Source organism: Piliocolobus tephrosceles, chromosome 2 (assembly GCF_002776525.5).
Source record: "Piliocolobus tephrosceles isolate RC106 chromosome 2, ASM277652v3, whole genome shotgun sequence".
In the NCBI taxonomy this organism is placed as follows: domain Eukaryota; kingdom Metazoa; phylum Chordata; class Mammalia; order Primates; family Cercopithecidae; genus Piliocolobus; species Piliocolobus tephrosceles.
In genome coordinates this window covers 163347766-163419854 of record NC_045435.1, presented here as the reverse complement: position 1 = coordinate 163419854, position 72089 = coordinate 163347766, and the positions used below count along the sequence as shown (strand labels likewise).

General features: G+C 37.4%; 1 protein-coding gene across 1 annotated transcript; it reads right to left on the bottom strand.

Annotated features, from left to right (window-relative positions):
- Positions 1 to 31643: 31643 nt before the first annotated feature.
- Positions 31644 to 67010, bottom strand: SLC25A36 (solute carrier family 25 member 36). Its single transcript, XM_023192104.2, has 7 exons — positions 66728 to 67010; positions 51678 to 51842; positions 48824 to 48901; positions 45212 to 45312; positions 37156 to 37222; positions 34262 to 34551; positions 31644 to 32020 (listed from the first exon to the last, which is right to left on the bottom strand). The coding sequence occupies exons 1-7, from the start codon at positions 66766 to 66768 to the stop codon at positions 31827 to 31829; spliced, it is 936 nt and encodes a 311-aa protein (XP_023047872.1). The 5' UTR covers positions 66769 to 67010; the 3' UTR covers positions 31644 to 31826.
- Positions 67011 to 72089: the final 5079 nt, after the last annotated feature.

The following is a 72089-nucleotide window of genomic DNA, read 5'->3' as shown; positions in this document are numbered from 1 at the left end:
GTTTTCCTGCAGACCTGCTTTCTCTGCTCATCCAGCTGATATCTGCAACAAAGTGTGCTGGGCTTCTTCACAGAGCACTGGACAGTGCTATTGTGAAGTGTGTAATGAAAGGGGGAGTGAGGTGGGAGAAGTGGAGGGGGAGGAGAGGCGAATGGTTACTAAGGGCTTTTAAAATTTCTTATTTAAACCTCACAATGACCCTAGAAGGTAGGTACTACTTGTATCTCCATTGTACAGCTAAGGAAAATAGGCTCAAACAGACTCAGTCACTTGGCTAAGGTCACCAAATATTAATAATAGGTAAATGGAAGGGTTATAACGTGACCCAGGTCTCTTGGACTTCATAGCCTTTGTTCTTTTCATGACAATGGGCTCCCTAAACCTGGGGAGGGAGTTACTTGAATATCAACAACACTAGCAGCAGCCCCAGCTGAAACTGGTAAATGCCACCCTAACATCCTTTCTCCCTTTCTTTCTTGTTATAGAATTCTGATTTTATAATGGAGAACAATGTGCTTAGCTTGAAAACTACATTTCCTGGGTTATCTTGCAGTTAGGGGTGGCAAATGTGACGTAAGTAGAAGTTGTGGCATGGGACTTCTGAGTAAGCTCCTTACAAGGAGACAGATAGCGGTGGGGCACACTCTTGCCTTCCTCCCATTCCTAGCTTCCTGCTTTAACTGTGGCCATGATGACGGGAGCTCCAGTATCATCTTGGATCATGCAACAGCCTTGAAAATGGAAGCCTGGCATTAAGGATAAGGGTCTAGGAACAGAGAAGGAGGCTGGGTCCCTGATGGATGACCATTAGAATTGACATGCTGGCCCCAACTGCCTATCTTTGTACTTCATTTCTGGGAAAGAGAAACACTTCTGTCATGTTTAAGCTACTTAACTTGGGTATTTTGTTCCAGGCAGATGAGCCTAATTTAAATTGATATAAACCACAGCATCCAAATCAGACATGACACAGAATGCTGGAACTTCAGTGATCTCCTAGTTCAGAAGGCTTCAGGCTTCCTGATCAAACTTCCCTTTGTATAACATAAATATTTTGCAAGGCCTCCTTTATCATCTTGAAAAAAATTTACATGTAATATATCCCAGTCAATATAATGTCCTAATTCTAATACAAAGGAGAAACAAGAGGAAAGTAATTTGTAATAATATGTAGTTTAATTTATAGGTGCTCAGGCACAATTTCAGCAGCAGATACGATGAAGCAGTCAGATGCCAATACTTACAGGTAAACTCACTGTGAGCAAGACAGCTTCAAATGCAAGCAGATAACCGAGGGGGTTATTTGTGACTCAGATACAGCAGTGGTAGTGTCATTGGTGGTGTGATTCTCTGAAATGGCAAACAACTCTGGGTAAAGTTTCAGTCAAACGAATTTGGCCTTGATTTACACAGTAGATGTATTTCTAGAAAACACTGTATATTGAAACCACCCAAAAATACTTCTGTTTATTTATAAAACAGAGTTCAAGGATCAGTTAGTTATGAACAGGTGGTTCACCTACGTCAATTTCCGGTAGAATACTAAGAATTCATGTGAGGTGCATGACGGCTGTGTTGTATGGGACTGTCCCATACTTTGCAGGGCTGCCAGCAACACCCACCCACACCTGCCAAGCGTCCTCCTCTTCTATCAGCCTGAAGGCGAAAAGCACCCCTCAAGCCTCCCGAGCGCCCCCTCGTGCACGGTCCTGTTCTTGCTGAGAATCTCTGGCACAGCACATCTCTGTGAAACGCAGACGTCTCCTCTGCAGCTTCCAATATGAGAGCAAACTCATCACAACGAGAGTGCCTTCTCTTTCATGCTCCTTCTGGATCTCAGGGGCAACTCTAGGGAGTGAGTTTTATTGTCCCCATTTGCCAGATGAAGAAGCAGAAGACACCGGAAATTACTGATGCTGAAACTGTTGTACCCTGAGCACCTCAACAATTGAATTCTCAATCTCCAAGAGAAGTAACAAAGAATAAGGACATCTAACCATCTACACAACTGTTTCTGTTTTATATAGAAACACTTAGCTAACGCTGCAGATTTTTCTCATAAGACACTTGCCATGCCAATTAACTTGGGCTGGGGTAACGAATCCCTGGATAATATGAAATTATAATCTAACGATGCTTTGCTAGTATCATAAGAGTAAAGATGAAATGCCTCTGTGTCACTCTTCTGCTAACAACCACTCAGCCCGAAATGCAAGCTGGATAAGCAAGGACTCCCTTTGGCTGATACTCAGCTGCAAGAAGGAATTTATTATGGGAGTTCTTAAGAGCAACGTCATGAGAGGAACAATATGAAAAATCCATATTTCTTCTACCAAAAATTGACCAATTTATTCTTACCTTCCAAATTATGGTTTGACTTTGGCTTTGCAGAACTTGAGCAAGGTGAATTTACGCTGTGATTTCTTTCCTTCATACAGATGAACACTTAACTTACTGACGAAGTTTTTCTCATATATATATATATACACACACACAAACACATATATAAAGAATATATATATTTCTCTCATATATATAAAAAATAAAGAAAAATGTTTTCTTCACCCAATTTATCTCCTTTCAATGCTCATTTTTTTTTTTTCTTGGAAGAGGAAAAGACTGAGGCTGGCAAAATTTTCTCTAAGCATACGTCAGGCAGCTAAAGGGTTTAAATGAAAGTGCAATTGATTGCTTTCCTCCAGCTGGGGAGGGGGTTGGGGTGAGGTGGCATAAAAGACCCTGTACTTACCAGCCTCCTACTGTGTACCAAACCTTCTCACAGGTGCTCATCAAGTTTAATGGCAAGCAAGCGTGTTGGTCATTACAATTGTCATCTTATAGATGGGGAAAATAAGAGAAGTTGACTTGCTCAAGTTCGCAAGCAGGTGCTAGACTCAGGATTTGAACCTAGGTCTGTCTGAACTAGGAAACCGTAGTGATTTTATGATACTCTTTGGTAACCACTTGTTTGTATAACCTTGCCTTCCTCCACTGTCTCACACAGGGCCTAGTGTTCACTGCCCCATTGGGCATTTTTTTTTTTGAGACAGGGTCTCACTCTGTCCCTCAGGCTGGAGTGCAGGAGTGTGATCATAGCTCACTATAGTCTCAAACTCCTGAGCTCAAGGATTCTTCCCATCTCAGCCTCCTGAGTAGGTGGGACTACAGACACACACCACCATGCCCAACTAATTTTTAAAATTTTTTGTAGAGACAAGGTCTCACTATGTTGTCCAGGCTGGTCTGGAACTCCTGGAGTCAAGGGACCCTCCCGCCTCACCCTCCCAAAGTATTGAGACTATAGGCATAAGCCGCCACACCCAGCCTTAGCATAAATCTTTGCGTGGCACAAAGAGCTGAACTTGTTGCCCTTAGAATTTGTCTCAGTTCTGAAATCTGAAACCCCAGGGGCGCAATTGTAAATGGAAACTCTACTTGCAGGGGCCTTTAGAGAGGAGTTCTTTCTCCTCTCAGCTCTGTCTCTCCCACAGATATAACTGTGAGCACAATTTCAATGGTCTTTCACTGTACACAGTGAAGAACTGTTGAAGGAAGTTCTAAATTCCATCAAGCTCTGCCATGATTTCACTATAATTCAGTAACATATGCTGAATGTGAATAAACGAATACACAAGAAAACTGATGACTGTATTCTGTGCTTCCGCAGCCTGAGAATATTTTCTCAATGAGTGAGGACTAAGGGAAGTGCTGGAACAGGCCTACTGCAGGTCTGGGCTCTTCCCCTCTTCCCACCTGCTTTAAAGTAAAGCCCTGCAGGAACAGAGAGGAAATTGCACCAATAAACACAATATTACTTTAAATCCTTGATTTCCTGCATGACATAGCAAAGCATTTGCTCTCATGCCCACTCAAGTCAGCATGAAATCCCATCCCAAAAAAGTGGAGAGGGGCTAGAGGGAGATTAAAAAGAGAGCATTTATCACAACTGCAGTTAGAATCAGAATCAAATTGTTTTAAAGAAACAATGTCAACATTTTACAGACTATTCTTCTATGAGGTAGGGAGCCTGGGAGCACCCAGCTGCTGCTTTCAACGTCGTAATCTCATTCTAGCTAAATTATACCATTCAATCACAAAGGTATTAATATGCAGCACAAACTTGGAGATATACAACAGTACTAAATAATATGTTAAAGGACAAGTTCCTAATGGCAAATGAGTTTATTCAAACCATATTTAATTTGCCCTTTATCACCACAGAAGACTATGAAACCGTTCTTTGTTTCTCTCTGTGTTTTAATGGTTGTCATCGATCAGGCTCTTGGGCATCTTGTGCATTTTGATAAAATGTTAATCTAACAGATGTTCAGGGGCACTCCTCTGTGGGTGGATGCTGTCTCCAGGTTCTGAAGGTCCTCAGTGCCTGCTCCTCAGCTCAGAGGGGAAGAACCACTGTGGGCATCCAGACAGTGGCTCCAAGCCCCACAGCAGCCGCTGGACACCCCCTAGGCTTCTAAAGGGGCACAACACCTTCATTCTGTTTAAGTCTCAAGCCAACTCTGTTTCTAAAACCTTTTCAACTAGAACTAGGTTTCGATTGGGAAAAATGTCAGGGTGGAATATTTTCTAAATTGTTTCTCACCTAAGTTGAAAATTGGGTTGCATTTGTAATTATTTTCTAATTGTTTCAGGAATAGAATTAACCTTGCAGTCACACAATATCCTTTCTGTGGTATTCCTTCCCAAAGGTGCATAACCTCAATCTCATCATAAAGATAAAATAAGACAGACCCAAATTACAGGTCATTCTACAAAATAATTGATCTGTGCTTTCAAAAGGATTAGTGTCTTCAAAGTGAAACTGAGAACAGCTCTGGACTGAAGGAGACTAAAGAGACATAATAACTAAATGCAGCCTGTGATTCTGAACTGAATCTTTTTGGGACAATCGCTTGAATATGCATTGTACATTAGACAGTAGCATTGCATAAATGTTAATTTCCCCAGATTTGGTCATTGGACTGTAGTTATATAAGAGAATGTTCTTAATCTCTGCAATTTACTTTTAACTGAAAAAAGAAACTAAAACAAAAAATCGAATGAGGATATGTAAATCATATACACACTGTATTAGCTTCCGTTTGTCGCTTTAACAAGTTACCAGAAACTTAGGGCTTTAAGTAGTACAAATTTATTATTTAACAGTTACGGAAGTCAGAAATCCGAAATGGGTCTTAATGGGCTAAAATCAAGGTTTCAGCAGGGCTGCATTGCTTTCCAGAGGCTCTAGGAGATAATCTGTTTTCTTGCCATTTCCAGCTTCTAGAAGTTGCCTGCATTCCCTGGCTCTTGGCCCCTTTTCATCCTTAAAGCAAGTAATGACTGGTTGAGTCTTTCTCACGAAGCTATCTCCCTGGTTCTAACTCTCCTGCCTCCCTTTTCTTTGTTTATAAGGCAGTTGTGATTGCATTGGGTCGACCTGAATAATCCAGTATAATGTCACTATCTTAAAGTCAGCTAATTAGAAGCCTTAATTTCATCTGTAATCTTAATTCTTTCTTGCCATGTAACAAAATATACTCATAGGCTCCAGAGATAAAGATGTAGACATCTTTGGGGAGTCATTAGTCTGTATCACACACACACACACACACACACACACACACACACACACACACACGAGAAAGCAAATATTCCAAGATGTTAACAAGTTAACAATAAATGAAGGGTATATGCACCATGAATATTCTCGTCCAAGTGGGATTTATCCCAGGGATGCAAGAATGGTTTAACACACACAAATCACTAAATGTGATACATCACATTAACAGAATGAAGGACAAAAACCACATAATCATCTCAATAGGCACGGAAAAAGCATTTAATGAAACCCAACATCCCTTTATGGTAAAAACTTTCAACAAATTAGGTATAGAAGGAACATGCCTCAACAGAAGAAAGGCCAGGTGTGACAAATGCACAGCTAACATCTTACTAAATACAGAAAATTTGAAAGCTTTTTTTTGATAACTGGTACAGGATAAGAATGCCTACTTATTATTCTTATTCAACATAGTATTGAAAGTCCTAGTCAGAGCAACTTAGGTAAGAGAAAGAAATAAAGAGCAACCGAATTGGAAAAGAGGAAGTCGAATTATTTTTGTGTGCAGACAACATGATCTTATATACAGAAAAACCTAAAGACACCACTAAGAAACTCTTGGAACTGATAAACAAATACAGTAAAGTTGTGGATACAAATCAGCATACAAAAATCAGTAGCATTTCTACACACCAATAATGAATTAGTTGAGGAGAAAATCAAGAAAGCAATCTCATTTGTAATAGCCACAAAAATAAAATACATAGGAATAAATTTTACCAAGGAGGTGAAAGAACACTACCATAAAAACTATAAAACACTGATAAAAAATTGAAGAAGTCACACAAAAAATAAACTATATCCCGTATTCATGAATCGGAAGAATTGATAATGTTAAAAAGACTGTGCTACCCAAAGCATTCTAGAGGTTCAATGTAATCCCTATCAAAACACCAATGGCATTTGTCAAAGAAATAGAAAAAAATAATTCTAAAATTTGTATGGAACCACAAAAGACCTTGAATGGTCAAAGAAATCCTGAGCAAAAAGAACAAAGCTGGAGACCCACACTACCTGACATCAAAAAAATACTATAAAACTATAGTAACCAAAACAGGATGGTACTAGAAATAAAACCAGACACACAGAACGATGAAACAGAATAGACAACCCAGAAATATATTCATGTATTTACAGCCAACTGCTTTTCAACAAAGGAATTGAGAAAATACAGTGGGAAAATGACATACTCTTCAATGAATGGTGCTGGACTGGATACCCACATGCAGAAGAATGAAACTGGACTCTTATCTCTAACTATATACACACATCCACTCATTAGGATTGAAGACAAATGTAAGACCTGAAGCTATAAATCTACTAGAAGCAAACATAGGGGAAATGCTTCAGGATTTTATGATCTAAGGATTTTATGGATAACACTTCAGAAGCACAGGCAACAAAAACAAACACAGACAAATGAGATTATGGTAAATTTTATTAAAGTTTCTGACTGGGCACAGTGACTCAAGCTTGCAATCCCAGCACTTTGGGAGGCTGAGGCAGGTGGATCACCTGAGGTCAGGAGTTCAAGACAAGCCTGGTAAACATGGTGAAACCTCATCTCTATTAAAAAAAAAAAAAAAAAAAAAGCCTCTGTGCCTGTAATTCCAGCTACTCGGGAGGCTGAGGCAGGAGAATTGCTTGAACCTGGGAGGTGGAGGTTGCAGTGAGCCGAGATCATGGCAATGCACTCCAGCCTGGGTGACAGAGCAAGACTCCATCTCAAAAAAAAAACAAAAAAAAAAAAAAAAAAAAAAAAGTTTCTGCGCTGCAAAGGAAACAATCAACAGTGTAAAGAGACAATCCCAGAATGAGAGAAAGTATTTACAAACTATTCATTGAACAAAGGATTGATATTCAGGATATACAGAGAACTCAACTCAATAGCAAAAAACAAATAATATCATTTAAAAATGGCAAATGATCTGAATAGACATCAGATTATTTCTCAAAAGAAGACATACAAATGGCCAAAATGTATATGAAAAAATGGTCGACATCACTAATCATCAGGGAAATACACATAAAACCCACAATGAGATATCATCTTATGCCTGTTAGAATGGCTATTATCAAAAAGACAAAAAATAACACATGCTGGTGAGGGTGTGGAGAAAAGGGAACTATCCACTACAGGTTGAAATATAAATTATTACAGCCATTGTGAAAAACAGTATGGAGGTTCCTCACAAAACTGAAAACAGAGCTACTATATGATCCCACAATCCCACTACTGGGTATTTAACCAAAGGAAAGGAAATCGGCATATCAAAGAGATATCTGTAACCCCATGGTTATTGCAGCACTATTCACAATAGCTACAATATGGAATCAACCTAGGTGTCCGGTAACAAATGAACAGAAAAAGAAAACGTGGTGTATATATACAGTGGAATACTATTCATCCATAAAAAAGAATGAAATCCTGTAATTCATGGCAAACATGGATGAGCCTGGAAGACATGTTAAGTGAAATAAGTCAGGCACAGAAAGGCAGAGATCTCATGTTCTCACTCATATGTGCGAACTAAAACAGTTGTACTCATAGAAGTAGAGTGTAGAATACTGGTTAGTAGAGGCTGGGAAGGGTAGCAGGGTGGGTGGATAGGAAGAGGTTGCCTAACGGATCAAAAGTACAGCTAGATAGGAGGAATACGTTATAGTGTTCTACAGTGCTGTAGGGGGATTACAGTGAACAATAATTAATTGCATATTTTCGAACAGCTTGAAGAGAGGATTTTTAGTGTTCCTAACACAATGATAAGTGCTTGAGGTGCTGGATATGCTAATTACCCTGAATCGATCATTACATATTGCATACATGTACCAAAATATTACTCTGTACTCCATAAACATGTACAATTATTATATGTCAAATAATAAATAAAAATGGAAGAAATAAAGGATGTATGGAAATTAAGTGCAATACACTAGAAGCTTTTTGTGGGTTTGAATGTTTTTCACAAAATAAAAAGTCTAACTTAAAAAAACCTTACAATAATGCTGGATATTTCAAGCAACCACAATCCCTTATCTAAAATTCTGAAGGTCAAAAGCTCTGAAAACTGAGTTTTTAAAATAACTTATTTGGCAACAAAGCCCCACCTGAACTGCCATAAGGCTGTTTATGGCCTCAATTTACCCCCTTGCTATGACTACGCATTGCTGCAGAAGTATCAATATCCCATCATTCATTTGGCGCAGTTTCACTGACAGTGGTTCATGTGTCTGGTTCTGGGCCTGGTACCAGGGAGGCAAATCAGGGAGGCAGGGCCCTACTCTTCAAGAGCCCAGAGTGGAAGGGAGCGAATGCCCAAGCTACCATGAGATCAGCAGAACCCAGCACAGGCCTGAGGGTGGGGGAAGATGAGGAACAGGGGCAGAGAAGGCTTTCTGGGAGATGGGATGCTTGTTCATCAGATGAATGGAGAAGGTAAGTGAGGACACTTTAGGTGGAGTGTAGCATGGGAAAATGCTTGGAGGCTTAACAGCCTTGCCTATTTGGGAAACTTAAGTCAATTGTCTGATGGGAGAGACAGGGGAGGAAGGAAGAGAAAACAGGGCCAAGTCACGAAACTGAGTCTCTTAGCATGGGGTTACCTGCTTTTTTGATCCTGAAGTTCCTGGAGAGCTACTGGGGAGATTTTGTTATTACAAAATATTTAATACAGAACACACACAAGAACACACACACACACACACACACACACACACACGAGGTAAGCAGCTTCTAAAAGGTCTCTCAGTAATTTCTGCCTCCTGGAATACACTTGGGTAATTCCGCCCCCTTGAGTGTGGGCTGGACCTAGTAACTTGCTTGTAATGAATAGAATACAGCAAAAGCAATAGGTTTTCATCCTGAGATGAGGTTATAAAAGACTCTGGCTTCTTTCTGGTCTGCCTTTTTCTCCATCGCTCACCCACTCTAATAAAGCCAGTGCCATGGCACGAAACTGAGGGTGGGCTTTGGCCAAAAGCTATCAAGGATCTGAGACCCTCAGTCCAACAGCTCATGAGGAACAATCACGTGAGTGAGCCTGGAAGTGGGTTCTTTCCAGTAGAGTCTTGAGTTGCCTGCAGCCCCAGGTGACACCTTGCAACCTATGAGAGTCCCTTTCGGAGGTGGAAAACCCAGATTCGTGATCCATAGAAACTATGAGATGATAAATACCTGTTGCTTTAAGTTATTGAGTATCAGGGTAATTTGTTATGCAGTGATAGATAAGAAAAATATTTTCTTCTGACAAAGGTAACCATCATCTAGAATTTTGTGTTTATCATTCCCTTGGTTTTATCATGTTGACATGGATGTATGTTTGCCTAAACAAATTTTGTTGAGTTTTGCCAGATTTTGTACTTTACATCAACAGAATCATGTCATTGGTATGCTTCTGTGACTTGTTTTTCTTATTCAAAATTAAGTTCCTGAGATTGAGCCACATTGATGATGTAGTTCATTTTCACTTATGTGATGTATTTCCTCATACTCCTGTGCATGGACTCTCAGAATGCTTTCAGAGTTTTGCTGTTTCAGCCAGGCTGCTATGAACATGCTCTGTGACTTCTAGAACACGGGAGTCAGGATTTATCTGGGGAATTATAGGCCTAGGGGTGAAAGTGCCAGTTTATACCTTATAAGTATTTTCAACTTTATAATATAGTGAAGATTTTTTCCCAAAATGCTGATACCACTTAACATTCCCAACTGGAGTACATAAACATTTCTTTGTTCCATATCCATTTGATATTGTCTGAATTATTACCTTTTGCCTTTTTAATAGTTGCAACATGACATCTCATTATGATTTTAATTTGCAATTTCCTAATTATCATACTATTAACATGACAATTTTTTAACATGTTTATTGCATATCAGGTTTTATTCTCCTGTGAAATACTTATGACTTTTGGCCATGTTTTTACTGGATTGTCTTTAACTTATTGATTCATAGATATTCTTTATATATTCTATTTCTATCTCTCATCAGTCATATGTGTGGAAAATATATTTTTCCGGTTTTTGAATTATATTTTCATTCTTTTTGGAGTACTATGAGAAAAAAAAGTTTTGAAGTTTAACGTAGGCTCATTTATCAATATTTTTAAAGCACTTTTAATATTTTGCTTAAGAAAGCCCTTTCTCTCACTCGTTTATAGACTTTCTCCTATATTTTCTTCTTACAGTTGTAAAAGTTTAGCCTCTCACGTTTAAGGCTAATCCATCTGAAATGGCTTCTTTTAGTATAGTATGAGGTATCCATCAATTGGATATGAATATTTAATTATATATTTTTTCATATGGATAACTTTGAAACAGCACTATTTTGTTGGATGGTCGAGCCATCTCTCACTGATTTGCAATGTTGTCTCTGACGCAGTCACGTTTCTTCATAGGTGTGTCTCTGTTTCTGGACTCTGTCTTCTGTTTCATTATTCTAGTTGTATATCCCTGTACCAAAACCATACTAACATTATAATAATAATGTTACTATATCTTATTCTTCTTCTTTGGAAGCATCTAGGCTATGCTAGTCCTTTGTTCTACCATGTACATTTTGGAATTATTTTAACAAATTCTAAGAAAAAGTTATTGAGCTTCAATTTTGTAGAACTAATAGGTCTATTAGACACAATTGGCATCATTCTAATACCAAGTTTTTCTAACCACAACAATTCCTATCCAATTATTTGGGACTTCTTCAAAAGTTTTCCAAAAGAGTTATTTTTTTTCACATTTTCTTCCTATATTTTCTGAGCTTTATGTTCAGCTATATGATTTTTCGTGGTTGCATAAAAAAGGCATTATTTAAAATTTGTATTTTGTTTCTTGCCTACTATAAAATACAGTGTTTTCTATATATCCAGGAACATTGTTAAACATACATTAATTCTAATAATTTATCTATGGATTCTTTTCTGTTTTCCATACAGATGATCATAATAGCTTCATTTCTTCCTTTTTAATTGTTTCTGGCTAGGACCCTAATTATGATATTGAATAAAAGTGATAAAAGCAGACATTCTTGATTTGTTCTTGATTTTGAAGAAACTACTGTAACACATCACTTTAAGTATGATGTTTACTATAGGTTTATTGAAGATATTTTCTATCAGGTTAAATAATTCTCCTTCTATTTCTAGTTTGCAAAGAGTTTTATCTCAAATGAATATAACATTTCACTAAATGCTTTTTCCACACCTGTGAGGATCATGTGGTTTTTTCTTCACTAATCCGCTGATGTGAAAAATTTACACTGATAATTTTTTAAATGTTAACTAACCTTGTATTGCTGGGATTAACCCAATTTAATTACAAATTTATTATATTTTTAAAAAGGCCATCAATAAATTCCATTTGTTTTGAGCCTATCAAGTTCATGAATGAGATTGGTCTGTAATTTTTCATACTGCCCTCTCGTTGCCTGCTTTTGCAATCAAGATATAATAATCAAAAAAATGAATTAGAGGGTGTACTATTATTTTCTGTTTTCTGGAAAAGTATATGTACATTTGCAATGATCTTTTCCATAAGTGGTTGATGAGACTTGATGATTAAACTCTAGGATTTCTGGGTGTGCTATGAGAAAATTTTAAACCACAGATTAAATTTCTCTTCACAAGACAGTGTTAATTAATTTGGTAATTAACAAGTTCTCATGAACTTGTTAATTTCATCTAAATTTAAAAAATGCTTAGTATAATGTTTTGATAATCAACACAGTTAAGATGAGTTACATATTTTTGAAACAGAAATAAAAATTCTAGTGGCTTCAGCTGGTTTCGTTTTTGTTGTATAATGGTAAGATCAAAGGTTGGTTGCCTAGAGTGGTACTGTTGCTTCACGTTTCTATCTGGGATGATTTCTTTGTCTTGCTGCTTAGTCACATCCTGTATGCTTGTGACTACCTTGTCACAAGTTGCTTGGCCTCAAGCATGATGACAGCATTCCAGGCAAGAGGGAGTAAAAAGGTAAAGGGAGTGAGATATGGTCCAAGTAGAGATAGACAACTGGTGCAAGGTTTCTATTCCATAGCTGAAACTGCAAAGGCAAATGCACTAAGTGGTAAAACATATCAAGCATTTGAAAAAACAGGGAAAACTAGTATCTAGAGGTATTGGCATTGGGTGGCTATTGTTAAGCTCTATCACAGCTCTAGAAAGAATTAACAAATGGCTGAGTGATTAGCAGGTCATTGAAAGCCGAGTGTGAAAGCCAGGGGGGCTTCCTTAGCAGCACACAAAGAAGGGCTCATCTCCGCAGTAGGAGGGCAAGGAGACTAAGGACCAGGCCTAGGATCTAATCATCAGAGCAGTCCAGCTCCAAAGATTGAATTCCCAACCAACGTAGGTCTGCTATGCCCAGGACAGAGCTGTGATTGGGAAATAATGAGGCACATGTGACAGAGTCATCTGGGTTGATGCTTCTGAAAATCTTAAATGCCTACTCTAGTGCTGGCAAGTGGCACAATAACAAAGTCACAACAGTGGCAGAGATGAAGGCCCTGCCTGGGCCCAGCAGAAAGAGATGAAGGCTCTGCCTGGGCCCAGCAGAATGGGCTTCCACCCGTAGAGGCTGATCAAGCTATTGCTGCCACCAAGTGGCCAGCCTTCCAGCAACAGAGACCAGTGCTAAGCCCCAGACATGACACCATTCCTTGAGGGGACCCGGCAGCTAGGAAGTGGGAAGTTGACTCTATCTGGCCTTTTGCATTAGGGAAGGGCCAGATATTTGTCTGGACAGAACTGGACATATATTTTACATATGGGTTTGCCTTTCCTGACAGCACCTCCATCTGAGAACTTACAGAAAATATGACCCATTGGCACATAACATCAGACCAGGGGGCCCACTTTCCAGAGAAAGTGGTGTAGGAGCAGGCCTGTGATCACAGGACCTACTGGTTATATCACACTTACCACCCAAAAGCTTCGGACCTCATAACCTTGCAATGGCCTGCTGAAGGCACAGCTGAAGTTCCAGTTCACAGATGACACTGAATAAAAAAGATGGGACACTATCCTCCAGGATGTTGTATACAAACCAAAAACTATTAGGTGGATCTGCATCCCCAAAAGGAGGAATGCATGGGTCTAAAGAGGTGATTCCACTTATCACCTCTAGCTGGTGAATTTCATCTTCTTGCCACTCTGGACTCTGCAAACTTAGAGGTCTGGGTCCCCAAAGAGAGGAACACTTATGCCAAGAGCCCACTTGAATCATAAGCTGCATCTGCCACCTAGGCGTGTCAAGCTCTTCATGGCCAGCAGGCAAGAATAGGGGTCTTCATTTTATCAAAAAGAATTGACGCACATCATTAGGAGAAACGTAGGGTTTTCTGCTGCACAATGAGGGCAGGGAGGAATAAAGGGGAACGAGAAGATCCACTTGGATCCTTCCTGGTATTCACTTTCCCAATTTTGATGGTAGCTAGGCAAGTGCAGCAGACTTGCCCTGAGAAGGGTATGGTGACCAGACATTGAGACACTGCAGAGATAAGCATCTGCATCACGTCATCATATGAACCACTAAGACCAGCATAAGCACGACCTGAGAGTGGGGGATATCTAAAATAACCTGGGAAAGAGGGAAGCAATGAGTATAGTTGTAGCTTCAAGATGAGCTGCAGTTTTCCTCTGAAGTTTACTTCAGGAAGAGCTTTCCACTGGAATACCAGTTGATAGTGTTGTTCAGATCTTCCAAAATACACTGGAGAGGTGCATCTGGACTACAGTGAACAGGGAAAGGCATCATATAGATCACTGTTTCAAGAAATCCCTTCTTTTCCTCTAGGTTGTTGCATGTATTGGCATAAAGATGGCATAATGTTTGCTTATTATCTTATTATTTCAGTATTTGTAGCATTGGTAGTATTTGTCTCTGTTTTATTTGTGATATTGCTAACTTGTGTCTTAGTCTTTTTTTTTTTAGACAGGGTCTCACTCTGTCTGGAATGCAGTGGTGCAATGTCAGCTCACTGCAGCCTCAACTTTCTTGGACTCAAGTGATCCCTCTACCTCAGCTTCCCAAGTAGCTGGGACTACAGGCACATGCCACCATGCCCAGCTAGCTTTTAAATTTGTAGAAATGAGGTTTCACTATATGCTTAGAATGGTCTCAAACTCCTGGACTCAAGTGATCCTCCCACCTTGGCCCCCAAAGTGTTGGCATTACAGTTGTGAGCCGCCATGCCCAGCCTGTCTTATTCTTTTTATCAGTCTAGTTAGGGTTGTATCAACTTTATTAATCTTTCAAAAAATCAGCTTTTAGTGTCATGAATGTTTTATACTTTTTATTTTATTGATTTCTTTATTATTACCTTTATTATTTCCTTTTATATACTTAGGGATAAACTAGCTCTTCTTTTTCCAGTGTTTTAAGGTGGGAGCTTAGATCTTTGATTTTATACTTTTCTATTTTAACCATTAAAGCCATTTATTTCCCTTTAAAGCACAACTTTAAATGCGTCCCACAAATTTTGATATGGTGTTTTCGTGATCATTCAGTTCAAAGTATTTTCTAAATAATCTTGTGATTTCTTTTTTGACCCATGGATTATTTAGAAGTATGCTGTTTAACTTCAGAATATTAGGAAGGATATTTCAGGTATTTTTCTGCTATTAATTTCTGATTTAATTCTACTTTAAATAATAGTCTGTATTATTTAAATCCCTTTACATTTATTGAGACTTCTTTTAAGACCCAGTATATAGTCTATGTTGGTGAACGTACCATATGCATTGAAAAGAAAGCTTTTTGCTTTATTAGATGGAGTATTCTATAAATGCCAATTAGATCAAGTTGGTTGATACTATTGTTCAAATCTTCTATATCTTTACTGACTTTTTGTCTATTTGTTCTACCACTTGTTAAGACAGGAGTGTTGATATTTCCAACAATAGTTACAGATTTGTCTATTTTTACTTTCAGATGTAAGCTTTTGCTTAGGAGTATGTCTGCTTTATGTGATGTTAATATAGCCACTTAGCTTCTTATGCTTAGTGTTTGCATGGTATATCTCTTTTCATCCTTTTATTTAATTCTAATCTCTCTGTGTATCTGTATTTAAAATGGGTGCTTCTGCATGTTCTCATTTATAAGTGGGAGCTGAATGATGAGAACACATGGACACATGGTGGGGAACAACACACACTGGGGCGGGTCGGGGGCGGGCAGGGAGACAGAGCATCAGGAAGAACAGCTAATGAATGCTGGACTTAATAGCTTAATACTTAGGGGATGGGTTGATCTGTGCAGCAAACCACCATGGCACATGTTTACCTATGTAACAAACCTGCATACCCTGCTCATGTATCCCTGAACTTAAAATAAAAGCCAGGCTGGGCGCCATGGCCCATGCCTGTAATCCCAGCACTTTGGGAGGCTGAGGAGGGCAGATCACAAGGTCAGGAGATCGAGACCATCACAGCTCACACAGTGAAACCTGTCTCTACTAAAATTACAAAAAATTAGCCAGGTGTGGTGGCGGGCGCCTGTAGTCCCAGCTACTCAGAAGGCTGAGGCAGGAGAATGGTATGAACCCGGGAGGCAGAGCTTGCAGTGAGCGGAGTTGTGCCACTGCACTCCAACCTGGGTGACAGAGTGAGATTCTGTCTCAATAAATAAATAAATAAATAAATAAATAAATAAATGTTGAAGAAAATAAATAAATAAAATGGGTGTTCAATGTGACCAAACTGAAGAGGGCAGAGAAGAAAGAACAATTCTAAGTAACTTTGGAAAACAGTGTTTTGACTATAAAGTGTACAATATTGTACTCTACTTTGTAAATTTGTTTTTCAGAGTGAAATTTACAATTTTTAAATGGCTTTCTGTGTATTCTAGGACTCACCATGAACAATGAGAACCAGGTTTCTCACTGTCAGAGAAAGAAGTTACAAATAAAGGAAAGGAGACTGTTAGAGTGAACACTGTGGTGCTGGTTTAGAATAGAATGTATTAGTATGAACTCATGGTACTAGATATACAGTTACATACATATAGATATATGGCTATAGATATAGATATATACATGTATGTGTATATATTGGTTCTGTTGCTGAGATGGCCTAGAAGCCATGATACCCCATGAACAATGATTACACCTGGTGCTTAGATATTGCTTCTAAACAGCATCCTCCAGTGAAAGCAACTAGTGATGCTTGGAGAAATGTCTGATTCCATGGCTGGAATAGGCAAGTACAAGATGAATGTGAAACATCTTGCAGTGCCAGAAAGAAAGAAAACGCACAAAAATAGTGAAGGTATGTTAAAACGAGACAGAAGAAAACGAAGTAGATCGCAGTGGCTAACTCTGGAACAATTTGAACAAAAGAACAAGTAATAATCAGTAGATTAGGCTGGGCGCAGTGGCTCTTGCCTATAATCCTAGCACTTTGGGAGGCCGAGGTGGGAGGATCACGAGGTCAGGAGATCAAGACCATCCTGGCTAACATGGCAAAACCCTGTCTCTACTAAAAAAAAATTACAAAAAATTAGCTGGGTGTGGTGGTGGGCGCCTGTAGTCCCAGCTACTCGGGAGGCTGAGGCAGGACTCTGGATCACGTGAGCCTAGGGGATCCAGGCTGCAGTGAGCCATGATTGTGCCCCTGCTCTCCAGCCTGGGTGACAGAAATGAGACCCTGTCTCTAAATAAATAAATAATAATATAAATATTAAAAATATCAGTAGATTATTACACATAGAATAAATCGAATAACCAGCATAGTGGTATAAATAAATAATTGGGCTGGGTGTGGTGGTTCACGTCTGTAATCCCAGCACTTTGGGAGCCTGAGGTGAGATGGGCTCAAGGGTCACTTGAGGCCAAGACCAACCTGGGCAATATAGTGAGACCACATCTCTATAAAGAAAGTAATAAATAATTGCATAAATAAATAAATTGGGTGAAGACACTATTCTTCCTTATAATAGAATTCCAATGAATAAATATAGAAGGAATGTGGAAATAGAAAGTCACCATTTGGAAGACACAGCAGTAATAATTGTTTCCTTTTCTTCATGAATCAACAGCTACTGGGTATTTGCCAGCCTCCCTTGCCAGTAGGTGTGGCCATCTGACTGGTTTCTAGCTGGTAAAATGTGAGCAGAAGTTATATGCTCCCCTATGATCATTCTCTTTTCAGCTGACTTAGAGACAGATAATCTAAAGTGTGGTCCTTGAACCAGTAGCAGTAGCAGCACCCATGAACCTATTAGAAATGCAAATTCATGGGCCATACCCTTGGACCTCCTAAATCAAACTCCGGGGGTAACACTCAGCAATCAGTGTTTAAACGTCCCTCCAGGTGTTTTGGATACATGCTAAAGTTTGAGACACACAGCCCCAGTGCAACCTTAGAAGGCACATGTGGAGAATAGCAGAGCCTCAGGCAGCCGATTCCCTGAAAGGCTGCTGGAGAAGAACACTTGTTCCTCTGTCCAAGACTACTAAATGAGGAAGAAATAAATGTCTACCATGTTGAACCACTATGCATTTATGTCTCTAAACTACTGTGCTCTAACTAGCCCTAGCTAAATAATACTCATCTCATTAATTTTCAGCCTTTTTCCTTTTCTAATATGCAGGCTTAAATTTTGAATTGTTTTTCTGAAGACACTTAAGCTGCCTCATGGTTAACCTTGACTGGGCCACAGGGTGTGCCCAGATATTTGGCCAAAAATTATTCTGGGTGTGTTTGTGAGGGTGTTTTGGATGAGATTCACATTTATTTATTTTTCATATGGAGTCTCACTTTGTCACCCAGGCTGGAGTGCAGTGGTACAGTATCGGCTCACTGCAACCTCCACCTTCTGGGTTCAAGCGATTCTCCAGCCTCAGCCTCCTGAGTAGTGAGACTACAGGTGTGCACCACCACGTCCAGCTAACTTTTTTATATTTTTAGTAGAGATGGGGTTTCACTGTGTTGGCCAGGCTGGTCTCAAACTCCTCCTCAAGTGATCTCTGCCCACCTTGGCCTCCCAAAGCGCTGGGATTACAGACATAAGCCACCACACTTGGCTGAGATTAACATTTAGATCAGTAGACTGAGTAAAGCAAACCGGCCTTCCTAATGTGGGTGGGCCTCATCCAATCAGTTGAAGGCCTGAATAAAAGGCAAGGTAAGAACACTCCACCTGCCTGACTGCCATCAAATTGGAACGTTAGTTTTTCCCTGCCTTCAGACTCAGGCAGAAACATGAGCTCTTGCTGGGCCTCATGCATGCCAGCCTTTGAACTGAAACTCCAGCACTGCCTCTCCTGGGTCTCCATAATCATGTGAATCAGTCAGTCTCCATAATCATGTGAACCACTTTCCTAATATATACCATTGGTCCTGTTTCTCTGGAGAACCCTAATACAAGCTGCATCTCACCAGTTTTGACATTTAGAATTTTTACTATCATTCAGTTCAAAGTATTTGTTTCACTTGAGTTATCTGACCTATGGGTCATCTAGAAGAATGTCTTAATTTCTAAACATATATGGTTCTTCAATTTCCAAACATATGTGGTTCTTCAATTTCAAAACATATGTGGTTCTTCAATTATCTCCTTGTTGATTTCCAGCTTAGTTGTATTGTGGTCAGAGAACAAACCTCTGTATGATTATAATACTTTGGAATTTGTTGAGGTTCTTTCAATTCTTGTGGTTGAGGTTCTTCTTGTGGTTCTTTCAATTCTTATGGTTCTTTTCTATCTCACTTTTGACTCTATACACTGTGGACATTTTTTAAATACATGAAAATTTTTAATAATTATATCTTTAGTGAAATAAATCTTTTATGTATCATGAGGTAACCTTCTTGAATTTTAGTAATGCTTTCTTTCCTTAAAGTGAGTTTTATTTGAGAGTAATATGACTGTTTTCCTTTGGGTAATGTTTTCACAGCTTATCCTCTTCATTCCTTTATTTTCAACTTTAGCATACCTTTAGGTTTTAGCCATGTCTCTTACAAATAGTTTGTTGGTTGTTGTAGTTTCAAAATCCTGTCTGATAATCTTTAAATCAGAACATTTGGTCCATTCCCACTTAATGTAACTATAGTTTGGCCCTTGAACAATGTTGAGGTTAGGGGCACTGACCCCCCACACAGTTAAACATCCACGTGTAACTTTTGACTCCCCCAAACTAAAGTACTTATAATCTATTGTCGACTAGAAGACTTACCAATAACATAAACAGTTGATTAACACACATTTCATATGTTAAATATTATATACTATATTTTAAAAATAAAGTAAGAGAAAAGAAAATCATAAGGAAGAGAAAATAAATTTACAATTAAGTGAAAGCGGATCACCATAAAGGTCTTTATCCTTGTCATTTTGATGTTGAGTATGAGGAGGAGGAGAAAGAAGAGGGGCTGGTCTTGCCCCTCTTGTCTCAGGTGTCAGAGGCACAAGAGGGGGAATAAAAGGGGAAGCAGGAGAGACTGGCACACTCAGTATAAACTCTATAGAAGTACATCATAATTTCTGTCTGGCATTTTTGCTTTTTCATTTCTCTAAAAATGCTTCTGTATGACACTTAGTCCGTTTTGCGTTCCTGTAAAGGAATACCTGAGCTGTGTAATCTATAAAGAAAACAAGGTTTATATGTTTATGGTCCTGCAGACTGTACAGGAAGCGTGGAACCAGCATCTGCTTCTGGTGAGGGCCTCAGGAAACTTCCAATTATGGTCGAAGGGGAAGCGGGGCCAGTGTGTCACATAGTGAGAGCGAGAGAGGGAGAGAGCGAGAGAGCGAGTGCGCAAGAGAAAGTAAGGTGAGGGATGTCACACTCTTTTATTTTTTATTTATTTATTTATTTATTTATTTATTTATTTATTTATTTTTGAGACAGAGTCTCGCTCTGTCGCCCAGGCTGGAGTGCAGTGGCCGGATCTCAGCTCACTGCAAGCTCCGCCTCCCGGGTTCCCGCCATTCTCCTGCCTCAGGCTCCCGAATAGCTGGGACTACAGACGCCAGCCACCTCGCCCGGCAAGTTTTTGTATTTTTTAGTAGAGACAGGGTTTCACCGTGTTAGCCAGGATGGTCTCGATCTCCTGACCTCGTGATCCGCCCGTCTCGGCCTCCCAAAGTGCTGGGATTACAGGCTTGAGCCACCGCGCCCGGCCTCACACTCTTTTAAACAACAAGCTCTCATGACATAATGAAATGAGAACTCAGTCGTTGCTGCGGGGAGGGCACCAAGTCATTCATGAGGGAAGGGCCCCTATTTCCCAAACACCTCTCATTAGGCCTCACTTTCAACACTAGCGATTGAATTGTGATTTGGAGGACACAAATATCCTAACTATATCAGGTACAAATTCTCCTTTCACCTTTTGCTTTGGCTTCATTGCTGATATCATAGAATGTTCCATGTTGTAAAAGAAGTCAAAAGTAGTCTTGAATAATCAGAATCCTTCTGCCAGATTGCTTAATGTCAAGTTGTTTTCTGTCACTGCCTCCTCTACATCTTCATCCTTATCATCTGGCACTGGTTTGGAAGCACTTATCTCTGTCAAGTCACCTTCTCTTAATTCGTCTGGCATGGTGTCTATTCGCTCTTGAATTTCTCCAAGATCTGTATCTTAAAACTCTTCAGCCCCTATCTGTTTTGCCCACAGCCACAGTATATTTCATGATATCTATGATTGGCTCTGTCATGAATCCTCCGAATTCATGCACAAGATCTGGACACAGTTTTCTCCAGCAGGAATTTCCTGTTTCAAGTAATAAGACAATCTAAATGGATTGTCTTAATTAGATTGTCTTGGAAACTTGATGTCTATAAAAAATATGTCATAGGGCCCAAATACCTGAAACAATCTAAGAATACGGCAAAAGCAATGGCATTTTCAATAGTGTAATCCTTCCAGACTTTCATGATGTTCTCTCTCTCAGGGTTCTCTTTCACAGCATTGACAATCCCTTCCACAGAATACTGTGTTTAACCTCAAACCTTATGACCCCGAGATCTCTGATGATCTGGTGGTCAGTGGCTGATTTAGAGACATCGTGTTTGGGGCAAGTAGACCACTTTGATACCCTTGGTATTGAATTCATGGGGTTGAACTCGTGGTGCCCAGAGGCATTATCCAATATCATAAGAGCTTTAAAAGGCAGTCCCTGGGGAGAGGGGGGCAAGGGGAGGGAGAACATTAGGACAAATACCTAATGCATGTGGAGCTTAAAACCTAGATGATGGGTTGACAGGTGCAGCAAACCACCATGGCACATGTATACCTATGCAACAAACCTGCACGTTCTGCACATGTATCCCAGAACTTTTTTTTTTTGAGACGGAGTCTTGCTCTGTCGCCCGGGCTGGAGTGCAGTGACCGGATCTCAGCTCACTGCAAGCTCTGCCTCGCGGGTTTACACCATTCTCCTGCCTCAGCCTCCCGAATAGCTGGGACTACAGGCGCCAGCCACCTCGCCCGGCTAGCTTTTTTTGTATTTTTTTAGTAGAGACGGGGTTTCACTGTGTTAGCCAGGATGGTCTCGAACTCCTGACCTCGTGATCCGCCCGTCTCGGCCTCCCAAAGTGCTGGGATTACAGGCTTGAGCCACCACGCCCGGCCTATCCCAGAATTTGGAAAAAAAAAAAAAAAAAAAAAAAAAAAGATAAAAGAAAAAAAGACAGTCACTTATTGACAAGGTACTTCCTGAATTCAGGGACAGAGCACTGATGGAACCAATTCAGAAAAAGGGTTCTTCTTGTCCGAGCCTTCTTCTTGTACAGCCAAAAGACTGGCAGCTGATTTTTAACTTTTCCCTTTAAGGCTTGGGAGTTAGCAGCTTTTATAGGTAAGGACAGTCCTGATCATAAACCTGACTACATTTGTACACATCAGTAGAGTTAGCCTACCCCTTCCAGCCTTAAATTCTGGTGCTCACTTCCCTTCCTTACTAATTAATGTCTTTTGTGGAATATCCTTCCCCCTCTCCCCCCCGCCCAGAATAGGGCACTTTGGTCTGCATTAAAAACCTGTTCAAAGCCTGGGTTACATAGCAAGACCCTGTCTCTACAAAAAAACAAAAGAAGAAAAATTAGCCAGGCCTGGTCATGTGTGCCTATGGTCCTAATATTTGAAAGGCTGAGGTGATAGAATTGCTTGAGCCCAGAAGTTTAAGGTTACAGTGAGCCATGATTGCACCATCGCACTCCAGCCTAAGCGACAAAGCAAGATCCACTCTCTAAAAAACAAAAATGAAAACAACACGAAACAAAAACCTGTGTAGGCAGCTATCCTTTCTCCTCAATGATTTTCCTAACGGTTTCTGGGAATGTGTGTACTGTCTCTCGGTTGGCAGAAGCTGCTTCTTCTGTGATCTTGACAATTTTAAAGCCAAATATCTTCCAAAATTATCAAACCATCCTTTGCTGGCATTACATTCTCCAGCTTTAGACCCCACTCTTTTCTTTTAAGTTGCCATATAATGACTTCACCTTTTCTCAGATCATATTAGTCTATAGCCTTTTTAATAGCCATCCTGCCTCACATAAAAGCTGCATTTGCAATGAGACAAAAAAGTATTTCAGAAAAAAGTGCCAGGTTTTCACACCTGCTGGTGTAGCCACAGCCATGGCTTCACAAATTTTTCTTTTTGTATAATGGTCCTTAGCTAGATTAATTTATCTTGAATGGCAGGCCAATGCAGCTGCGGACCTCAATCTATAGCACACATCAAGCAATTAAACTTTTTCTTGTAATGTCATGCGTTTCTCTGCTTCTTGGGAGCACTTCCAACACTTATAGTTGTATTTTACATGAGTCTAATGGTGTTACTCAAGGTTTATGGTATTGCACTAAACACTACAAAAAATACCTGAGAAGCAAGAGACACCACTTTTTACTGCAATGAACAATTTACTAGAGACAGGAACTGCTCATCTGAGATGATTAGCATCATGTCACATGGCATTTTAAATGGATACTTGGAATATTTGGGCTTACCACAATAGCAACAAGAGGTGGCTATAAAATTATTACAGTTGTAAAGTATGTACTAGTTAATTTTGTATGGTTATAATACTGCCTGTTTACATTTGCTTACATTGCTCTGGACTGCGAATGGCACCATGTATGGTTTGTTTGTGAGCATAAATTTTGATACATTTTGACTTTTTAAAATAGATTTGTATACATTCCATGATAGTAAATGATAAAGTAGTATCTACAGTTATTTTATGCATTCATCACATACTGTGGAGACAAAAGTGACGCTATCTTGGATGCTAATCCATCTTGTTGACTTATGATTGACCCATCTCATGAATCCCTCCTGATTTCTACTTTACTATCCTTAATGTAAGAGCATGTACTCACTAAATCTTGCCTTTAGATCAAAGCAACCTTAATGTTATTGCACAAATTATAGGCTATGATGCACACAGGATTCTTGCCTCTTCTGGAGGGTGGCCTCTAACTGTTTTGCACAGAGCATGTACTGCCTTTTTCGATGGTATAAAGCCCTGGGGCCGAGGGTAACAGCAAAGGTCTACCTGTCTTGCAACAGCCCAAGACCATGCTTCTGTTGGTAAGTTCTCTAAACCAATTGCCCTATACTGACAAACTGGATTTGTTTGCCTCATTCTTTGATTTCTAGGCTCTTTCTGTGTCTGCATATATGGCTCTGTCATGGAACACACATGAAACTTTTTCTTAATTTTTTTGTTACCTCTAGCCTACATAGTTTGTAAGGTTTTTTTCCCCCAGATTGTTACAAATCTCCAAAGATGTTTCAATATATTTATTGAAAACAATCTGTGTATTAGCAAACCCTTGCAGTTCAAACCTGTGTTGTTCAAGAGTCAATGGTACTGATAGATTTGGGTTTAAAACTGTGTAATTTCATGGTTTCTCCTTTCTGGCCTTCCTTTGAACTGATTTTTAAAAAAGAATTCTTCCATGTTTTCTCCTTCTACAAGTATACTAGTTACACTATTTATGTTCTTTTATGGTTACCCTACTTATTACAATATGTATACTTAACAAAAATTAAAATTAGTCTTCATCTTCTTCCTGGATAACACAATGCTTTGTAGAACACTTTAATTCCATTTCTCTCCCTCCTTACTTTCATAAAATTGTCATACACTGTATTGTGTACATATATGTGTATGTGTATATATATGTGTGTGTGTGTGTATATATACATGTATCTTTTTCTTCCCCCCCGAGACAGAGTCTTGCTCTGTGGTCCAGGCTGGAGTGCAGTGGTGCGATCTTGGCTCAATGCAACCTCCATCTCCTGGGTTCAAGCAATTCTCCTGCCTCAGCCTCCTGAGTAGCTGGGATTACAGGCATGTGCCACCATGCCCGGCTAATTTTTGTATTTTTAGTAGAGACAGCATTTCACCACGTTGGCCAGGCTGGTCTCGAACTCCTGACCTCAGGTGATCCTCTCGCCTCAGCCTCCCAAAGTGCTGGGATTACAGGCGTCAGCCACCGGACTCAGCCTATTGTGTATATTTTACTTACTACTTTGTATATGGTAAATCACCTTTTGCACTTGCCCACTTGTTTTGTTTGCCATTTTTCTTCCATCTTAGTTCTTCTGATATCACATTCCTTCTGCCTAAAGTACATCGTTTCTGGTTTTTCTGACATCTTTAAAAATTTAATTTTAAAAAATATTCAAGGGCTACATAGTGATGTTTTGTTACATGCAATGTATAGTAATCAGATGAGGGTAATTAGCATATCCATAATCTCAGACATTTATCATTTGCTTTGGAAACATTTAATATTCCTCCTTCCAGCTATTTGAAACTATCTATTATTGCTAACCATAGTCATCCTACAGTGGTATAGAACAGGATTTCCTTTGGTGAGCTTTGAGCTGCTGCTAGTGGCAAACTGCTTTAATTTTTCTGAAATTTATTTCACTGTCATTCCTAACCCATCATCCAGGTGGCAGAAATCAGTATCTTCACTTTGTTTTCATATTCTTCCATTTCACTACAATGTTTATAGGCATGTTTTAATCTTATTTAGAATGCATTGTGATTCATGGAGCTATGGATTCATGTTTATCATCAATGCTAAAGTTTTCCAATTATCTTTTTTTTTTTTTTTTTGAGACGCAGTCCCCCTTTGCTGCCTAGGCTGGAGTGCAGTGGTGCAATCTTGGCTCACTGCAAACCTCCAGCTCCCGAGGTCAAGCTATTCTCCTGCCTCAGCCTCCCGAGTAGCTGGGATTACAGGGGCCTGCCACCACACCTGGCTAGTTTTTGTATTTTGAGTAGAGACAGGGTTTCACCATGTTGGCCAGGCTAGTCTCGAACTCCTGACCACAAGTGATCCGCCTGCCTCGGCCTCCCAAAGTGCTGGGATTACAGGCGCGAGCCACCGTGCCTGGCCTCCAATTACCTTTTAAAATATTGTATCTTCTCCATCCTCTCCGTTTACTCTGGAACTCTGATTAGAAGTACATTAGACATGCTCATTCCATTCTCCATGATACCTAACTTTTCTTCCATATAGTTCTCTTCTTATCTCTTTGCTGTCTTCTGGGTAAAGCACTTTAAAGAGGTAAGTACCTAGTTTATGCTTTTATTTTGCATTATTAAAAATGCTTAACATGAACAAATCTTAAATGTACAGTGACAGTTTGGATGTGTCCCTGCCCAAATCTCATATTGAAATGTAATATCCGGTGTTGTAAGTGGGGGTTCTGGTGGGAGGGGATTGGATCAAGGGGGTGAAATAATGCTTCATTTTAATTCATATTGATGTCCAATTGCTCCAGTACAATTTTTGCAAGTTAGGAAAACAAAAAAAACACACCCTAAGAATCAGTATCTAATTTAGGAAGGTATAGATCAAATAGTCTGGGCCTCTAAAACACCTCAGTTAAGTTCATACTAAGGAGATTGATCATATTAGAGAACCTTAAAAATTAAGATTCAGAAGCAATGGTTGAAGAATGTTAGGGCTGTTTATCCTTGACAATGAAAGACTCAAGGAAGAATTCTGTAGTGCATTGGAAGAGCAGGGAGGGGACCTGGAAACAGAGAATCAGGGGTCTAGTAGTAAATTGTTTGGTTGCATTTGGTAAGCTCCTGAGTTAGATTAGGTTTGGAATCGTGGTCTACCCCAGGTTTTAAAATCTCAAGAAATTTACACCTTTTGAGTCAATTCCTAGGAGATAAGAACAAAAGAAAATGGGTTATTTTTCCTTACTTGGGCTGAAACACTTTGACCTTCAACAAAGAATGCCCCTGCCCATATCAGCCTGTAAAATTTGTATCCGTTTCAAAGCTTAAAAATGCCATTTTCTCCATGCAACCAGATTTTGCTAAAAGAATTAATAGTTTCAGAGAACACAGATCATGTTCTGACACTCCTGAAGCTCACAGACAGTATGATTAAGCGCAACTTACATAAGACAAACTCGTATCTGTTAAGTCTGATTTTCTAGGATGTTGCTAATCATTCTTTGGGAGAAAAAAAAAATTCGAGAGGTTCCCCACTGGCCTCAGGATATAATCTAAGGTCTATATACGTTAGCTTCTAAGACAGTTCATACTGTTCTTATGTATTCAACTCTGTTGCTGATTACTTCCTAATGTTTCATTCAGAGCCAACTTCTATCCATCTTTCCTTTCAAATGAAGTTTCCAAAACATCATCCTAGTGTCAAGTGCTGGTGAATAACCTAGTGTAGTAAATAAAAAAACACAGGACTAAGATTCAGAGCACTCAAGAGTCCAGTTGTGACTAATATTGCTCTGTATGTTACTGGATCTATGGGCTATTAAGAAATCACATGAAACCACTGTATAAACACAGCACTCTATGAACATAAATCTTGAATTGATTCAATACATATTAAGGCAGTCAGCTGGTCTACACAGTGTGAAAATACACAAAAGGGAAGTCAGGCTGAGGCAGGAGAATCGCTTGAACCCGGGAGGCAGAGGTTGCAGTGACCTGAGATCATGTCATTGCACTCCAGCATGGGCGATAAGAGTGAAACTCCCTATCAAAAAAAAAAAAAAAGAGGGGGGGGGGGGGGGGGGGCATTTAATTACATTTTGCTTGCCTGAGTTTTATCAGTTGTATAGATGTTACACTAGAACCACGGCTCCCAATGTTCAGTAATAAACACACACACACACACACCTTGCAACGCTTGTGCTCAATCTTAACCATTATTTTGCCAGTGCCTTCAGTGCAGAGTACTATTAAAGCCAACAATTTCAGATTTATGTTAAGGTTGAAATACAAAAGATATTTTGTCCTGGTTTCTTCATCTACAAGACTGGACAATGTTTGATGTTAACTACAATTCAGGAAAACCTAATAGACAAAATGTAAAGCGAGTAGGCACTACATAGCATTTTATCTGTGTCATCTGTATTTCGATCTAATATATGTGGATTCATTTGGTTATTCTAACAAGTTCTCACCTCTGTATTTTTCATATCAACTTTCACAAAGGCTGAAATTAAAACATGAAAAGCTTTGGATAAAAGTAAATAAACCTGTGGAAGATACGCAAGATTTCTTTCTACACTACAAGGGAGTTGGATTACTTGACCTTTTGGTTCCTTTAGACATCACTAGTCTAACAGATACAAAATGCTGAAGATAAGGTTTGCTGACTGAATCAAATGAGCCTAATACTTAACCTGAAAATGGCAATGGATTTTTGTTCCACACATAGGATAATCCAAAAAAGTGTGACTATATTCTCAATAAAATGTTGATGTATTATAGAAAAAGTCACCATATTTTCATAAGCGTATTTTAATTTTTAAAATTTGAACAATTCAAGTAAAAGTCAGCTAGGTAACATAAATACAGAGTAAATGCACATAATTTATAGCCATGTACATAAATGCAAGATACCAAACCTCACATGAATAGTCCAAAGTTAACACTTTTGAGGTTCACTATTTAGCTATGACTGATAGGTCATAATTGTTCACATACACGGGGGTATACATTCCAAAAATTTATAAACACAAAAACTGAGTCAAACTAGAATTTTGTTTCTACAAGGAGTAGCATAAAAATCAGTGTCTACACTGATTTAATGGGAAATGTAAGCACACGATGGAGAAGAGATCTGAGTGGGCAGAAAGTTTGTACACTGTATTTTATGTATTAAAATTCCTCAAATTTAAATCATTCAGAAATAGCTATATTCTCAGGAATGTTAAAGTCATTAGATATTTGAGGAGAAAAGGCTGAACTGTATTTATCAGTTCCAAAGGGGGTCCCTAGATTACTAACAGTCTGGGCAGAAGAGCATGTAAACAACAAAAGGCAGGCATGGACAATTCTTGAAGAGCAAGAAATGGATTGATTTTTAGCACTTAAATCCTTCAAATCTGAATAAATTTTAGTGATTTAAAACCAATCTTAAAATGCTGAAATGTTTGTAATCCAGTAATAAACATTATTTTTACCAACTCAAATTCTGCTGGTCCTAACATAGTAATGCTATTCCACAGATAATCTAATGATATTCTATCCTGACTTCAAAGTTACAAATCCACTGTGGGGGAACCATCTAGAAAGGATGGTTCTACAAAGTTACATAATGAGAATCAAGCCAACTTTCGGTGATAGATTTTTTTCTTGGGATTAAAAGCACTGCTTGGTATCCCGAAATCACAACTGCTAATTCTTCAGATTTGAATTTTGAAATTTAAAAGTACATACAATCTAAACAATGTGGACTACCTCTACACCAGAAATAAAAAAGTCATGATAAACAGATGAAAAAAAAGTCCAATGCTTTGAATGTTTTTTTTAAACATGAGTCAATTTTTTAAAAACTTCAAAGAAATATTTCAGAGACAAACTTTATATACAACTTTTATATATAGTTTTCCTTTCTGAATTACCTCTGTCATACATAAACTATGGCAGATTGTGCTTAGGGAAAAATACAACTGAAATAAACCTCATTGCTTCTTTCTAGTTGTTGCACATATAAACAATGTCCAAGACTCTAAGATTTCTTTTCTTTCCAGTACATACATAATACTTTCAAAAGCTGAATATAATGCACTAAAGGTCAACACAAGTTTTACTTGCTAAATACAAATAGAAAGAGAATATATGTTCATCCTTGAAGGACACTTGTTATGAATATGCTACAACTAAGTAAGATGTTCCTTAGCTGCTGGTTTTCATATCATTCTTAATCATTTGTGGGGTACTGAGATCAGTAAGATTAGGGAGAGTCTCTATCTTACATTCAACACAATGAATGTTTATGGGTCTTCACAAGGCAAATGGCACTGTATTAGGCAGTAGAAATGGCACCTGAAAAGGCAAACACGATAGATTCAGACCTTCTCTACAGATTTGTTACGAACCCATTTTTGGTATGTTCCTCATAATATGTGTCAAAGCTGAAATTTACCATAAAAGGTACGAATAATTCCAAAGGTAAGAAAACTGATTTTGCCTTTGGTCTCCAAATAGATTGGAATATTTTTATTCCAATTGAGCACCTCAAAAACATCCAGTTACTGTTGACCACAAGGAAGTTAAAATGGGGGAATTTAACAGGGCACTATGTTTCATTGGTGACAGCAGAGAAAGCTTGCAATGACACGCTGCAGTATCTATAACGTTGGGGGCGCAACAGGGTACACAGAATACCTAAAACATTTATATTAAGGATCTCCAAAACAACATACTTAAAACCCAGAAAAATGTTATGAACACTGTTTCTGCCTAATACATGATTTTTTTTTTTTTTTTTTTTAAATCTTAACACGGTATTCTCTCCTACTCTCTCACCACCCCCGCCCCCAAAAGGCCACAAAGTGCTTTCACAAAGACTCATTCTTTTAGATAAAGCCATTGCACAAAATGTACAGTTCAGGTACTGAAATGAGTACCACACTGGCGTCCAATCGTGGCAGTTTTTATACACCAGAATAGCATAGGCGAAGTCTTTTAACAGAATTACAGCAAACATCTTTATAAGGAGCATACATGTAACACATTTAGAGTATTAAAAGGTACAGCTGACTCAATAGCAAAATTTAAAAGCTACATCCTGTTAGCACATTTAACCCAAATGAACTTGAATCTTTCTATGATTTACCACTCAAGAAACTAGGACAGAATAAATTTCTTGTCAAAAGCAGTTTGTTTATTTACACAAAACTAGAAGTCAATTAATGTCACTACCTGCTAAAGCAGATAGCAAAGGCGCCCTAGTCTGTAATATTTATACTGTCCCAAATATTAATGTCAACTTAAAATGGCAAAACTTTAAATTACTATTTTGTCTACAAAATAAATGTAATCTATCATATATAGACCTGGAAAAAACCCAAAAGTTCAAATTCTTAATGTGAAAGCAAGTAGGGAAAGATTTAAAAGTGAAAAATCTTTTATACTTTATGTAAATGATACTTAAGTATGACAAACAGGTGATAATTCAAGTTCATAACTAGTAAGTCACTGAAAGATAAATGCATTCATTCATGTACCACAAAATTAAAGAAGACATGAGGACATGCCGCAGTCAGCGAAATAGCCAAGAATCAACAATTTACTAGTTATTTTGTCCCAAACTATTACCATGTGTGTTTGGTATGTTAACAATTTAAATATTCACATTAGGCTAAACATCAAGCACCTGTTAGCAGTGGAAACTGAAACACTTTGATGCTAAAAAATATACAAGATATTTAGACGCTATTTCATTGGTTGTCAAAAACAGTGACTACTGCCAAATAATATAAAATATTGTGCCAGGTCCTCTCAGGGAAATGTGAAAATAATACTGACGATCTCATTGTCATTGTTGTGATTTTACTGGAATTAAACAAAAGCCAGAAGTTATAGATTTATGACTGCCAATACTATCTTTGGATAGTTACAATAACAGTATGTAAAATTAAAGATGGCTTTGTTTAAAAGACTGCCATAAATCAACAAAACCCAGCTGTGTCTGGTGGACATGGTAGAGAGAATGGCAATTTTGAGAGAGGAGTGCTTCTAAAGGCATTTCCTTGGAGGTTCTGAGGTTTTTTTATTTTTTCCTCCACATTACTGAAAGGCCAAGAAATGTGGTGTGATTACTATAATTCCTACAACAAAACTTCCACTTAGAATAGTTACATGTTCCCAAACTATTTTTCTTCTGTCTGCCATGCTGGCTTCCATATTCCATGGTCCACTGTCATCTTTTGGTCTTCTTTTTTTGTAGTACAGCAGCCCTCATGCTGCTATCCATTGAGTAGGTAAACCACCAATTCATAGGTGGCCATCATAATGGCTGTGTTTGGAATCTGTCTCACTAGATGAGTTGTCAGACCACGGTAAAGAGACCCATAACCTTCTTCTTGAATGAGCAAAGCTAGTGTCTGAAAAAAAGATCTGTATTTTGTTCCTTCTTCACGTAGTCTTGTTCTTACAACTTCTGTTTAGGAAGGAAATAAAATCATTTTACTTAAACATTATTGATATCTTTACACTCTTCTAATTATAACTGAGCATATCCCATTTATCAGTCTGTAAGTGTAAGCTCAGGATAAAAAAGGAGTAGCTTCTAATATGTAGCTTACTGAAACCAGTCTCATTATAGTAACATCAAACTTCTAATATGGCCCAAATCATGCACATTAATTATAAGACTTTACAGTCTTTGAATGTAAAAAGACACAATATAACAAAAGAGAAGTATCAGTTGTATGCTAAACAGATAAAAGGAAGAATAGATACAAGGAGGAAAAGGTGAAGAAGCAGTAAAGAGATGGCACCCAGGATGAATATAAAAAGGATACAGTGAGAAACAAGCAGAAAAGATTTAACATGAATAATACAAAGAAACAATAGCATTATTAATCTATTCAAAACAGTCCACACATATGAGTGTGAAACATCATGTGGACAAAGAAGCTGACAATGTTCCAAACACTAGCTGCCAGCTATAAATCCCAGTCTGGGAATCAAGTAAGCAAAAATCATAAATTTTTAAGAGCTGAATGAACTTTAAAGATTAGTCAGTCCAATTTTTCCTCATTTTAAAAGATGAGAAATCAGAGCTACTGAGAGATTCTGGCCAGTTGTGGGAAGAAGCTGGGAAAAGAATTCAGAGCTTCCTATGTAACTACTTTTTTTACATCCACTATTTCTCAAATTTTTTCAACAAAGTATTCCAGATGGGCCTGGGGAAATAATCTAAAGCAACCCACAGCAATTGTCACTATTTACTTGAAATCTGTTCTGTCTTAAAGATTCGTGCCATTTATATATTTAACTCCAAAATGTCCTATTTGACCAGGTGTGGTGGCTCATGCCTGTAATCCTATAGCATTCTGGGAGGCCGAGGTGGGAGAATCGCTTGAGCCCATGAGTTTGAGACCAGACTGGGGAACCAGAGACTATGTCTCTACTAAAAATTAAAAAATTAGCTGGGCATAGTGGCCTGAGCCCATAGTCCCAGCTACTTAGGAGGCTGGGGCAGGAGGATTAATTGAGCCTTGGAGTTCAAGGTTGCAGTGAGCTATGATCATATGGCTGCACTCAAACCTGGGTGACACAGTGACATTCTACCAAAAAAAAAAAAAAGACTAACGTATCTTGTTTATCAACTGTACCTTCTTCCTGTAATGACATCATCTCACCTCAAGGGAAAATTCTGCTTAAACCCCAAAACTCTATTCTTTACACCTTAGCAGGCCACCATCCTAACCCACCCCACAGGTCAGTATCTAAACAATATTGCTGATATTGTCATATTTTGACTTCTTTTAGAAAAGTCAGGAAATTCCTTCAGGAAACTGAGATAAGTTCATAGTCCAACCTGGTTAAAGAGTTGGTTTCATAAATTACTATTAGAGCAAATGTGCATTTTCTAGGCCTGTCTCATTTTTCCTGATATGATATACAATGGACACGGTAAATATTAATCAGTGTAAGTTAACAAAAACGAAGCACTTACATTAAAAAACAAATCTTAAACATGCAAAAATCAAAAGCTACACTTAAAATAAAACAACCAAAAAAGCCACCAAAAAACCTCAGCATGTAGCAGATAAAATTCTTAAGTGATTTATTTAGCTATCAATGAAAAAGGCTATTATAAAATTTAAATACAGAAATATTAATATACTTATTTGCCAACATGAAATAATGTAAAATAGCTTGGTCTTTGGGATTGCAAACTTTAATTCAAATTTGGGCTTCAGCATTAAGTAGGTATGTGACCTTGGGCAAGTTATTTCATGTTTACATTTCTTTTCAGTATTCCATTTGAAAAGGAGAACAATTCTGGTTATGTTCTAGCAAAACAGGGAAAATAAGTACTTTAGACAATTTTTACGTAGATTAGTAATGTATGTAAACTATCTACCATAGTGCCTACATACATGCTCTTTTCAAAAATCAGAAACTTGCCCAAAAGTCACCAAGCTGAAGTGAGTAAGGCTGGAATTTGACTGACTTCAGAGCTCATGCTAATCATCACCATGTTATCTGATAGCATAATACTGACCTATGAATAGAGCCTACGTTACTTAACCAGATTTAATCTCATTATGAACTCTCAAGAATTGTAATTTTGTTATACCAGAATGCAGTAAAATTATAAATGCTTTAATAAGTGAGCTGTTGGCTGGGGTGGGAAAATATTTCTGATTTAATAGATATCTCTTCTTACCATGTGGATATGCTATAGTTGTGGCACAAGTTTTTGAGGTGGCAGCAGCTAGCATCATTCCCACAAAATCTGATGCTTCTTTCACAGATTCTTCATCATTTTCCATTGTAGAAGCAGTCTTATATTCCAGTAGTTTTTGTTTTATACTTTCATAAATAACAAAATGGATAACAGTCTCTGATATACCAGCATACGAAGCAGACATGCCCCTATAAAATCCTTTTAGTCCATCTGTCTGATACACTTTACGAACACATTCAAAAGCACCCATTCGCCTTTCCCCACGGTTCCTGAAAAGCAAAAAGAAACATCTTACTGATAGGTTTTTTAAATAAAGTAAGTAAAATATAATAAAATATGTCAATCTAATAATAAAGAATGGCCTTAACTCATGAAGAATTAAATTAGAATAAAAAAATTCATATTTTAGATTTCCTATTCTTTTGTCTCAAATTTGTCATATGAAATGAGTAATATGTAAATAGTTTATTTTACTGAATGCAAAATGCACTACATTGAATCTTCAGTCTCGTGTCCTCATTGGGGTTCACGTGGCAGAGATAAGCAATAAAATCCTTTAGGAACTGTACACCCTGACTGCAGCTCAAGACAAAAACAAAACAAAGTAAACAAAAATCCTCACATTGTATTAATTCCAGTTCTAAGTAAACTGAATTTCCTTTGCATTTAGTAGCACAAATAGAATGACTGAGACACTAATGATGATAGAATATCATAAAGCAAGTAGTATGATTAACTAAAATTCTGTGCACCTGAGGGATTCTCTTTCAACCCCACTCATATTCTACCTAAGAGGTGATGGGGTGAATGTAAGTCAAATTCCCTATGATCATTTAAAGGCAATGGCCATATCAGTCTCCCTGGTGACTAGTAAATGAGAACCTGTAGTGTTATAAAGTATTCATTCAGTACTCTGCCTAAGACAATGTCCTTAGTTCTACCTAAGGGGGCAGCACCTACTCTTACAGAATACAACATCTTCTCCTACACATGCATGTAATTTTGAGTTTTAACAATATTTGTTACCTTATACTGATTCGCCCAACAGGACCTTATCTATAAAGAGATAGGTTTATATGCTACCTATAAAAAAAGGGAAAATTTACCTATTTATAAATTATACCTAACTTGTTTCTGACATAAAATAAAACCACCACCACAACACCCACTTAATTACCTACAGATTCCACCAGTTTTATGAATGGATTGTCTTTAGATATTGAATACCTATTAGATAAATGATCCACAAACCAACTGTAACTAGTTTCCTCACAAGTTAAAAGAGATACAAATCCTGAAAGGTGACATATCAGCCTTATTTTTATTTTTATTTTTATTGATTTTTCTTTTTTTTCTTTTTTAACAGATGGAGTCTCCATGGTGCAATCATGGTTCTCTGCAGTCTCAAACTCCTGGGCTCAAGCAACCCTCCCATCTCAGCCTCCCAGGTAGCTAGGACTACGGGCATGCATTTTTTTTTTGTAGAGATTAAGTCTTGCAGTGTTGCCCAGACTGTTCTTCAACTCCTGGCCTCAAGCAATCCTCCTGCCTTGGCCTCCCAAAGTGCTGGGATTACCAGTATGAGCCACTACACCCAGCCCTCAGCCTTATTAACTAGAATCCTCAAGTCAACCTTTCATTATCACCCCACCCCTATCTAACTCCCCAACCCTGCAAGCCTAAGAATTGTGCTAGCTTGTGTTACAAGTGGAAAAAAATAATATTAAAGAGTTTTAAGTCACGCTTTTCCTGGATTCCTTATAGAGCAACGCCAAACACAGTGAAACCTAACCCTGGTAGTTTACAATAGAATAATGTGGACTAGCATCTTGTACTTTCTAACCTTTGGAATAAGTCTTAGCTACCATTACTTTTCAGATATGTGGCTTTAAGAAATAGACTTGGAGTTTTACTACAACACTTAAGATTTTATTAAAAGATCTATTTCAGATTAAACAGTTAGATACTTCTTTTCAAGTTTCCAAACAGTATATAGTTCAACATGACAGAAGATGGAAAACAGATACTTAAGCAGGCATAATTGTTAATGATGAGTTAGATCAGTTTGACTTAAAGCCTATAGGACATAACACTATTTCCCAAACACCAAAATATAAAAACAGTAAAAACATGTTATACACAGAACCTACTCCAGACTGAAAGTCTAAAATAGTTTAAAACCATTAATATTATTATTGTAACATATAAGATAGGACCATCTTGCTACTTAAGAGTCTATTCTAAAGCCAATAGGAGAGTTGAGATGGCAAGACCCTATGCAGCACTACTTTTGGCCTACTCTCAGTTCCCAGAACACCAAAGGCCCTACACTTTAGAACCTCTGAGGTTTGCACTGATTGGTTCCTCTGCTTTAAATGGGTTCAAAAAACCTTTCCTTGATTATTCCATTTAAAATTAGTCCCCACTGTTTCCTGGTGCATCTCTAAGATATAGCAGTATCTGCTAATATGGATTGAATGAATGAACCTTGCTATTATAAAGTGGTCAGTGGTAACAGATGACATATGAGAACTATTTTGTCAGCCTAGGGTTCTAGCCTAGGCCAATTATAAGTACCCATGTAGGGAAAGTATTATCTTTTGGGTTAGGTTAATCTATCTATTTCTTTCCTTTCTGTTTCTCTACGGAATCTTTCTAGCCACTCTTTTTAAAACAAAACAAAACAACACATATTAATAATACACTTTTTTCACCTGGAAAAGTTCATATTGTCAACTCTTACATTATCTTTTTTCTGATGGCAGACCTGTTTCAAAACTACAACAAATTCAGCAGCAAAAGAAAGAAAAAATTTGTAGAAAAAAAGTAGTTAAATCCACTTTAACCAATTTTATTTTAAGGAATTAACATACCTTGCATCAAGTTGTAACCGAGTCTTTATAAGCCAAATGGGGTTGGTTGCTGTGATTGCAGTAAAACCTAAACAAACATGTTTAAAATGAACTCTGGTAAAAATGAAGAATACACTATTAACTTTAAGGTTTTAAAAATTAGATAAATCTATATTAAAGAAAATGTATATAAACTACTAACTTATGTATATGTTACACTTTTCATTTTACAAATCCATACAACGACAAACATTTGTCTTCACTTCCAATCTATATGAATTCTCAAATTCTGTCCTAAACAGATTATTTTAAAAGCAAAATGAATATAAATTGCTTTCCCAACCTACTTAGAATATCCTTTAGGGTGCTTTCTACCGTCTAAGCTGAATTCAGAAATCCATCTCTACAAACATATAGACATTTTGTGTATTCTACGGCTAAAAAGCATGCACCTGGGATCCTAAAAACCAGCTAAAAAAACAGTTACCTGGGGTTTGATTAGCATTCAAAAACACTACGTTCAAAATGAATTCTACATAAATGTCAAATTTTACCAATATTTTGATCTTCAGTTGATTATATAGTGGGAAAGACTGTTGTTTGGCCCCATGAATACTTTCTACGTATATACTTACTAATACTGTTAAAATAACTGTATCACAGTAAGGTTTTTGTTAGGGTTACTAGGACAGGCCTATCTTCATCTGCTTAAACACATACAAAACCTCAAAAGTTCAAAAAGTTACAAATTGTAAGTTCCCTCTTACTTTTATAGACATGGAAGAAACTCAGGGTAGAAGACAGCTCTAGTTTACTTTAAAACTAAAGTATTATGTACTAAGTATTGGTGCAGAATGGTGGTCACCTAAGATGGCTCATTCCAGGTAGTAAATTAAGATCTATCTGGAACAGTATGTTTCTAGGATAGTGCATATGCTTTACTTGCCACCTTCCTAGCTATGGAAAAATAGCACACAAAATACAATCTTGATGACAGAAACTTATAAAGATTGCTTCATCTACACAAAACAGGGTTTTAATTTACACAGACTTCATAGAACTACTTACGTTAAGTTACATTTATTCAATAAAAACTTATATGCAGAAATGTTTAAGGATCTTAACTGTTTTAATATTTCTATCAAATACTAGGCAGGTCAGGCACATTATTTTTATAAAGGTGGCTAATGATCAGTACATTTAAGATGAGTAAAGTACTTACAGGAACAGAAATGCTACAATATACTTAAGAATAATTTGTTTTTAAATTAATATAATACAGATCCAATCATAAACCTTTCTTGGCTTTCAAAGGTATATCTACATATGCAAAATAATTATACTAAATTGTTTACAAAGCTGAATTTGGTCTCACGGGGTTCTTTTCTATGTCAGTAACTGGCTAACTCAAATTTTACTTCCTTAAGCCACTGTTTTAACATTGTAGAAATAGCCAGATATTACACAGATGGATGCTCCAATTAAATCTATTTAGCAAGCAAGATAAATGGAATAAATATTCAGTTTAACTAATTCCTTTACCACTTTTGTAAAGATTATATAGTCTACATTTCTCTTAAGTGCTTTTAATACTACATACGTAAGTATAAAACTAGAATGGGACCAGCAATTTTAGACGCATCAGCAGGTACTAAATTGATAAAATTTAAAATGTTGAACATGTTGCCAGGAACACCTTTTTATATAAAAGGTTGTTTTCATGCATATATTCTTGGTAAAATAAAAGAAAAACATGAAACTATCAGATCAGTTTAAATATTTTTCTTGCACGGTTCTAGCTTAACTGAGAATAAAGTTATACAGTATTATTTTTCTCTTCTTTTGAACCTCATTTTTCTACATGAAAAGGCTAGGCTATTCAAATTATATTTTAAAGCAATCAGACATCAATATTCTGGTCAAACTCCAATTTAATGATTCTTGTTTTGTAAACTTAAATATGTGTATTAGCTAAATGTCTGTACAGCAAATTTAAGGGTAAGTAAAAAGCTGCTAAGCAGCGTAAACCAACAAAATATTCTGCATTATTCACAATGATTTTTATTAATCATTTTATAGAAATCTTAAGAAAAACGATTTGCTTTTTATTGAATTTTAAAAGCTTAAAACTGGGAATCTTTACATCAAACTTTTAAAAAAGCCGACCTAGGTAAAAATTCTCATTCATCTTATTATACTTATTTGAAAAGAAGATGAACACCTAAGTTTTTTTTTTTTTTAAATAAAAGTTCTATTTCTAAAAACAAACTTTAAATACCCAAGCTTCTGTCCATAATACTCTTCCAAGTCACAAAAGAATTTGAGGCTGGAAAAAAACCCATATATAAAAAACTTTACAATAGTACAATAAATTTTTATAAATGTTGTTAGGAACAAAATTTTTTAAAGACCCATAAATTATAATTTTAAATTATTCTCTGTACATATTACTATAATGTCACAAAGCAAACAACAGGTATTTCTCACTTAACTAAAATTCATTTCCAAGCACAAATTAACCTATGTAACAGGCCACATTAAAATTTAGGTAAGTGAGAGAATGTTATCTTATCCCTATGTAATTGCTATTATCAGTACGCTATGTTTACTATGGTTGCTCTGGCTCAACTCTCCCAGTGAGAGCTAGCTCTTAATAAAGACACTAACCTAAATGCCAGCAAACCATTGGGTTAGATAAAGAATCTAGGCACAATCCACAGAGTTTCAGCTATTAGCCCTTTACCGCTTAAAACTCAGGTCCTTGAGTTTTATGCTATTACTTTCTCCTAACCAAAGACACTTTAGCAAACTAAATAGACATTACTAGGATAATTACATCTAATAAATATAATCTAATAATCTAAGAAATGAAGCCAATGGAAAAAAACAAAAATTTATCGTAGCTTAGCATTAAATATGGTAAGGCAATTTGAGGTTAGCCCAAGCTAAACATATCTTCCCATTACTTATAAGACAAACACACACAAAGATACTGGGAATAGTGCCCCTGAAATTTAGAAATTGCTTATTACTTTTTATTTTGCATTTTAATTTTGTGACATTTTGATGATATGCTAATTTATATTAAGACTCTGAGCACCTAATGAAACATGAAAATGAACTTAAGATGACATGAGGGATCCATTTGTAAGGTAAGAAGAACTAATATTGCTCCACAGTCAGTAAAAGCAAAGTGCCAATATATTGGCCATACTGTTAGCAGGGTGGTTAGCATGTTAGAAAGCTTAAAAAAATTTTTTAAATGCTACTTTAAAAGTTTTGCTTTATCTAAGTAAGATTCCATTTGACAGTGTCGACCAATTAAAAACCAGATTAACAGAAAAATTCTGCTTAAACTTGCTGAAAATGTTGATTTCATTAAGTGAGTGATACCTGTAGTGTTGCGTTTTCGGTACTTTTTATTTCAACTAACTTCTGTAAGAACAAAGCCCACCTAACCTCCTAAATGTATTAACACCACTTTTAAAAGTAATTAAAACTAAAACAGCTAAGATCCCATATATACTTCTCCTGCATTTATTTGCAAAGTAATGATATTAATTTTTTTTTTTTTTTTTTGTAAAAGAGTTCTAAGAAAGCCAAGTATCAACAGACAAAAAAGAATGGAAAGCATTGTATTAGGCTTTTAAATATGTTACGCTAAGCAAAGAGAACTGTGATTTTATCTAAAACTTTTAAGACAGTATAATACCATTTACAGCTATATATTGTTATCACATTCTTTGGAGGTCAAGGCTGTTACCGCCAAGCTGAAGACCCCAGGCTTTTATTACATGACGACTGAAAAATACCTCATTCTTCCTTCTAGAAGGAATATTATAAAGGAATCAGACTTAGCCTTTATAAAATACGCAATGCACACACAAATTCAGGAAATAAAAGTTAATTTCCCGCCTCCTAATTCCACAGCTATTATAAAATCCCAGGGTGCGTTTCTTATACTACAGGCTGCAAGAGATGCTCAGATCAGTACTCACGAGGTTTAAGTTAGTCCATATTTCTACAGGAAGTGACCTGCGGATGGGGAGCATGAGATGACACGATCTCACTCTTTTCTCGGGAGAAATGTACAGTAAATGCCTAAAATAGACACAGGCTTTTCTGTATCATAACAACAAGCAGTGACCTCATCAGAAACATGTGTACAAATTGAATCCCATTGGAAGGATTTGAGAAATATTTACTGTGAGATCTAACTTTTTTGAAAATTTTAAGTTAAAAAAAAGAAAGGAATATCAAAATGGGCCATTTAAAAAAATGTACCGAGTACTGAAAATCCTACCATCTGCAGCAGTTTCAGAATCTAAATACTTACCTAAAAGAAGATCAATTCTGCCTTAAAGAAAAAATGCTAACCTTGTCAAAAGGGAGTATTTAGAGGGGATCATCATCTCCCATTTTCCTACCACTATTATCTATTATGATTAAGGAGGTGAAAACACAATTTCTATTCTTTAACAATCAGCCTACTTAGTAAATCTTTAAAAAAAAAAAACCCAACAGAATATTCAAGTAACTTCATTTTGGAGCTATTTATATAAATTTTTAATAAAATAAAGTATACGTTGCTACAATAGTACCTTTCACCTTTTGCACTATGGCCAGTAATATTGCACATCCATACTTATGAAATATTTTGCATTATTTTGTATTTAATTTCTTGTGTTCTACAAAACAAAAAACAGGAAGAATGTTTACACACAAACACACAAAACATCTGTCCAACCATCCATCTGGCTGAATTAACTGCCATGGACAAATAAAATATTGTTCAAAAATATTTCTTAAATGCAAGACAATACCTGTATTTAATGAGTAAAAGCCTTTATTATAATGAAGTTTAAGTCTAATAGAAAAACATAAATTGAAAAATAACAGTGTATGCTGTAAGCAAATAAAACCCACTATGTATGCAGGAAACTTTCAATGATTACATTACTAGTATTTTAAAAACTGAGAAGTAACTGTATGAATATATAATCCAATCAAAATCAGAATTCATTTCCTTTACATTTATAATGTTCTATATAAAAGTATATACATGCCAGATAAAATCTTTTAAAAATTGGGAATTACTATAAAGAAAGAAGTAATTTAATAAATTTTTTTTGCATACATCTGTGCCTAGGTGTATACAGAAGAATATACAACTTAATTTAAACAAAATATACAGGCAACAAAACAGATACCCTCAATAGCTGAGATATACTGAGTCTGTCAAAGGTCATGTGTAGGAGAAAAAAACGGCAGGCAAAATATTAAGTCAACATTATTTAATTTGATTAAATATCCTCACAACTGAAAAAAATTTTTAATGCATGAAAATGTACAGCTCAATTTTAGAGGCCTACACATTCTTACAGTATGCACTACAACAAATAAGAAGACCCACTTTAAACTGTCCTTTTAATAAAATAAATTTTTAGTATCTAAACATGAGTTCATATGGATAAAATGCAAAATGAAAATGAATTGAGAGGTCACTTGGAATAAAAATCATGTACAGTGCCTTATAAATCCTTAATGTATGTGCTATCTGGTGTGTTAAAATCTTGCAGGCAGTATCATTAATGGTCCATTTTAGTGTGTTTCTGTGTACTAAAGTGACAAGGTTAGCATTTTTTCCCTTGAGTAGACAGCTGAAAATGATTTTTCACAGAACTATCTTTACTTCACACCCCCAAATCATTCATGTTTAGACCTATAAAAATAATCCTAAAAAAACCCCAGAGTAATCTGGTCTAGATTATTTCAAGAACAAAGGGGGCAAAAGGCTACTTTAATGAGTCTGCATTGGACCATTCAGTTTTACCAACCATATAGTTATGAATAAAACTGCAAAGCTAAATGTTAATGCTCATTAATAGTGCACAGAAACTCTGAAAGCACAGTTCTCAGAACAATGTAACTGCAAACAAATTCAAGCAGTATTTTCTACACAGTAAGTGTACAGTGCAATAACCTCTGAACAAGTATGAGACTATAAGTTTACCAAAACTCGAAGAATTCAAGTTGGGAAATGGTATCAATGTATAGATAAAAACGAACTACATGTTAACATTTGTAAACATTTGAGAAAAAAGTGCAAAGTGACAATTCTACTGAAATTCTTTGCAATGTGATACAAACACAGTAATAAATTCTGATGAGATAATCTAATGAAATAAGATGTTCCAGTGGAAATATATTCTGAACCTCTACATTTGCTATACTGATATAACAAATATCAACTTAAGGCCGGGAGCGGTGGCTCACGCCTGTAATCCCAGCACTTTGGGAGTCCGAGGCGGGCGGATCACCAGGTCAGGAGATCGACATCATCCTGGCTAACACAGTGAAACTCCGTCTCTACTAAAAAAAAATACAAAAAATTAGCCGGGTGAGGTGGCGAGTGCCTGTAGTCCCAGCTCCACGGGAGGCTAAGGGAGGAGAATGGCGGGAATCCCGGAGGCGGAGCTTGCAGTGAGCAGAGATGACGCCACTGCACTCCAGCCTGGGAGACAGCGAGACTCCGTTTCAAAAAAAAAAAAAAATCAACTTAAAATGACCGCTCATCTAACTTTCTAGATTCCAATTCTTTCAAATAAGATTAATATTTCTTTATAATTATCTGAGGTTATAAGCCAAAAACAATCATTGGTAATTCAGAAATGTATTTTTAAAGAACCTGATAGAGTGGTTATAAGGTTTGTCACTGGCCACCAACTTTTACCTTACATCCAAATTCATAGGGGAAAAATTCTATCTATTAATATTCAACATCTGTAAAAATTACATTAAAAATAATTCTAGTTGTAACAAGATAATCTCTATGACACTAAATGAAAGAACTGATTCTCAAAATCCAAATCTATGTAGACCACTTGACTCATTCCATGGGTAAGCTAACAGAGGTTCACATAAATTACATAATTTGCCCAAGGTCTCCTTATTGGTAAATGATTGTATTTCACTCTTTTGACCTTTAGATTGTCCCTTCCAGTTTTAAAGCTTCAGTGAGTCAATCGACAATTACTAAATACAAAAAGTCTTAGAAACAATTTGTAATATGATAAGGGCCATTGACCTTTCAGAAATTTGTATTTCAAACTTACTTACTTCATGAAATATATAGGTCAAATTGATTGAATTTATTTTAAACCAAAAGTGTTTAACAGTTTAGGGCACTCATTATTAAGCACATAATTGACACTCAATTTATTGATCAATAGCTGATGAAAGCAGCTACAGTTTATAAAGTTACAGCATAATTTGAAAATCTGAGATATGAGTAAATATGCAATAAATCTCAGATATTAGGGAGAATTTTCTATGGAAAACCGAAGTTCATGGCTTTGTCCAACATGCATAGCAGCAAATGATTCCAGAACCAGATTGGTCAAACTAACTGTTTATCTTTATGGCAGTATAAAGATCTAAAACTTGTTGTTTTAATTCCGAATCATATATACTTATCAGTGATGACAGAAAGAGAGAGTTCCTGGAAACATTTCTATAGTAAGCATGTACACATAGCCAGTGTCTAAATTTCAGGAGCTATCTAGTGTGAATTATGTAGAATAAACAATTTTTAAAAATACACATGGTAACTGAATTATCATCACTCACAAAAATTTCAGCATTTGAGCACAGGACAAAATGAATACTTTACCAAGAATTGCCGACACATTTCAGACAGAAGCCAAAACATGCAGCAAAAAGGGAAAAAGACACTAACAGAAATTGAGGAGAGAAGAGTAAATCACAGCTCTGTAACTTATTTACAGTGTAATTATGGTTGGATTCTTAAAACTGTTAACAATGATCACTAAACATTCAGTGGACTACACAAGGCAATATAAATATATTACTTGTACCCTAGCATGGAAACTCTTAACTACAAAAATGTCAACTGATGACAGATTTTACATATACCTAATTTGGTTTATATCGATAGATGTAAAAATCATCTAATCAATGAAAAGCACATAAATCATCAACTTCTCACTACAAACTTATAATTCAATATTAAGCCTCTAGGTTTCAAAAAGTTTTTTTTAATATTATACATTCATACCTGCCATTGCCGCTGAAATCATGTGTACCTGGGTAGAATCAGGATCAAATACATCATTCAACTTTTCCTTGCAGTTCGAATAAGCAGCAAAGTATATTGCTCTAAAATAGAGATTTAGATTTATCAATAAGCATGTTCTTAATGCATAAGACTTACATATAAATTGATCTTCATAATTTTAGAATGGAGAAATTTAAAAACCATAAACAAAGTCCTAGCCACATTCTCATGTAACATTAGATATATACACTTTTCATAAATACTCTCAAGTACTTTTTGTATTGACTCATTAAAGTAAGACAGTATCAAATGTAAAGTTCCTACCATTCATCCTCAAACAGACCCCCATCCAATACTCTGACAGTCATTTAACTCACTAAAACTTGGTATCCAAAAAGATAGAAAAAATGAAATTTTAAAAAAAGAAAATAAAAACAAAATAACAACTAATTTAAACAAAAAGTATTTAAGATTTTGATGTTAAGAAACTAAACGAATGAATAAGGCTGTAAGGCTGGTGCAGTGCTAAGGCTAAAGTAAATATAGTTATTGGACATAAGTAGATATGGCATGAGCACTTAACATATAATTTTTTTCATGGGGAGAAGAGGGTGAAGCAGATCCAAATGATTAAAATATATGCTAAACAATTTTAAGATACTGTGGTATATTCTAATTCATAGTACACACACTGTAATTCACATTATCCTTAAACAGACAAAACAATTCCAACAAAAGAAATCAGACCCATCAGGTCAGAATGTTTTCCAATGTTTGCAAACACTGAGTGAAATTTAATTATTTCTCTCATTGTTAACTTACTATGATTTTATGCATCCCCACTATCTCCTCTATGTTAACTTCCCATGCTTTGAATTATTTGCTTGCTGTATGAAATATCCTGTTATTTCCCCATCTTATTGGATGATTAATCATCCAATAAGAATCAAATTAGACAAATACAAATGAGAATTTCACTGTTGTACCTTTATTAATGTGCTTAAGAAAAAAGGAAAATTAATATAACTTAAAATGAAACATCGTACTTTATGAGAAAGAAAAACGTAAGATACACTTGATGCCAACTTGGGAAGAGGAATAAACAATGCATTTCTAGAAATCAGTAAGAAAAAAAGAAATCCTAATGAGAAAATGGCCATGAAATACACATAGGCAATTCACAGGATAGACAAATGACAAATTACAAGAAAGTATGACTATACCAAAAATTAAATATGTATTAAAATAGTGAAAAATCCCTTTCAGTCCATTTGGTAAGTATTAAAAAAAGATGGACAGTAGCCAGCATTGGTAAGGCTATGGATAAGGGATAAAAATCCAGTATGCCTTTTTATACTAAGGTAATTTAGTAATATTCACTAGTCTTAAATATGCATATACCCTTTTATTCAGAAATTCTAATTTTAGGCAACCATCCTAAAAAAAATACTTCCTAGTGTTCAAAGATAAAGGTTGAGGTATGTTTACTGAACCATTGTTTATACAGGGAAAATCTAAAAATAATCTAAATGCATAATAAGCAAATATTTATTAATGATAGAATACTATACAATTAAAAAAAAACCCCACATACTATCCATGGAAAAACTTCAAGTTAAATTAGGTTAAACATTTAGTATGATTCAGTTTATGTAAAGCATAATAAATATTAAGTATACATGTTTTTATGTATATGATAACCCAGAAAAATTACTGGAAGAATATACAGGAACTGTCTATTAATGGTGGTTATCTACGAGAAGTGTGAGTGTTTGGGAAGGTACACAGGATGAGAGATGATGTGTTTAGGGTAGAAACTTCACGCTATACTTTTTTTGTTGTTTTTGTTTTACGAGATAGAGTCTTGCTATGTTGCCCAGGCTGGTTTTGAATTCCTGGTCTCATGTGATCCTCCCACCTCAGCCTCCCAAGAAGATGGATTACAGGGATGAGCCATTGCATTTGGTTTTTTCTTTTAACTTTTTTTATAATTAGGATGCAATTTTGGATATTTTCTTAAAGAGAGAAAAGAACCCATAAAAAGTTGAAACTTAATAAATAACAAGACATGGATCTGGTACATGGTTTGGATACAGAAAGCATTTTCACTCTAAATATGAACTTTGTACAGTGTTCTGTCGTGGAAGAGGCTAACAATCTAAGATGTAATGGTGTCAGAGAAAAATGATGAAGTCATGTTTTCATGTCCTTCTGGCTTCCTTAATAGGTAACAGAACCATTCTATCTGTTTCGTTTGTCCCATAAGCCAAAAAAATGACTTAGTTTTAAGAGTTCCAGATCTTCCCCTTTCTTACTGCTAGTTCCTTTGGCTGCTCCTTTAGTTATTAGTTCCTTTGCTTATTCTTTGTCTTTTGACTTTGCATAAAAACTGCTTCACAATGATCTTACTATGCAGTCCTTTGCACCTACACATGGTACCATGACCATCCTTTTGGACGGTTACTGATACCTGTTACACCATAGTTCTTTATCCTTATCACCCTGACATCTCTTCAGCATCTTCCTTGAATAGCTTCCTTTTTATTATGGTAAAGACCATGTACATCACTTATTGCCCTTCAACGATACACAAATTCTCAGGTTTTTAGACTTTTTGTCCCGTTCTTCAACCCTGTTCTAAGCCCTGACATCCTTCCTAGTCCTTTGGTTCTACTTTTCTATCTTGTTTCTTTGAAGTTTGATTTCTATGTGGAAAGTGAGAAAGGAACACTAACTTCAGGTGGAGTGCAGAGCAGGATAGCTACGAAAAGCAGAAAAATTCAAGATACCCGAAATGCCTTTTGGTCCAAGGAAAATATTTGTTTAAAAGAATGCTTACCTTTCTTAGAGTCAAAATTTTTCAAGATGCAAGAGCTGGTTTAGTTAAACTCACAAATCTACCAAGCACTTATCTCAAAATACCAGGAGTATTTTACAGCCTTAGCCCTGTGTAGATTTTCAATCCTGCAGCCCCAAATTCTTCTAACTCCTATGGTCAGATGAGAGCATAAGCATCTCCCCAGAAGACTCAATATACTGCCACTAGCTATGAGGGTATTTCCAGATTTATCTTGCAAATATTACTAATTTTACATCTCCTAGTCAATGCAATATAAAGATATATAATATATTCATAATTTTCAACTTTGATTACAACATCTCCCCCAAAAAATCTCAGGTCCGTTTATAGAATCTTAACATTTAAAACTCTTACCTATAAATACAGTGTTCCTTAAACTTCTAGCTATAATATGCGATACTTTATTATTTTCCCCAGTATAACACTATCAATAATTTAATGCAAATACTATACGTTCTCCCTTATATTATGAAGCACAGCCTTTGTATTCGTATTACTACTGTTAATTTCTAATAGCACTGAAATACTGTTAGTCTTCAAAATATCCAGTACCATTTCCTACCACCAAACATTATTATATAAATTTGTTCTGTAATTCTTAAAAAGAAAATTAAGTATTTTAACTTCCCATAAACATTGAAAACCACATTTATAAATTTAACTGTATCTATAAATGATTAAATCCAGGTGTGCTGAAACAAAAGAGATCACCATAATCTGCTTAACTTTAAACTTTTTTTTTTTTTTTTTACCTGGAAGGGGCTACCCCCACTAAATTGGGGCCTAATCCTCTAAACAAGGAACGTGGCCCTTCTTTTTCCAAGATCATCCTGAAAGAGAAAAAACATTCTATTACAAATATCCTTCAAAGTCTGGTACTTTATTTACTTTGTATAAATAAAGTTAGAGTCTAAATCCAGTATATTTGTATTATGTTATGCTTCTCTGGTTTTCCTTATTTATTAAAAATTTGTGGCCAGGCACGGTGGCTTATACCTGTAATTTCAGCACTTTGGACACTGAGGCAGGCAGATTCCTTGAGGCCAGGAGTTCAAGACCAGCCTGGCCAACATGGTGAAACCTCATTGCTAATAAAAAACACAGAAATTAGCTGGGCATGGTGGTGCATGCCTGTAATCACAGCTACTCAGGAGGCTGAGGTAGGAGAATCGCTTGAACTTGGAAGGCGGAGGTTGCAGTGAGCCAAAATTGTGCCACTGTCCTCTAGTCTAGAGACAGAGTGAAACTCCGTCTCCCAAAAAAAAATAAATAAATAAAAATAAAAGAAAAAGAGGAAACACAACAAAACACAAAACATTGTTTTTTTCATGACATAGCATAAACTGTTGAAGACTGATAATAGATTTAGTAGTAGTGATTAAAATATCTGTTGATTCTTTCCTAAAAGATTAAGACACAAAGATAAAGAGTTCTACATTATTTTCATATGATCATGCTACTCTTATCTTTGATTTCCTTAACTTTACTATCTTTACCAGCAAATTGAAAGCTTAATAACTACCTGCCAACTAGAAATGTAGTTCCTTCCTAATTTTCAGGTCTTTTACTCAATATTGGACAATACTTCTTAGTACTGCAGTATTATCTCATCCCCATTCCATTGAAATGCTGTAGCTAAATCTATCACCCTAATGTCCTTTAAGGTACCAGAATGGTTGGCCTGTTATTTCTCCTGCCACTCAGTTAACAGTTGCTATATTGAGTATTTAACTGTATAATTAGCTGTTTATAAGTAGAAAAAGTAAGTAGATAGAAAAAAGAAGGTGAGGCCCCTGACACTGTGGAATTTTCTGTTCTGTTTTGGTAAAAAGAATTACAACAAAACAAATAAATTAACAGACCATATTAACAAGCAAATACTATACAACCTAGATATATATATGCTCAGTAGAGAAAGGAACAGAGCCAGGTGTAAGTCACAGAAGGCTTTTTTGGAGTAAGTTATGAAATGAAGTTTTGGCAGTGAGAAGGAACAGAAACTGAAGAGTAGGTATTTTAATTCAGAGTTAACAGACTAGGCCAAGTAGTTCTCAAACATCTATCTGCTTAAGAGGGATCTCTTTAAAGGTAGTTGGGTCTAATGGTTAATTTAAGGCCTGAATTGAGCGGCCAGACTTCTCAAGATATGAAGCCCAATGTTGGTAATGAATAACTAACTCTAAGACCCTGAAATAACTCTTCTCTCATACTTAGTTTCATCAGCAGTAAAACAAAACAAAACAAAACAAAAACAGTACCCCTCTACTGGTTACTGTGAGGATTAAGTAAATTAATACATTAAGAGCTTAAAAGAGGGCCTGAAAAACTGAGAAACTAAAACACAGCCCAGAAGGATTACTAAAGTTCCTGTGAAGAGAAGGCAAAACCACTGAAAAAGAGAATTAAAAAGTATTATCACAGAGGTCAAAAGAAGAATTTTAAGGAGAGGCAATCTGTGGTAGTAAATATCAAAATCATAGTATTAAAATACTTTTCCTATTATAAATCAGATAGAAATATTTATCTGTAACTACAGCATTTTTTTTCTTTTTTGAGACAGAGTCTCACTGTATCACCCAGGCTGGAATACAGTGGCATGATCTTGGCTTACTGCAACCTTGCCTCCCAGGTTCAAGTGATTCTCCTGCCTCAGCCTCCCGAGTAGCTGGGATTACAGGTGCACACCACCACACCTGGCTAATTTTGTATTTTTAGTACAGACAGGGTTTCACCATGTTGGCCAGGCTGGTCTCTAACTCCTGACCTCAGATGATCCACCCACCTTGGCCTCCCAAAGTGCTGGGATTATGGGCGTGAGCCACCATGCCCAAAACTGTTATCAATTTTATTCTACCTATTCATGCACTTATGTAAACAAGTTTGAAAAAAGAAAAGGCTGATGAAACCTTTTAGTAACAAAGGTAAATACACAGAATGAGTTTATTTGCTATTACAAAATAAACACTACTGAACTAAGTTCAAACAGTGAGCTGATAAGGCAGACACAAAGGCATTCAGTTATTTACGAGTATAAACATGCAAAACCTGATTTTAATAGTTTTGAAATTTCAAATCCAATGGCAACATAATGAAGTATGGCAAAATGTAAAAACAAATCTTTTCCAAACCATCAGGAAATGTTAAACAAATCCTGAATAGCATTAGAACTCTGCTGTCTCAGTTGTACTTAGGTTACATAAAAATCAGATTGTCGTTAATTGGATGTACTTACTTGTGAGAGTACTTGGAACATTAAAAACATACACGAAAGGAGTTAGCATTAAACATTATCACATTTCAAAAGTAAATGAATAATCCAAAATAAAATTCTTACAATAGCTTTAGAAAAAAATCCACTGGATAAATGTAGAAATATTCTAAATACACATGATTTGGAAATAAAATTACACTTTATCTTATCTAACTATTCTTCTCCATTAGGGATTATCATTCCTTATGAGTACAATTCAGAGTAACTTCTGTAAATAGGTTTATAAAGAATCATTTTAAATGTCGCAGAATATAAGTAAACAAACATCTGGAAATCACTAATGCAAACTAAAAAAGACTGCTGACTGCTACTACTACTGAATACTATGCTCTCACTTCAGGCAATGAAGAGGTCCAGGAGACACTATTCGGTTGACACTGGCTCCAGCCATGGTGTTCAGCTGAACTTCAGAAATATAAAGTGTCACAGAAGATGACTGCAGTCGTGTTTTTACAACTTCCAGTGGACATGTCAGAATAGCTCCCACTGTACCACCACATCTAAAAAAAAAAAAAAAGAACAAAGCTCATCTACTTCATTCATAAGTTAGTACATATGCCCAGAGCTGTAATCCTCATGGGTACCTGGAGCTTTGCCAACATACTAAAATTTGTAATTTTTTATGTTAGATGACTAAACAAATTTTTAAGAGATTCCATTATTTGATTACATACAAACATCTTCAGTAACTAAAATGCACACAGCTTAATAACTATCTGGCAAGAATAACTGCTGGTGACTTCAACTGATAGGTGCTGTTACTAAAATTGTACTGGTAAGTCACATCATGGCTTTAAATACTGTCCTAAGGTTTGATTTAGTACTCATGTATATATAACTTGTGGCTCTGTTAAAATCTAGGCCATTCTTTGAGGTATATCCTGTCTTTCAAACTCCTGTCCTTTCAAACTGAAGAAATGGTCTTCTGAGCATTACGAAAGAACTCACTGATAGTTAAACATATATAGTTCTCTTACGTTAGATACCCAAATATTCAAAACTATTTCATCTACAAAAAAATACAGCATTTGAAGGCATGGCTCACACATGTAATCCCAGAGCTTTGGGAGGAGGCAGCAGGATGGTTTGAGGACAGTTTGACATCAGCCTTGGCAACATAGCCAGACCCCACTTTACAAAAAAACTGTTTAAAAAATTAGCCAGGTGTGGTGGGGTATGCATGTAGTCCTAGCTACTCGGGAGGCTGAGGTGGGAAAAGTGCTTGAGCACAGGAGTTCAGGACTACAGTGAATATGATCACGCCACTGCACTCTAGCCTGGGCAACAGAGTGAGACCCTGTCTCAAAAAAGAAAAAAATTGGCATTTGAGTCTCACAATTAATGTCTGTCAGGCCTACACATGGAAATCTGTGCAATGTAGGTAGGTTTGTTAGAATAATCCAACATAAATAAAAGGATGGATCACCAGAACCATAAGAACAAAAGCTCTTAATGACATTAAACTGTTTAAAAGGTATGTAAGACATAGGCTGAGTAATTATTAGTTTACTATTTTAAAATACAAGAGTAGAAAATAATTTCCTTTTAAAACATTAATAGCTACCAAGTGAAGCCTTTAGAACGGCTTTCTAACCAAAAGGGAAAATTGCTCAGAAAAGCTCTTAGTGCAGTCAGAGAAAAGCTAGTTGAGTCAGGTTAATATGCACCTTCAAAATGGGCATTAAAAGAAGAAAAAGAAAAGCAACCCATGCAATAAAACACTAAACAATTCTACCTCCACAATTAAAACACACACACACACACACACACACACACACACACACATATATATATATAAAAAGGAAAGCAGGCATGGCAATGTTAGTATCACTCCAAATAGAATTTAAAAGAAATTTTAAAAGATAAAAATATGTCTCATTAATTTATTAGTATATTCCACCAAGAAAATAAGATAAAACCAAACTGTATGCAACTAATGAGTGAAAAACTTATGCAATAAAACTATTAAAAGATAAAGAACATTCATACTTAAAATAAAAAACGTAACCCTTACCTCACACTACATTTTAAAGTTAACTCAAACTGGATCATAGACCTAAGTTTAAAATGATGAAACTATAAAACATCTAGGAAAAAAACATCTGGGAAAAAATCTTTTAACTTTGTGTTAGGCACAGACTTCTTATATGGAGATCAACAGAAGCACAAATTAAAGAAAAAAAACTGAAAAACTGGACCTTATCAAAACTAAAAACTTATACTCTGAAAGAAACCAAAACTGCTAAGATAATGAAAGAAACTGAGAAGAAAATAAAAGCCACAGACTGAGAACAAATATTTGCAAATCATTACCTGCAAAAGTGCTTATAATTAGGAACAAAACCACGTAATTCAGTAAGAGATTTAACAGATAGTCATATATAGATGCAAATAAACACATAGAATTCTCAAAATCCTTTGTCATCAGGGAAAAGCAAAGTAGATCCATTATAAGATACCACTGCCCATCTATTAATGGCTAGAATTAAAAAGACTGATCAACAGCCAACCGCTGAACAACTGGAAATCTCTTACACTACTAGTGGGAATTAAAAATGGTACAGACATTTTAGAAAGCAGTTTGTCAGTTTCTTACAGAGATAAACATAAAACTGCCACACAACCCTATCTCACTTGTGGGTACTGACCCAAGAGAAATGAACAGGTATGTCCACAAAAAGACTTGTTCATGAATGTTTATAATAGCTATATTTATTAATAGCTAAAAACCGGCAACAACCCAAATGTCCATCAACTAATGGAAGAAAACTGTGATACACCTATATCATGGAATACTATTCTGCAGTAAAAAGCCACCACCTGGATAAATCTCAAAAGCATTATGCTAACTGAAAAAGCTAGGCACAAAAGGCTTTTATTTTTGACATTAAAAAATTATCCCTACTTAAGCAAACATTTTTATGATATTCTAGAAAAGGCAAAATGAGACAAACAGAAATGAGATCAGTGGTTTCCAAGGGGTAGAGGAGAGGGAAGAAAGTGACTGCAAGGGGTACGGGGGAATTCTTGGAATAACCAAAAATGTTCAATATCCTTTTTTTTGAGATAGGGTCTTGCTCTGTCACCAAGGCTGGAGTGCAGTGGCATGATCATAGCTCACTGTAGCCTTGAACTCCTGGGTTCAAGCAATCCTCCTGCTTCAGCCTCCCTAGCAGCTGGGACTACAGGCACATGCCACCATGCCCAGCTAAGTTTTTTAATTGTTTGTTGAGACAGTGTCTTGCTATGTTGCACAAGCTGGTCTTGAACTCCTAGCCTCAAGCAGTCCTCCCACTTCAGGCTTCCAAAGTATTGGGATTATAAGCATGAACCACTGGGCCCAGTCAATATCCTGACTATAGTAGTGCTTAAAGGACTTTATAAATCTGCTGAAAGTCAATAAACTGCATACATTTAACAAAGCACAGATTTTACTGTATGTAAACGATACACTGACAAATCTGATTTGAAAAATATGTGAAAACTAGTAGGAATTCTTAATATATGAACTATCTGGGGCTGAATATATTTATATTATGGGAAACATTCAATCATAAATAAGCTTAGTATTTCAAAAAAAACCTCCACTCATAGCTTTAAATAGGCAGTTAAAAAAATTTAACCTCCCCCAAAAAATGTCGAAACCACAATTATATGGTCAGATTTCAACAAAATTAGACAAAAAGTAGTAGGATTATAGCAAATCTGAAACAAAATTAAGTAGAACTTAAAAACCTCAATACTCAATAAACAAGGAAAAGATATTTTCAAACAGCCATGAAATAGTCTTAAAACCTCATTATATGTAAGGCCATAAGGAGAATCTTAAATAGAAGCCATCAATTTACTTATGGTAAGAGTTGAGGGTTAAGTGGTAAAGACATGAGTCATCATCACACAGTATACTTTGAGTATATGCAATGCAGAACTCAGAAGAACCTGTGGGTTGGTCCATACCATATTCACACTACAACAGTGATCTATTATGGCAAACCATAATAATTTCAATTTGTCTTTGCCTGATTTCTTTTTAGCAGTTTAGTTTATTTACTTTGTAAATGTATTGAGCATAAAGCCCACAAACAGGCCCAAAATCTATAATAAACATGTGTATGTTTTGATTTTATATTCTGTAAAACCTAAGAAAGAGTATTGTTGAATATGAATAACTTCTAAAAAATTTATTCAATGAACATGAATTACTTCTATAATTAAAATGAAAACAAACAAAAAGCAACATGAGCACATAAAGCCATGATTCCTACCCAGTCATTCCTGGTTCCAAGAAAATAAATATTATACAGCGAAAACAAAACAACAATGGTAAAAACAATACCTATGCCTCACACGTTTGTTGTAAAGATGATATAATCCACATAAAGCATTTTGTAAAGTGGCACATAAAAAGTACTCAATAAATAGTAGCTATGTAGTTATGTATTTCTATTACTGATAATAGTAACTATGAAATTTTGTAATAGAAGTATTATGAATATTTTGTGGCCAGACCAACAGACAAGGTAAATACTATGATATTTAAAAAACACTTCAGCAAGTAAAACACATGAGAATCTGAATTGGCCAGGCATGGTGGCTGATGCCTGTAATCCCAGCCCCTTTCAGAGGCTGAGGTGGTAGGATCACTTGAGTCCAGGAGTTTGAAACCAGCCTAAGCAACACAGTGAGACTCTCTCTTTTTTTTTTTTTTTTTTTTTTGAGGCGGAGTCTCGCTCTGTCGCCCGGACTGGAGCGCAGTGGCCGGATCTCAGCTCACTGCAAGTTCCGCCTCCCGGGTTTACGCCATTCTCCTGCCTCAGCCTCCGGAGTAGCTGGGACTACAGGCGCCCGCCACCTCGCCCGGCTAGTTTTTGTATTTTTAGTAGAGACGGGGTTTCACCGTGTTAGCCAGGATGGTCTCGATCTCCTGACCTCGTGATCCGCCCGTCTCGGCCTCCCAAAGTGCTGGGATTACAGGCTTGAGCCACCGCGCCCGGCCTGACTCTGTCTCTTAAAAAAAGAAAGAGGCTGGGCGTGGTGGCTCATGCCTGTAATCCTAGCACTGTGGGAGGCTGAGACAGGTGGATCACCTGAGGTCAGGAGTTCGAGACCAGCCTGGCCAACATGGTAGAACCCTGTCTCTATTAATAATACAAAAAATTAGCTGGGTGTGGTGGTGCACGCCTGTACTCCCAGCTACTCCGGAGGCTGAGGCAGTAGAATCGCTTGAAACTGGGAGGCAGAGGTTGCAGTGAGCCGAGATTGTACCATTGCACTCCAGTCTGGGCAACAAGAGTGAAACTCTATCTCAAAAAAAAAAAAAAGAGAGAGAGAAATAAAAAAACAGCCAGGTACAGTGGCATATGCCTGTAATCCCAGCTACTTGGGAGGCCAGGGTGAGAGGATGGCTTAAACATGGGAGTTTAAGACTTTAGTGAGCTGTGATTGCACTACTGCACTCCAGCCTAGGCAACAGAGTGAGACCCTGTCTCAAAACGATGACGACAACAACAACAACAAAAAACACAATTAAAAAACAAAAACAAAAAAATAAGGCCAGGCATGGTGGCTCACACCTGTAATCCTAGCACTTTGGGAGGCCGAGGAAGCCAGATCACTTGAGGTCAGGAGTTCAAGACCAGCCTGGCAAACATGGTGAAACACCACCTCTACTGAAAATACACACACACACACAAAATTACCTGGGCGTGGTGGTACACACCTGTAATCCTAGTTACTCGGGAGTCTGAGGTGGGAGGATTGTTTGAACCTGGGAGGTGGAAGTTGCAGTGAGCTGAGATTGCACCACTGCACACTCCAGCCTGGGTGACAGAGCAAGACTCCACCTCAAAAAAATAAGTAAGTAAATTGTAGAGAGGAGGGGATGGCATAAGTGGGTATATGCACAAGCACTTAGGTTGTCCTGAAGCAGTTTTACATTATAGAATGCAATAGGTGTGTAGTGTAGGGGTGACACTCTAGTATTTCTCTTGCTGCAATTTAAAAAATAATTATTATGCACACTGAAATCAGAATTGATGTAGAGAACACAACCATTGCTTCAATACAGTTGGGATGAACTACATTAGATTTATCTTTTCTCCATGTCAAAAATATCACTGTCTAAAGAAATATGCAAGAACAGAAAGCCCCAGAGAAATCGGCAGCTGCAAGTTTTCAACCAATGAGGCAAATGGGAAAGACAACTTAGTAAAGAGGAAGAAAGGCTTGCAGAAGGAAGTACCAAAAAGCAGCAGAGTTTTGCCCTGCAGAATCCCTGGGAGGCCTAATGATTAAGGGTACCAAGTATTCAAGAGGGAATTAAGGCAAAGAACTGAAAACAGGACTGGCTGCTGCCACACAGGCTGTACGACAAAGGTAGGATGCCCAGTGTCTCCCTATGCCTTACACACACACACACACACACACACACACAATAAAACTATATTCCTAGGCAGAAGGCTAATTCTCTGAAGAACACAAACTCAACATTTCTGAGCTTAGTTTAGCAGGAACAAAGGATGCAAAAACAATCCACACCAAGATGCACTACTGCAATCTTTCAAGGACTTCAACTTCCAGAAAGAAAAAAGGTCACATAATAGAGAAAAAGTGATCAGATTAGCATCACGCTTCTCGACAACTGCAGATTACTTATCCTAAAATTCTATACCAAACTATACAACTGCGACAAAGAAGTATTCAAGAAATTGTCTACTGTATACCCTTTTCTTACACAGCTAACTAAAAAATGTATTCCACAAATTAAGAGAGTAAACTAAAAGAAGATGGTGGTGGGGAGGGAATCAAAAGCAGGAACAGAATAATCCAAGACAGAGAAAGAAGTCCCAAGATGATAGTGAAACGGCAGACCTGGAAAAAAAACCAAGCAAGATAGGATTAGGATGACAGAATTCAGTGTGACAGAAGTCTCCAGGAAAAAAAAAGACTCACAGATGAACACAGCTGACCATATGAAAAAAATGTTCAAGTATGAGTATTCACATAACTAAGCAAAAGTTTTTTTAATGGAGGCAATTATTAACTTCAGGGGCAGTCAGGGGCAGTGGCAAGGGGGTGGGGTGGGTGGGGGGGTGGGGAGGAATGAAGTTATTCATAAGAAAGGAAAGGTCACCATAATAGACAACTTAGCTCTGCAGTGAACAATATTTGTATTGTCACAATAAGGTAAGCACTGACTACTGATTTAACAAAAACTGTATCAAATTATATGTTGAGAGGATGTAAAGAAACGGGAAACAGAGAGTAGTAAAATATAACTAACTCCTTATCTACCACAACAGAAAGATGATGTATAATATATTAATTTGAAAACTAAGAAAAAGCAACAGAGAAAAAATGGTGGAGTAGAAGCAGGCACTCATTACTGGTCTTATTTCCCTCTGATCCAGTGATGTGGATGACATCAGTTGCAAGCTGTGGCCAATGTAATTTGCTATTAATAACACAGTTCAAGGCTAGATGATTTACTATTTTAAAAAAGTTACAATTCAAAGTTATTTCTATAAAACAGTCACTGGTTTGTTCTGTGTGCTTTCTTGACTAGCAAAGAATTCCAAAGACAGAATAGCCAAGTCTGTAGCAGAAGAGCATAGGTTCATTACTCTGTAACATCAAAAATTCAGAAAGGAAAAGTTTCTTTAAATGTCACTATACCCCTGGTCACTATACCCTTGGTATACCCAGATTAGAAGTAACTACATGTTCTTTATGTTCGGAGCAAAACGACCTGGATCGACACTCATTTAAAGTTTTATAGGCAAATGTCTTATATCTTAAAGATATGAGAAGGCCAAGATCGCTTGGTGAGTCAAATAATCACATAGCTATGTATTGATCTTATAGAATATTTAAAATTTTCTAATATGGTTATCACTGAAGAATTTTATAAGACATTTTAAACTATTTCATTTTCATGTTTGCCAAATTGTACAGTAAGTTTATCAAGTCATCTCAGTAATTTACTGGAATGTGGACACATCTCTAGCCTATTAGGTAATACTGCAGACGCTAGTAAAGCCAAACTTTTTAGAGTTTAACTGTCTAAGAACTTTCAAATGTTGTTTCTACTTAGCGCATATAATGAAGATAAAAATTCTAGCATGCCAGGGCATCTAGCTACCTTAAGGGCCTTTATGGACCTCTTGAGTAAAGGAGTGGCAAAAAGATACTTAAGAGTGTTTTTTCGTTTGTTTTTGAAGCTAGGCACAGTGTAACCAAAACTGCTTTAAAAAACAAAACAACACAACCCTGTGCAAACAGAGTCTTGTAAGAAAGGCCTCTGTTGGGGGTCTCAAAGTGCTCTCCCACACTAGTTATTGAAGCACAGGAATCAAAAGTTGAGGGTGGGGAGATGGGAGAGAAAGGAGAAAGAAATTGTTCACTAAGTGAATATGAATAGTAAGCAGATGAATTTCAGCCATCATACCCAGTCATGAATCCCTAAGACAGTACACAGACATAAAACTCCATCGACTGGATAGTCCCAAGCTGCTGAACCACTAGATCTGGCTCCCCTAGCTTTAAAAGGACTTTAGCCATACTTGGAAAAAATCCAAGGCACTGTTAGATATATGTCCTCAATATTAATCTCTTGAGAATGTATGGATCAGGAAACTTGTTTTTAACAGGAAAGGTAACAGATGAACAAAATATTTTCTGATGAGGTCCACAATATTTGTATGTGCATATTATTTAAAAAGGTACTTCAGAATTCATTTTGTTAACTGTACACAGTGTTTAGCTTTATAAGGCAAGATGAATAGGATAAAATATTTTATTTTTCTGCCTGCAGTGATACTCTACTTAGGGTATTAGTTACATTAAGAAATATCACTCACTAAAGATGAACTTTCTTTAAAATGCTAGCCAAACTTAAGGAGTTTTTCAATCTTAAAACATGTAGACTGCACTGGGCGCAGTAGCTCAGGCCTGTAATCCCAGCACTTTGGGAGGCCAAGGTGGGTGGATCGCCTGAGGTCAGGAGTTCAAGACCAGCCTGGCCAACATGGTGAAACCCTGTCTCTACTAAAAATACAAAAAATTATCTGGGCGTGGTGGCAGGCACCTGTAATCGCAGCCACTTGGGAGGCTGAGGCAAGAGAATTGCTTGAACCTGGGAGGTGGAGGTTGCAGTGAGACAGGATCGTGCCATTGCGCTCCACCATGTGCAACAACAGCAAAACTCCATCTCAAAATAATAATAATAATAAAAAAATGTAGATTGTCCCTGAAATTCTACGCAAATCATTAAGGAAGTCTTACCAAAAATTGTTTCTCTGGTAGTACATTGTGTAACTATTTTCTCTGAAGCTTTAATGTTCAAAGAAACAATACAAGTTTTTGAAATGGCGATGGTCATCTATATATCTGACAAACTAACTTATGAAAAGTCAGCAATGCGTGGTTCAGAATAAAACAGCATTTTTTAAAGTATAAGAAGTGTTTCTGATGCAGAAAAAATTCACAGGTTATTCTTATTTTGAATAAAGCAAAATCAAGACTAGTAATACAGAAAATTTTAGCCAACTTAGATAAACACGGAAGCAAGCTGTATCACGCAGCCCAAGATGCAGTTGTACAGTCTTTACCACTATTTAGAGTGTTTTTTGGTTTTCGTAAAGGTAGGCCCAGTGTAACCAAGACTGGTTTAAAAAAACAAAAACGAAAATCTCTGTGCAAATAGGTCTTTCAAGAAACAGCAATGCCTTTGTTGGGGGCCTCAAAGTGCTTACTATTTTAAGGAAAAACAGTAGGATACGATACTGAGAAATAAAAAAAAAAGTCCATTATAGGAACAAAACAAGCTGAGGGAATGTGGTAGGTTTAGTAAATTTCCCCCCTTCTTTGCTACCCTTTACAGCAAACCTTAAAATTGTCTATTTGTTGTCTCTAATTTCTCTCCTACTCCTACTACTTTTACTCCCCTGCCCTGGAAATTACTGAAAAAGTCACCAAAGGTCCTCAATTAAATTCAGTGGTTAACAGCTTTCAGATATCTTAAATGACACCAACATTGGATAGTTGATTATTTACTCCTTTTTAGATCTTGTATATTTGCTTCATTTGGATTTCAGAATACCGTATTTTTTTAGTCACTATGAAGTCTACTTGGCTGGTTCCTCCTCTTCTCTTCATTCCTCTTCTTCTCATTCCTCTTCTCCTGCTCTCTTTTATTGAAGTCCCCAGAGGGTAGTTCTTGGTCCCTTCTTCTCTATATTCACTCCCTTAGTGATCTCAACTAGGCTCACGGCACCACTTATGTTCCAATGACTACTAAATGTATATCCCTAGTCCAATCCTCTTTCCTGGACTCCAGGCTAGTACATCCAATCACTTAAACAGCCAGCTTCTTGACCTCTCTACTTCTCAAACTTACCATGTCTAAAATGGAACTTCTGATCTCCCCTTACGCCAACTCTGTTCCATCTGCAACCTTGCCCATCTCAGTTGACAGCAATTCCACCCTTCCAGGTGCCCAAACTAAAAACCCTGGAGTTATTCCTTGCTCTTTTTCTACACTCTGCATTCAATAGGTCAAGAATCTTACTATCTTTACCTTCCAAGTCTAGCTAGAATTCAACCACTTCTCACAATGTCCATTGCTTCCAACCTAGTCTGAATCACCATTATCACTCAAGTGGATTACTGAAATAGCCAAATGAACTCCCTACTTTTGCCCCTGACCCATGCATAGTCTAACAGAGACCAATTAGCCTTTAAAATTCTATGATGACTCCTCCCATTTCAATAGAAAAGGTCACAGTCCTTTAAAGGCCTAAGAAGGCTCTATCATTGTGGCCATACCTGCCTCATTCTCTCACTCTTACTGGGGCTAGGGTCTTACTGGGGCTAGTTCCTTTTGTATAGCTAATTCTCTCCCTTCCAAGTCTTTACTCAAATGTCACCTTCTCAATAAGATTCATCATCATTCGATTTAGTCCTAGAGTACACTCCCACCACAGCCCTTAAAGGTGCACTTTTTTCCCATAGCACTTAACGCCTTCTAGTTAATGAAAACAACTACTAAACAAGACAGTCCCTTTTTAGATAAATGTCGATATTCTTCAATACTATATTAAAACTGGACAAGTGGTAGGTTCTTAAAGGTTAGTTGCAATGTAGAATCTGAACTATACCAGTAAACTTTTCATACTGTTGTATTAAAATCCACTGGTCTATTTTAAAATCTGAATGACTATTTTACCCATGCCTGACTCTATGATATCATATATATATCGATCATTTGAAAAATACCGGTTCACTGGGTTTGCAGGTTTTTCAAAACATTCTAAACGTATTTAAAAATGTACACTTACTATCACCATCTCATCAGAAACATCCTTAGGTATTGGAAGGCTGGGGGACACGGGTCAATTCAAAAATTCAAATTTCTGTTTGAAAACTAGAATTTTGTCATTGGTAACAAATGCTATCAGTGGTTTTCCTTAAAAAGGCTTCCTTCAGTTTTTGAGAAAATGTCTAGTCTGAGTAGTCAGTCTATTAATCGTTAAGAAAGAACGGGTCTCCATGAAAAAAAGAAGCTAGCGTAGCCTACAACTGAAACAATGCAGAACCCCACTTTCGCATGCAGTTACTTTATGCCTATTTCCCATTTTGTCACACAAAATATTAAATATAGAGGTATTCAAAGGTTGCGATTTAATAAAATTAGCATTCTTAAGTTAAACTGGCTTTTTTTTTAATTGCAAGTACCCGGAGGTGAATATGATGACTACAGTCTGGTGCCACTGCCTTGATGCATGCTAAGGCATCAGCAGTTTTACCCATCATTGCTTTTGCACCATCAGGACAAATGTTAACACATTTGTGCCAATAATGTCTTAGTATTTTTATGAAAACAGTTTTAAACTCTCAGACCACAAATAGGGTCTCAAGAAGGAGAATCCCTGACCCACAATGCTGTGCTACACTAATCCATTTGCAGAAAAATGGTAGCTGCTTTGCTACAGTAATCCATTTACAGAAAAGTGGTTTCTTTGAGAATATTATCCAACAGGATAAGAAACTTCCCTTAGTTTTGCAATCTATTAGTAAGAAGAACAGAATGCATTTTTAGAAGGAAAAACGGGGAGGAGGATGTCTGAATGTTTGTCTCCTCCAATGTTAGTAAGATGAAATCCTACTCACATCCCAAGGTGATAGTATTAAGCGGTAGACACTTTCAAGGTGATTAGGTCATGAGATTGTAGCCCTGACATTTGGGATTACTACCTTTAGAAGACACCAGAGATCCTGGCTAGCTTCTCCTACTACATGAGGATACAGCAAGAGAGTGTCTTCTATGAGGAAGTAGACCACCATCAGACAACGAACCTGTTATTGCTTTAATTTTGAACTTTCCAGCCTTCAGGACTGTTAGGAATATTTGTTATTTATAAGCCACCAGTTTTTGGTATTTTGTAACAGCAGCTTAAACAGAGCAAGACAGAGGAAAAGGAGAGGTAATAAAAATTAAGGAAATGAGACTAATAAAAATATGGTCAGAGTGAAGGGGAAATAAATCACATTAATTATTCTTTTAAGTATTCTACTTCTGCCCTGATCTTCAAGAAAACCGGTGAAATAATTTAACAAATATCATTCATTATACCAAAATGGGAGTTTAAATAAATAATAATGATTGAGCAAATGAATGAGCTCCAGGATATAAAAACAGACAGTTCTTAGATCATCTTTGATTTTACTCACTACATATATTAAATTCTCTGTCATAGAAGCTACAAAGAAAAAACTTCATCTACATAAAATCTGAAGGTATATAGCTCCTATATGAGACAGTATCTCCCTCAAATACAAAAAAAATGAGCTGCCTCTGTAGATATACATGCCGCTGATACAATAACTGGACAATGTATAATTCTCTCAGTCTTTAAAAATACATTTCATATTGCTTTCATCTCTATATACATACAGTATTAGAGGTACAAATAAAATTAAATTATATTTACATCTTTTTTACAGGCTGCCATGATATGGTTCCTTAACTCAATTAACCTAACTACTGACCTTACAAACTCTGCATATTAACTCTGGCAAAAGCATAATGGGATCAAAGGGTGTCTTAAAGAAAGCACGAGTTATGCATGTCAGTATTTCACCCAGAACCAAGGTCCAGTGATGGTGTTTAACAATACAGTTACTAGGCTGTTAGAAATCTGGGATTCTGATAAACATATTTGAATATTACAATTTTCCTTATCAGAAAAACAACTCAAAGGCTCCATATTCTGAAAACCCTTGCCTAAGATTAAATACACTGTGACAGGTTACTGATGGTTCTTTTAAAATATACTGGGCTTTCTTAAAATAGATAAGGTGTGTTTTACTTAACTCACTTACGTAACCACATATAAAAATAAAATCAAGAAGAAATGCAAAGGAAGAGAAATTATATGACTGAGCACCTACCTTGTATCAGATTCTACATACCAATATCTCATTTAATAGTCTAAATAAACTACATATGCTAGACTGGCGGGGACGGGATGGAGCTCCTAATCTATGTGTTTACATGCTACAAAAACCTCCCATTCCTGTTCTTAAACCAGAAAACCTATATTTACATGTTTTTATAATAACAAAATGATGATCCTAATCCAAAGTGGGAAATTAGTGCAATCAAGCTAACATTTATTTCAAATATAATAAGTATGCCCCATTTTTAACAAAACTTGATATATGAATCCTGAACGCGGAGTAATAGAAATGTTAGGAGCTAGAGAAGTGCTTTCGAGATTATATAATACAATCTCCTAATTTTATAGATGAAGCAATTGAAATAACAGTGTCTATTTTTCACCCAAATTAAAATAATGCTAGACTACATCTGTGGTCTCCTCACTTCAGGTGTTACAGATCTAATTACACGAGCGAACTCAATTATTTGCATGAGATTTTTTCAAGAGCATCTACACAGCTACTGAATTTTTTAAAAAAAGATCTAATTTGCCTGATGACTGGTAGCAAACATTTCAGAAATATGAAAAGCCAATTGCCTAAACTGGGTCTCACAGATTAATAGAAAAATACTGTTTTTATGCCAGAACAGTGGCTGGCCCATAACTGGTGTACAATAAATATTTGTTGAACGAAAGTATGCCAACTTAAATAAAGTATTGCCATCATTGGCTCAATCGAGTCCATATGCCCAACTCAAAGCAAGACACCGTGAACAGAACTGCATGTATATCTTTCATAATCTTAAAAGTGGTGGATCTAAAAACTGTAGTATTTAAGAAGATGCCGGTAGGAGTCTCAGCATAATTCACCGAAGCCATTTTTGATAAGAAAACTCTTTATAACCCTCCAAATAAGTAACGCTTAAAATTGCTATGATTCTCCAAATGATATAAAGGAACAAATCTAAACAGGAGGCTAAATTAGCAGCTCTAATACTCATGTTGGCAATCAGGGAACTAAGACTTTGGGCTTAGTCCTAATCTTGCACACACATAGTAACTATTAACACTATCTTCAAAAAAAACTGACCTCTCTCCACTCCTACTTTCTTCTAAGCAGCAGAAAAGCAAACGGTGTACAAGAGGGGTGGTTTTCTCGAAAGGAATCTGACCCCAAAAGTACTGCAAAGCTTTGCACCCCATTCACCACCTGGAAAAGCTAGGGCAAGAAATTTTCCAAGGCCTAGAAACACCCCACAGCAACAACGGGAGAATACCAACGCCCTCCCCGCTGGATCCCGTAGCCCCCTTACCACCCACCCTGCAAAGCCGAGCCCGGAAATGAACTGGCCGAGGTCCGAGGTGGGGCGTGAGTGACGTGCGGAGGCCCAAGCGCGCGGCAAGGAGCGAAGGCTGAAGCAGGCTCCGGCGCCCATTTTGTCCTCAGCCTCCGCACTTTCCGCCCCGTCCCCTTGGGCCATGCAACCTACGCGAAATCCGGAGCCAGGCTACTCAAAGCGGCCCTGCATTCCTGACACCCGCTAGATTGCGGCGTGCAGCCGGGGCCAGAGGCGGTCGGATAATCAAGCGCCGACCCCAGTTCTCGCCGGCATCTCCTGAGACGCTTGAATTCGGCCTCCGCCTCACTCCAGGCCCCGCGGGCCCAAACCTCACTCCCGGCCCGGGTTATGAAACCCTCAACCTTGTCTGCCTGGGCCTCTCTCGCCCTAGGGCCCGGGCCTCACCCCCTCGCATCCCCGAACCGGAGCCCCCTCCGCCCCCCCCGGGCCGGGTCTCTCCCCCCCCCCGCCGCCCCGCGGCCGCCCCCCGCCCAGGCCCCCCCCCTGCCCCCCCTCGCCCCCTCCCCCCCCCCCCCCGCCCCTCTCGCCTGCGTCTTCGGCCCCAGCACCCTCAGCCCCAGTGCGCACGCCCCGCCAGGACCGTACCCCCCGGCAAACAGATGCACCAGCGTGTCCCTCTGGCTCATTCTCTCTCCCGCATGTCCTCCGGGCGCTGAGGCGGGACGCGGATCTGGCCGCCCGCTACGGCAGGCGGCTTCGGTCCCGGACTGGAGACGCACAGCGCCCCGGGGACGGCGAGGAGAGCTGGCCGAGACGCGGCTGCAGAAAGCAACCGGCACAGCCCTCCCCGCGGCACTCTAGCCGCCCCAGGGCCTGCCTAAGCGCGCCGCCCTCCACCGAAGGCTGAGAGCTACCCGGCGCTGCGCGACAGAGGGTGGGCGGGGGATGGTAGGGGAAAGATGACTATTTGATGGCCCCCGACATAAACAGAGGCTCCCATTGGTCTGAGCATCGTGACGTCACGCACTCTGCAGGGCTCTTTCACGTGATCCCCGTGGGCTCTTTCAATGAAAGGGGCCACGAGGCGTGGCCAGAGCCCGTGCCCGCGGGGTGGTAGGTCACCGCGCCTCTCGCACCTGAGACCTGGGGCGCCCGGACCAGAATGAACGCGACAATCACGGCTGCGCTCTCCTGAACAGGGAACTGGCGGGGCGGGAAAAATTGCCTTGGTTCCGGGTTCACAAGAGAATTACTTTGAAAAAATTGGATTTATGACCCAGCAATTCCCTTGGTGTCTATCTCAGTAACATTTCGCACAATGCATAAAAAGGTTTGTGCATGGATACTCCTGTACAGGCTCACAAACAGTACAGAATTAGGAACAATGCTTGTAGTAGCAGAAAATTGAAATCAGTGGGGGAATGAAGAGATAAATCATGGAACATTCCTACTATGGAATATTATGCAATCGTGACAAAGGGATGAGGTGACTCCATATGGCAAAAAATCTCCCGAGGTGTGTAATAAGTAAAAAAGGCAAGTAGAATTTAAACACTCGGGTTTATTTTTAAAATAATAAAGTAAAAGTTCATAGAAAATGGAATTAAAAGATACAATTTAAAAATATAAACTTTGTTTATCAACGTAAGCTTCATCAAGTTAAAAACACTTTGGTAAGTGATGATACCAGCTGTTTAGTCCATCTGTAAAGAATTGAGGGTTATGGGAATTTAATCATGAAAATGCAGGCTTTTTTACATTATTAACTAAAGAAAAATGGGTGCCATTTACAGATTTTTCACGATTAGAAAACAAAAATATGTCAAAAGGAGCCAGGTCAGGAATGTAAGATGCATACCTAATAGTTTCCCATCGAAATCCATGGAAAAATGCCCTTATTTAAAGAGGAATGAGCAGGAACATTGTCCTGGTGGAGAAGGACTCTGGGGTGAAGATTTCGCAGGTGTTTTTCTGCTAAAGCTTTGCTTCACTTTCTCCTGTAATAAGCAGATGTTATTGTTCTTCGGCCCTCCAGAAAGTCAACAGGCAAAATACCTTGAGCATTCCAAAAAGCTGCTGCTCTGACTTCAGCTCTTGACCAGTCCACTTTTGATTTGACTGGACCACTTGCACTTCTTGGTAACTATTGCTTTGATTGTGCTTTGGCTTCAGGATCATACTGGGAAAGCTATGTTTGATCTCCTGTTACAATTCTTCAAAGAAATATTTCAATATATTGATCCCACTTGTTTACAATTGCCATTGAAAGCTCTGCTCTTGTCTGCAGCTGATTTGGGTGCAACAGTCTTGCACCCATCACGTGAAAATTTGCTCAACTTCAGTTTTTCAGTGAGAAATGTATAAGTAGAACCAGTTGAGATGTCTATGGTGTTGTCTATTATTTGTGCTGTTAATTGCAGGTCCTCTACAATTATGGCACACCAAAGAATAATCTTTTCCTCAGAAATCAATGTGGATTGTTTGCCACTGCAGGCTTCCTCTTCAATATTATCTCATCCCTTCTGCAAACAAGTTATCCATTTGTTTTTTTTTTGTTTGTTTTTTTTTTGAACTTCGGAGTTAGGTTTATTTTTTTTTTTTAGTTGGTAAACAGTTTATTACAATATAAAAAATTAATATGTGAATACAAAATTTTGATATTTTAAAAGCACAGTTGCAGCAGTGTTGGAAACTAAAACAACGGCATAGGAAAACATGGCGAGAGAAGAAAAAAATACCTAGAAGGGCAAATATTAACAGAATCAAACTTTATCAGAGAAAAAAATGGCGTCAGATTCTTTGATGTTTCTGACTGAATTTTATACCTTTTCAGTCAGCACTTCTAAGGAGTTTGGCACAAATTTGAGGAATGCCAAATTTGTCAGACTCCTCAAAGACTAAGCAGTACCTATATCCGAGTTTAAGTTAGCCAGAAAGCAGAGTTACCCATAATACCACTTTCTTTTACTTTTCCCTTCCAACTTTTTTGATTCAGGGAATACATGTGCAGGTTTGTTATATGAGTAAATTGCATGTCACGGGATTTGGTGTACAGATTATTTCATCACCCAGGTAATAATCACAGTACCTGATTACTTTTTCTGTCCTCACTCTCCTCCCACTATCCATCCGCAAGCAGACCCCAGTGTCTGTTGTTTCCTTCTTTGTGTCCATGTGAAATGGTAAATTTTAAATATAGGTGGATTTAGACATAAGGATATTTGGCTGGCAATGGAAATAGGTGCCTGGAGCTTTGAAAAGGTTGAAAATGTAGATTTGAGCCATCACTAAAAGGGTGATAGAAGCTACAAGAGTAAATAAGATAAGCAAAGGACAAACAAAACTGGAGAGAAAGAACAGGGAATGCAATCATGGATGGTATTTGGAAGACAATTGGGAGAGGTTACTTAGGGGTGAGGAGGATTTAAAAAAGTGAAGCATCCCTGATACCAAGAAATGAAGCTGATGTTGGAAAACTTAAGGGAAGAATATTTTGTACATGCAGAATATTTTGTTGATTTTTCACTGTAAAAAGTTGACTTGTAAAACAACTCTATTTTCCATCAGTTTTCACAGCTCGAGAATCAGTCCCAGAAGAGATAAAAATTGTTTTTCTACTGGGCACAGTGGCTCACTCCTGTAATCCTGGCACTTGGGAGGCCGAGGCAGGTGGAACACGAGGTCAGGAGATCGAGACCATCCTGGCTAACACGGTGAAACACAAGTTATCCATTTGTAAACTTCACAAGTTATCCATTTGTAAACTTCAGATTTCGTTGGGGGAATTTTCCCCATCAAACTTTTGTAAAGCATCCTTGATTTCCCCATTCTTCCACCCAATCTTGACCAAAATTTGACTTTTGTTCTTGCTTCAATTCATGCTGCTCTGATAGGGACTGCTTTCAAGCTGATGTCTTATCCTTTTTAGTGCCTCAAACTAGATCTTGTTCACATATGTTATAACAAGAGTATGAATTTTTGGTGCAAAAAAGTTTGAAATTCATATATAGTTTTTTTTTTTTTAAGTTAGGGAAAATGTTTATATAAATTTAAATTTACGTATATTCCATCCTTCTCTTAACTGAAAAGAGTAAAAAACTTTCTGAGATTTTTTTTGCTACTTACCAGTTCCTTTTTTTTTTTTTTTTAAATATACTTTAAGTTCTGAGATACATGTGCAGAATGTGGAGGTTTGTTATGTAGGTATACATGTGCCATGGTGGTTTGCTGCACCCATCAACCCGTCATCTACATTAGGTACTTCTCCTAATGCTATCTATCCCCTTGCCCCTCAACCCCCAACAGGCCCCAGAGTGTGATGTTCCCCTCCCTGTGCACATGTGTTCTCATTTTTCAACTCCCACTTGTGAGTGAGAACATGGGGTGTTTGGTTTTCTGTTCTTGCGATAGTTTGCTGAGAATGATGGTTTGCAGCATCATCCATGTCCCTCCAAAGGACATGAACTCATCTTTTTTTATGGCCACATAGTATTCCATGGTGTATATGTGCCACATTTTCTTTATCCAGTCTAACATTGATGGGCATTTGGGTTGGTTCCAAGTCTTTGCTATTGTGAATAGTGCTGCAATAAACATATGTGTGCATGTGTCTTTATAGTAGAATGATTTATAGTCCTCTGGGTATATACCCAGTAATGGGATTGCTGGGTCAAATGGTATTTCTAGATCCTTGAGGAATCGCCACACCATCTTCCACAATGGTTGAACTTATTTACACTCCCACCAACAGTGTAAAAGCATTCCTATTTCCCCATATCCTCTCCGGCATCTGTTGTTTCCTGACTTTTTAATGATCGCCATTCTAACTGGCATGAGATGGTATCTCATTGGGGTTTGCATTTGCATTTCTCTAATGACTAGTGGTGATGAGCTTTTTTCATATGTTTGTTGGCCACATAAACATCTTGTTTTGAGAAGTGTCTGTTCATATCCTTCATTCATTTTTTGATGGGGTTTTTTGTTGTTGTTGTTTTGTTTTTGTTTTTGTTTTTGTTCTTGAGACAGAGTCTCACTCTTGTTACCTAGGCTGGAGTGCAATGGTGCCATCTCAGCTCACTGCAACCTCCACCTCCTGGGTTCAAGTGGTTCTCCTGCCTCAGCCACCCTAGTAACTGAGATTACAGGTGCCCGCCATCATGCCCAGCTAATTTTATTTTTTTTTTTGTATTTTTAATAGAGAGAGGGTTTCATTATGTTGGCAAGGGTGGTTCTTGAACTCCTGACCTCAGGCAATCCACCCGCGTCAGCTTCCCAAAGTACTGGGATTACAGGCATGAGCCACTGCACCCGGCTGGTTTTTTTTTTTTTTTAATAAATTTGTTTAAGTTCCTTGGAGATTCTGGATATTAGCCCTTTGTCAGATGGATAGATTACAAAAATATTCTCCCATTCTGTAGGTTGCCTGTTCACTCTGGATAGTTTCTTTTGCTGTGCAGAAGTTCTTTAGTTTAATGAGATCCCATTTGTCAATTTTGGCTTTTGTTGCCATTGCTTTTGGTGTTTTAGTCATGAAGTCTTTGCCCATGCCTATGCCTGAATGGTATTGCCTAGGTTTTCTTCTAGGATTTTTATGGTTTTAGGTCTTATATTTAAATTTTTAATCCATCTTGAGTTAATTTTTGTATAAGGTATAAGGAAGGGGTACAGTTCCAGTTTTCTGCATATGGCTAGCCAGTTTTCCCCAACATCATTTATTAAATAGGGACTCCTGTCCCCATTGCTTGTTTTTGTCGCGTTTGTCAAAGATCAGATGGTTGTAGATGTGTGGTGTTATTTCTGAGGCCTCTGTTCTGTTCCAATGGTCTATATATCTGTTTTGGTACCAGTACCATGCTGTTTTGGTTACTGTAGCCTTGTAGAATAGTTTGAAGTCAGGTAGCATGATGCCTCCAGCTTTGTTCTTTTTTCTTAGGATTGTCTTGGCAATATGGGCTCTTTTTTGGTTCCATATGAAATTTAAAGAAGTTTTTTTCTAATTCTGTGTAGA

Excerpts from the sequence above, each read along its gene's own strand:
- SLC25A36 (XM_023192104.2), bottom strand. The coding sequence starts at position 66,768 with ATGAGCCAGAGGGACACGCTGGTGCATCTGTTTGCCGGGGG. Across the intron at positions 48,902-51,677 it reads GGACCTCTTCATTGCCTGAA|GATGATCTTGGAAAAAGAAG; the intron begins GTGAGAGCATAG and ends TTTCTCTTTCAG. Across the intron at positions 37,223-45,211 it reads GATTTCAGCGGCAATGGCAG|GTTTTACTGCAATCACAGCA; the intron begins GTATGAATGTAT and ends ATGTTTGTTTAG.